Source organism: Crocodylus siamensis, chromosome 3 (genome assembly GCF_052110815.1).
Source record: "Crocodylus siamensis isolate JL-2025a chromosome 3, ASM5211081v1, whole genome shotgun sequence".
Classification (NCBI taxonomy): Eukaryota; Metazoa; Chordata; order Crocodylia; family Crocodylidae; genus Crocodylus; species Crocodylus siamensis.
This window is the reverse complement of record NC_143397.1, coordinates 192,013,636-192,085,724: the sequence shown is the minus strand read 5'-3', so window position 1 is coordinate 192,085,724 and position 72,089 is coordinate 192,013,636. Positions and strand designations below refer to the sequence as shown.

Here is a 72,089-nt window from a genome sequence, read left to right as displayed (position 1 = left end):
TACGCTAACTACTCCTTTTGAGAATTTGTTGATAAAGTTTATATTTTTGGTAATATATGTATTTTTGTACTATTATTTCTTATTTACTCTATACTAAAAAATACATCATGGTAAAAATATAAAAAATATAAATAAAAGAGATCAGTTGCTAGTAGCGTTTTCAGCTTTTATATGTAAAGCCAATAGCTGGTAACATTTCTAAGTTTCAATGCTAAAACTGCTCTTATGGGCAGAGTTGGCTCCTTTTGTGGATTAACAGAGTTTACTTCAGCTGGATGCATGTCAGCATGAGACCAGACACTAAGCACCGCTCCATCCTAATTACTGCACTTCAGCAGACTCGATTAATCGGACTGCAATTACAGCATATTGGAGCAATCTCCCCGCATATTTACAGGCTTAGTTAGGTTTGGATAGCTAGTCACTTAGTTCTAGCCATTGAAACAAAATAAAGCATGCTTACATAATGTCTGTACCCTTGTAATTTAAAGTATTAGCAGTGAAAATATTTGGACCAAACTATGGCTGCGTCCAGATGAGTGTGCATGTGCCTCTTGCCCCATCTCAAACTGCTTTGAAGCAGGGCAAGAGGCACATGCAGGAATGAAAAAATGTTCCCCATTCTGCAAATTTGCAGGGAGGGGAGAAAATTAGACCCCTGGGTCTAAAAAAACCCAAAGTTTAAAAAAGTGGAGCAGGACACAGTCCCAGTTTGTGCCCTGAGGAAACCAGAGGCTGGATGCTCCAGGGAGATGCTCTCGCTGCCAGAGCAACTCCATGCTTGGCCCCTCGCCCTGGTGCTGAAGCAGTGTGGCCCCACCCGCTCCCTGCAGTGGCCAGCCCCACCCCCCATTTGCCCTCCTTAGGCCCCCCCGATCCCAGCAGTACCTGGCCCCAGCCCCCCTGACCCTCCCAATCCATGCAGTGCCTGGCTCTCCCCACGTACCTCCCCCCAAGTCCCTAATCCTTGCAGTGCCTGCACCAGTCCCCCGACCCCATGGTGCCTGGTCCTACCCCCTGCCTACACCCCAAGCCTCCCCAACCCCTGGCGTGCCCAGCCCCATCCCCCTCAGCCTCCTGAGGCCCCTGCTCCCTGTCCCCCCACCCCAGCATGCTCACTTAAAAAAAAAAAAAACCCACAAAAAACCCCGGCACTTACTGGCAGCTCCAGCTGCCCTCAGGATCACTTGGGACCCTGCCTGCACAGCAGGGGGCAGAGGGACAGCCTCAGCAGCCCCAGCCTGGGTCCTCCTGACCTGTGCTACCCAGGGGGGCTCTGCCAGGAGGCTCCAGAGCCCCCCAACCCTGCTCCTGGGGTAAGTAGAGCCTTTTTTTTCCTTTAAGTGCTGGTGCCTGGGGTTGGGGGGCACCCATGAGGGCCTGGGGGTGCAAGTGTGGGTGGGGGTGGGGCCAGGCAGGGCAGCCATTGAGGGGGCTGGGGGCAGCCATCGGGGGGGGGTCTGCAGCAGCTGGCAGGGGATGGGGCCAGGTGGGGCAGCAACTGGGGTGCTGTGTTGGGGCATGTGGATCTTGCAGGGAAATAGCCCCTGCAGGGGCCATTTGGCCCCTGATGGGGAGTCATAACCCCTGTGTGGCTGTAGCCCCCCAACAGTCAGTGCTTTAACATTGTAGATATATCAATAAAACATTGCTCAAATGATCACCATCTCATATATATATATATATATGACTGACTGTATATATAGTGTTCTTTTGTTTTAATTGTGGAGGAACATGGATTTGGGGGTATTTTACAGAGTGACTGGCAGTTTTTTTATCAGGGATTTTTCAGTTTTCCAATAGGGAACACTAGAATTTGTGTTAAGGAGGGCAGTGGCAGGACCCTGCCTGCTCAGAGCTGGCACCTTGGACCCAGCTGGCTGTGGCTGACCTTCTGGCCAAATGGGGTCAGGAGGCCTTCTCTGGGCTGATCTCATTGTGGCCCGCCCACCTGTTTCTGGGCTAACTGCCCACCTTCTTGCCCCCACACCGTGATGATAATTATTTAATAGATGTTGATTAAGTGGGAGGCTGCCCATTTCTTGCCCTGATGCCAGGGGGTGCTATCTGCAGCTCCATTCCTCCCCTACACTGCAGTACAAGCCTTGCAGATGGCATCCAGATGTTATCAATATCACCAGCTCCACACTGGGCCCCAGAATCCTACTAATTGAACCCCGCCTGGATTCTTCTGCTCAGGCGGTCTATTCCACCTTCACCCTGGGCAGGAAAGCTCCTTGAACTGCTTCCCCTTATGGGTGTGGTCCCTCCAGGGCCTTTGGCCACTAGTCCTGGCCCACCTCTAGGCCAGTCAGAACCCCAGGCCCTCAGCACTTGGGCGTTCCTCACAGTGGGCCCCTGGCCCTTCCGGTCCTGGCCCCAGCATTGACCAGTCAGGGGATGTTCAGACAGGTGTGAGTCTATGACTCCACTCTCTCTCTCTCTGGGGATCCACCTTCCAGATCCTACAAAGGGAGTAACCCACCCAGTAGTGGGTGCTGGGGGTTAAGGCACCCCATCCTGCCTTTCACTGGGATGGTTACTGGCCTGGCATTTCCTGGGGGCTCCTGCACCACTGGCCACCCACCAGGCCACCCACCCCTGGCAGGGTGCTGTTTTAGGTCATGCCCAGGACCAGAAGCCTCCTGACTATCCCCTACAGCTCCTCCCTTACCTCCAGATGATACCTGCAGCCAGGCAGTGTTGTTGTCTAGCCTTCCAGCAGCAAAATGCCCTGTTTATATGGGCAGCCCTGAATCAAAAATGGCTGCCCTAACCAGTCACCTGCCAGCTGCTGTCTCAGGCCCTTAAAGTAGTAGGCACAAACAGTGCCCTGCCAGAAGGACATGCTTTGACAGTACAAAACAGGCCACCACCCCCAGAACATATTCCAGGTGATAGATGCCCAGGTGGCCAGGCAAGGGGCACACATGGCAGCAGTGCCACACAGAAGCCAACCTTGAAGCCACAAGATACTGGCAGCTGGCCCAGAGGGGCAGGTGCCTTATCCTGGTTTGGCAGGTGTGCAGCAGGTCATAGCCAGGCAGCAGTCCCTACTGCCAGACTGCTGCAGTGGGTAAATGGTGCAGGAAACTCTCAGGGTTGCTTCAGCAGTCCAGCTGGCACAAGGGGTAGTGTCCCCAGCTACCAACTGGCTGGGCTCCGGAAGCTCCTGAGAGCAAATCCTGAGCTATTTGCCAGGGCAGTTTTTTATACTGCTGAGGTCAGGACAAGGTAGTATTTTATACTGCTGGGGACAGCACAGGTGCTGGTCCCAGGCTCTAGTGCCCCCTGGCTGCAGATCTGGGAGGAGCCAGGCAGGGTTATTTTGCCCCAAGTGGCACAATTTGTTCCTCAACAAAGTGCATGTCCAAGCATGTGCGCTGGAGCAAAAAGCCCCAGCTCAAATTTGCACTGCTTGTATTTGAGCTGCTGCAAGCGCATGTGCTTGCATGTATGGACATGCCCTATATGTCAGGAAGAACTGAGACAAAACTCTGAGCAGTCAAGACCCACAGAAGATTCCTGTCACACACCATTCTCACCTTTGTTGCTGACAGTTGGCCTGGGTCTATATTTTTTCTTTACCTTAGATATTTTAGCTTTTTTTTCTATATGTGAATTATACTTTTGCAGCCTGGGATGCATTCAGCCTTATACTAGAAGTAGCGCAGCTCAGCTGAAGGCATGTAGTATGGATAAGTAATGGTAATCACAGGGTACATGTATGAGACCCAAGTTGAGGTCATACCACTCTTTCCAGTGTGTGTTCTGTAAAACAGTCTATAGTACCATTCACATCTGGCAGACAGAGCCCATTAGAAAGTGATACTATTATAATATCTTTTTTTCTTTTTACCTTGACTGTGATGCCCAGAATGACATTAATTCTTTTATCCTCAATACCTTTCTGGTCACATCAGCAGTCTGATTATCTTGACTGCTCTTGTTCTATTCTTTAGAAGGCAATACTTACAGAATTAAATCAGGGTAGGAGGCATTATTTGAAATATTTTATTCCCCTTAGAATGGAGATTTCACATTCAGAAAGTGTGATTTCAAGAATATATTTTTTACTTAATTTTTAAAAAAACACACAGCCTCAGAATTAATTCAGATGGTAGGCAATATTCTACCTTTGAAATGCCTCAGACCCTCCTACTCCAGGAGGTATACTTAAGCTACAGGAGACTCTCCTAATGAAGATATTCCTCAAGAAAGGAGGGGTCCAGGAGAAGCTTTCTTTGGGACTAGAGCTGATATTCTTTCTTGGAACAAAAGCAACCGCCTGTGGAGAAAGCAGCCAACCTCTTTAATGGGAAGAAGACAGACGTGGAAAAGAAAAGTCCCAACTAAAGTACTGAAAGAACAGGAAAGAACCCAAATAGGGGAAAACTTTAGTGGCTATTAAACCAAGGGGCAGCACAAACTGATCATTGTCTGTACTACATTAATATTTGTTACTGCTGAAGAGAAAACTATAGATGTGAAATGGGTATTTTGTATACATCTGTGCATCCTGCAAATGTGATTACTGTGCCTGCTTCCTCATGTGCAGGCAGCTCAGGCACATTACATTTAAAAATGTCGTTAGGAGAATGAACCTTAAAATTTTGTAGGTATGGGAACTATGTCTCCTAAAATATTTTTCAGACTGTCAGGAAAGAAGATAACTGGTCTTGGTGCCTAACTTCCCAGTCTTGGGAAACTAAAGATGATGAAGTATTTTCAGAGTAACACTGTCAGAGGCCACTAGATCAATGACAATGCAGTGAACCTTAATGCCCATATGGTCTTGTTGTACGAAATGTAGCATACTGCAATTTATTATGCTTTCTGAAATCCAATATGGCACAGCTGCCACCCAGTTAAGATTTTAGGTTTAGTTTTATTTCCTAATCAAAAGAGACTAAGTGGAAAAAAAACAACCAAACTTCTTGTCTTACAGGTGCTCTAGGAGAATTTAATTCTTCCCCAGTTCTCAGCATTCAAGCCTATATCCAGCAAAGCAGCTCAGCAGATACTTAGCTGTAAGTACAAGCAATTCAACTGAACTTCATGGACTTTATACACTTCTACCAATGCTAAAAGGCCAGCTCATATTTATGCTGCCTCCATGGCAAGACCAGCATGTTAGTGAAAAGGGTGCCATACCTACTTATTCCCAGTCAGCATGTGCCAAATTATAAAAATTAGGTAGTGCGGCTGGCTTACTCCAGGCCTGAACACATGTCAAGAAGCATTGCCAAAACAGAGAGACTCTGGGCATGTGGTCAGGGCTGCATTAAACTAAACCCACAAAATACTGCCTGATACTTAGGATTTGTCAGGTACTTGGGACCATTCTAAGTAGTCCATGGTGCCGATAACCAGCCTTGAGCAAACATGGAGGGGAGTAAATAAATGGTGCTTGTTTCCTCATGCCAGTCCCAGGCTTGGCAGGAAAGCCCAAATGCCACTTAGAGATTTTAAAAGTATAAGAGAGCCTGGGTGAAAGTGCAGGTTCCACTGATCACTTCACTTGGCAGAACATTTCCCTTTTAAAGAGCTTTTCAAGTGTTTATAACCTTTCAGACTAAGACAGTCTAGAAATCCCCAAAAGGCAAGAATAAATAAAAATATAATTTAATTACTAGAAAGAGACAATGGGCATTGCAATAAGGGGTAGAAATCTAACAGAATTTGAAGAAGCAGTCTTTGAAAATATACAGCAGGCACATCCTTCACTAAGATTCATAGACTTCTGGTACACTTCACTTGTTACGCATGTTAAAATAGCCACAGGAGGGCTTCCCTATTATTCCTCAATAGCAGCAGAAGCACAGTGTGAATTACAAGTAAAAATGTAATTAAAAATTGAATGAGGCTATAGGTTTCACACAGCGCTTCTCTTGTGCACACAGTATCAAGATATACCTGAACATGCCTAGAAAATATAATATAATTCTGACTATTAGAAGAGAGAAGTGAAAATAGAAAAACATTTGCAAACTTATTCCTATCCTTCTCAGTTAACAGGATATCCATTAATTCCCTCCCTATACATTATAATTAGATTTACAGCACAGGTGTGTAGCATATACTATACCCACTTTTGGCTGTGTCAGGTATGCAGTACCTCCTTGATTCACTATCAGTTTCAATTCTAGCAGATAATGGAGATGCTGTTCCTTTTGTGACTTGGACTTAGGTCACCACTGCAGTGGCATAGTGCTTCACAGAGCCCTATGGCTATTATACGGGATGGGAGGATCAACTATATAGTAACAGAAAAGTATTGTGTGCAGTATGTAATCCTGATCTTGTTTAAGTCAATGACAAAACTCCCATTGACGTCAGTGGGCCCATGTATCACCCATGATACTCGATTAGTGAAAAAATCAGTACCACTTTCCAGAAATCAGTAAAGTCAGGGGGGATTTATACCTACTGTAGATATAGTCCATATAAATTCTCTTTTGATATAACTTAATACAGAAGGTCACCATAGCTAATTTTAATCTTTTTGTCTTTCTTTCAGAGTCAGGCTGCAGGGATTTTTTGATTTAGAAAGACAGGCTGTTTTTAGTAAGGGATTAGAGTACAGTCCATCAACATGAACCAAGAATTTGACATTCCCTATGGCTCTCCATCCATTATGGAAAGGATGCTTAACTGATTCAAATGGAGAGCTCTAAATAGATACTCAAGTCTCTTCCATATGATTGTGGTGGAAGTTACGAACTAAGTCAAATCTCCGCTCTCCTACCATACTAGAGTAAGATAGCAGCAAAAATACCACAATAAAGGAATATTTATATAAGTACATATTATTCTCCTCTGTAAATTATGGATTATAAGTAGAGGGAGATATAATTATTTTTACTTAGGCATACTGTGACACTAATATTCTAACATGTACCTTAGTGGGTTTCCCTGTAATACTGAAATAGTCTCTAAACTGAAGAGTTTATAGTTGAGGCCCCAGTTCCATGAACATAGTGTTAATGAAGCTATCGCTAGTAAAGTTGGTAAATATTACTTTTAGTAGTAAGCATTAGGGGTGTGGGAAACGGGCCATATTCGATTTGGATTGAGCCCAGTTCGGGGGACAGTGAATCTATTCGCTGATTTGGATTACTGTCCTGATTTGATTCGGCCAAATCTGAATCTGAAGATTCGATTCCCATTCAGAGAATCACTGATTCAGTCATAGGCACAGTTTTAAATATTTTTTCTACATACCCTACCAATGGCCTTTCGTCCCTTCCAGCCTGTCCATGTTTCAGAATGGGAGGGAGATAAGGGAGCAGAGGGACCTTGTTTTAGGGGTTCCCCAGCTGGTGCTGGAGGGTGGGGTGGGTGAATTGGAGTTTCCCCACCTTGTGGGGGGGCACTCAAATATACCTGCTCCACCCTCCATTAGGGGCTGAAAAACACCCAGACTGAACTCCCTCCACTCCCTTTCCCTGCTCCCATTCTGAAAACAGTGACAGACTAGGAGGCAGCGCAGACACAAGTTATAGAATATGCTAAGTTTTGAAACTTCTTTATCTGACCCCTCATGCCATTTTTAAAGTGGTTTGCAGCCATGTACTTGTGTTTGATCACAGCTATACATTGCTCACTTTCTGTGGCCAGATTGAGTGAAAATTGTCACTTCTGTCTGTGCCCTAAAGTAAAGGTGTGATGGGATTTGATGTGGGATCCCAACAATTGTACTTCCTGACGTGCTGCACATCGCAGGAAGTGCCATTATTGGATTTCACATCAGATCACATTGGCCGTATTGCCAGTGCAGGGAGAGCATGATGCTGGACTTCTGCCCCAGCAAGTAGCAAGCTTGATTCCCAGCCATGGGAGTGCATGGTGCGTTCTTGAGGCTGGGTGCCCTAATCAGCTGAGTGGCCTTCCAGCATCTGGAACACACAGGAGTTTTGAGAGGTTCCTGTGTGCTCCAGAGGCTGGGCACTGGATATGCATTTGTTTGAAGTCATGATAGGAACCATCCACAAAGTTATTAAACATTTTTTTTGTAATAACTTTGTGGCTTATTCCTTGTTTTATCATACTATTCATTGATTGAACATGTGGCTAGGTTACTACTTAAGGTGTAATTAACCAAATAAACCTGTCTTATGTGTAGTTCTGTTAGGGGTCATAGTAGAATGGAGAATGGAATTTGGCCCAGAGGAGTTACATTTCTTCAGTGATTAGATCATGCAGTACTGCTGCTATGCCATTAGGCACTTTATCCAGATAACACAGACTCTGAGGAAGGTTACCAAAATATATATTTCAAGTACAACCATATTCAGCTTTTTCACAGGTTTTTCCACTGAACTTTGACAAAATAGGATGCAGATTTACAAAGATAAGTGTCATGTGTTGCACCTGGGGAGGAAGAATCATCAACACTTCTATAGCCTGGGAGTACTGCTCTAAGTAGCACAACTGCAGAAAGGGATCTCCGAGTTGTAGTCAGCTATGAACACGAGTCGCCAGCGTGATGAGGTAATAAGTAAAGCTAACCACACCCTTCTTGCATAAGTAGGTGCATCACAAACAGGTCTAGGGAGGTGATACTTCCCCTCTATGCGGCATTGGTTAGGTCTCAGCTGGAGTACTCCATCCAGTTTTGGGCACTGCACTTCAGGAGGGATGTGGATGGCTTGGAGAGGGTTCAGAGGAGGGCAGCCGCCTGGTTAAACGCCTAAAGAAAAAATTCTATTTGGACTGATTGGGAGACCTGAATCTCTTCAGCTTCCGCAAGAGGAGGTGATCACATGGCCGCCTAGAAACTCATTGGGGGCGGGGGCAGTAAGAAGTAGGGGATACAATGTTTACCAGGATGCCTGCTGGGGTAACTAGAAATAATGGCCACAAACTGGAAGAAAGCAAATTCAGATTGGACATCAGAAAAAAAATTATTTACAGTGAGGGTTGCCAAAATGTGGAATAAGCATCCAAGGGAAGTGGTACTGTTGCCTTCCTTGGAGGTATTTAAAAGCAGATTAGACAGACACCTGGCTGGGGTCATCTGACCCCAGCACTCATTCCTGCCCAGGGTAGGGGGTCGGACTCGATGATCTAATTGGTCCCTTCTGACCCTAACAGCTATGAAACTGTGAAAATCTATGAAGTTTAAGTAGTACATTGTGCTATACATCAAGGTTGGTGACAGTTAATATGTGGCAGGTCAAAACAACGCAGCTCAGGGCTGAGGGCTTAACCAGCACTTGTGACTTGCCTGTTGCCGCTGCTGCAGCTTCTTGCTATCACTCAGCCAAGGTGCAGGTAAAGCTCCTGGCTGCCAGAACACTGCTGAACCCCCCACTGCTGCTAAAATGCTGCTAAAACCTTCTGGCTCCATGGCTGGATCTAGTCAATGGGCCATTAGTTACTGACCCTGCAGATGGTTGGGAAAGGCTCACTGATCTTCAGTGTCTTTATTTTTGACCTTTAGTAGTCATACAAGAGGAGAGAATTGAACTTCAATCCCCCGTTTGTTTGAAATATTGCAGTTGTGGCAATATGCTAGAACATGCTTTCATGTCACAATGAATTGCAAGCTTCTATCTTATTGTTACCACAGAACAAAATAATTCAGACCTTTACTGCAGACTTTTCTTGGTTTGTTTTCTCATATTTTTTTAGGTCAATTATGACCTTGCATCATTGCTTGCACTGAAGGATTTTTTTTTATCATCCTGGCAGTTTCTTTCCAGATATTCTTTAAATAGGGTACATTGTCCCCTCCTTCCTGATGATGTAGCATGCCTTTGGGCAGAGATCAAGTGCATTTTGCGACCTGAGCTGCAGATACTACACAACTCATTACTTCATAATTTAATACTACTGTGGCACCTGCTAGGACCAATCTACTCTAGTTAAGTATCCATTGATATTTGCATTATGAACCCTCTTATCCAGGGATTTACTATCTCATCTGCTTGAAATCATGGTGGGCTGAAACTTGACATAGAGGTTAGCCACTCAAATGGTAATTACTGTAATAAAATGATTATAGAGTGGCCTTTCCATTGCCCCAGTTTCTGTCCCTGTAATTGTCTCCCTAGAAATCACTCAGTCACATCAGATATTGCAGTACTGAATCTGCTATTTGTGGTGTGCTGCTTATCATGGAAGAGGTCTGAAGGGTATACACATCTAGATACTTCTTACTACGTTTGGGTCTTCTACTGAAATTGGTGGCAAGACGTTCTACGTGATATAAGGAAGAGGAACAAATGGGTTAGACACCAAATCGCCTTGGCTGGTGATATTTTTGGTGTTCACAACTTCATAGAAAAGTAGGGCTGGAAGGCACCTCAGGAGGTCATCATGCTCCTCTCTTTCCTGCTTCATATAGTCCCACTCCTTTCCCACTTTTATTTCACTATCAAAAGAGAGAAGGAAAAAGATGACTCTTTTTTCCTCTTACTAGCCAGGGAAATTTAATGGGTATTGATGAATACTGGGGTTGTGTGAAACAGCAGCGTTCCGTTTTAACTTGCATTCTGCCATTTTGACAAAACAGCGTTTCATTTCAAATTTCACTTTGATTCAAAACTGCGGTTCCAGTTTGATTCGTCGAAACAGTTTTGTTGTTTTGCCCATAGCCTATAATGGGGAAGCTCAAAACAGCCTATAACTTTGCTATTTCTGGCCTGATTTAGATGGAACTTGCAGAAATGGTAGCCACTTTTGAGGGCACGAAGCCTGCCAAGTTTCAAGGAGATAGGTGCAGTGGTTTGGGGGAAACTGCACCTCAAAGTCTTGAAAGCAAAAAACTCATGTCACGTGTATGTGTTAAGGCACAGCAGGCTCAAAACTGCAGGCACGCTAGCCCCTGCTGAGCCCACAAAGCTTGCCAGCTTTTAAGGAGATAGGTGTAGGGGCTTCTGGGTTCTGGGGCCCGGCACCTCTAGCTGCTGACAGGCAAAACTTGTGACATGGGTAGGTGACACTGTGTGTGTGTTAAGGTGTTAAGGTGACACTGTGTGTGTGTCACTCAACTGACACCAAGGCAGAAAGCAGGGCTGTTCAAACAATTCTGCCTTTTGTGCAGTTTTTCCATCCCTCCCGCAGAGCACTGGGATTGGAAGGGACCTCAGGAAAGGATGATAGTCACTGGCCAGCTACACAGTCAATATGAGAGCAGTCCTTCCCCCGCTTTCCCCCTCTTCCCTCTCCCTCTCCTTACTTTAGTTTCTGTTTCCCTGCAGGCAGGCCCAGCTTGAGCTTTGAAACTTAAAATATTTTGAAATGTTTCCACTTGCCTCGTTTTGTTTCAAGGCTGTTTTGAAGCTCTCTGCTTCATTTTGATTTTGCTGTTTCGAGCTCGAAACGAGTCGAAACAGCATTGAAATAAAACTGCCAGCGAAATTTAGCACAGCCCTAATGGTACCTAGTGAAAGCTTAATGAATATTAATTAGACACTAGCATAATGTGAAAGGTGGGCTAAATTAATGAACTAACAGTGAAGGGTAAGGAAATGAGAAATTTGAAAAATACTTTGCTGCAAATGTGCACTCTCCTAAATCGATTTAAACCCACTTTTATTTCAAGGTGATATAAAACATTTAATCACTTCTGTACTGAAGAAAGTATTTACAAGCCAGGTTATAATCTATGTCTGAGGGTTGACACAGGGGCTATACTGATTTACCTATGTTATTTTTCAAAATACAATTTTAATTAAATTGGTACAGCTTTGTGTTAAAACAAGATCACAAACACAGAAATGTGTGGCCTGGTATAGGTTAACATAACAGATGAAGTAAGTGTTTCTGTTGCATGACTCGTATGTACATTTCAAATCAGACAGAATGGCTGCATTGAATGTAATTAATATTGGAATCTGAGTTGGAAAAAGAAACGTGTCCCATCTGTGTCCCATGCTCAGTGGCTTTAAACTACTGGAAATGGTGAGGTCAGAGTAAGGCCCTCATATCCAGAATATGGGCCTGGACTACTAGATTCATTATTTATATATATTATCAATGTCTAGGAAACTTAGTCATGGACCTTGGCTGCATTGTACTAGGTCCTATAGAAACACAGTATGGAAGAATGGAATCAATTTCAAAGAACTTGCAATCTAAGAGACAATAAATGGCTTGACAAAGAAACAGTATTAAACACCACGCACTGTACCACAACCAAAATTACTAAGGGATTTGTAAAATATTTTAAAGAGTTTTGAAGGTGAACAATAAACAACGTTTCAGATGTTCATAAAGTGGGTCTTCCAAGTGGGAGGTCAGCATGGGGGAAAGCAACATGATACTCATTTATCTAATGGAGGACACAGTCCAGGATTATTGGCTCATCAGAAGATAATGTTGCAATGGTCTGTGAAAGATCTTGGAAGTGAAGACAACTAAACAAGCATGTTATGCTTGATGCAGTTGAAGCTGGGAAGCCAATGAAGGTACAAAGAGAAAGGTGCCATAACCTTGCTTCTGGTGAGATGGATGGCTTGCTACTTTTCATGCTATACAATTTGAGCACTTAGGTAGATGATGTGGTTTCAGTGTTAGGAAGTGCATTCCTTAATACTGACATTAAAAATGAAGCTGAGCTCCATTTTTCTTTAGATTCTCAGAATAAAAGATGCAAGTCAGGGTTAGTGAGTGAGTGTCCAAGAAGGCCATTATTTCTTTGTTAAATTTTGCACAGGGGATATAGTGCTACCACTAGGAGAGATGATATGCAGTCTCAAAAGCTCCTTACTCCTAGAAGCATGAAGGAGGTTAAAGGAAGCTGCTAGCAGAGTTGAGCAAACATTCCTCTCCCACATCCATATAAGCACTAGTGGCCCATCTCTGACATTTAAGAATTTGTTCCCCTTGGTGATCATTCTGGGAGAGGTCAGTGAACTTCATGGCATAGTGCAAAGCTGATTCATATAATTGCACTACCATTTTATTCATGTGTGATGTGCATTTCTATTTTTTTTAATATGAATGCAAGACCAGACATTTCTTGACACTGCCTAGGGTTTCTCTTTAATCCATTGCAGACTGACTTACATAAACTACATTTTTAATTTTGTAAATAGGTCCCTAGTTGCTATCTTCTTAGCTATTGCTTAAATAGAGTGAAAAACTAAAGGAAGGAAGGAAGGAAACCTGGATGACACTGGGGTTCTGCGACTGGAAAAAGGTTGTTCATCTTCTAGCCAAGGATGCTAAAGATCTGGGTACAATTGTTTGCTCTGGTACACAGTTCCTATGTGATATGGGGCAAGATACAGGGAGTATAACCTGCATCTCTGGCTTCCCAGCAGAATGTTTTAACCATAAGCCCACAAGTTAGGCATTAGTGAGGCCCCTCTGCAGCCCTCCTTTTGATGCTGGCCCAGTACATTGTGCATTTAATATTCATTGGGCAAGATGGTCAGAGTACAATTTCTGCCTCACTGGGGGCAAGTGCCAGGCTAGAACCACCTAGGGCAGCCTCCATCTCATACCCTTCAAGCCCCACATCTCTCTCCTTTTGCTGCCCTCTTCATTCTCTTTACTGTGCTGGACTTTAACTTCTCCAAAACTGTGTGCACCAGTAGTGCTCAACCTCAGGTTGCCCCACAGGTCTGGAAATTTGGTGGTAGGAGAGTGATGGCAATTAACAGTACCATCACTTCCCCACCACCAAATTTCTGAGCCCCACAGCCAGATGGCATGGCCCCATATGCTGGACTGGGCTAGTGTGTGGGGCTGGGGAGGGGCAACCCCAATCTAGTGTGCGTATTGTTGGGGCTCAGTTTGGCATGTGTGGGGCTGGGCCTCAATCCAGCCGATACAAAGTTGGGAGAGAAAGTCAGATCTAGTGTATGAAGGCAAGGCCAGGTCTGGTGCACAGGGCTGTAGCTACACACCAGATTGTGTCCTTGTGACCAAAGCTTCGCACAGCCTTATTGTGCATACTAGGAAACAATCCACAGTTATTATCCTTGATGATAAGCAAATTCTGATTCAATTTTAAAGGCCCTCATATTGCATTTTAAAAGTTGCTTCTGAGAGTTTTCTTTCCCTGAATCAAAATGAAAATATAGGGGCCAAAGGATAAAAGTGAAAGTTTCTCAACAGGGCATATCTATATGTGCGCTTTAATGGGCATTTGCTGATTTTAATGCACATTAAAACATCACAAAAAACAGTGTGCTTTCACTAATGTATATTAAAGTAAGGTAATGAGCCTTTATCTGGGCATCACTTTATCTGGTACCTCACAATGGAGTACTAAATTTGATGCGCATTAGCAAAAGCACATTAATGAACATGTAGATGTGCCCACAGAGTCTCCATATAATCAGCTTCAGGAGAAGTTTGGTTTAATTTCCAAAAAAAAAAGGTAAGTGTTTTTTATTTTGTATTTCTTTATTCTGTTAACGGGGAGGGGGGGGGGAAGGGGGAGATAAGCATTGTCACAAATCTGTGCTACTGTCTTTGAGACAATTGGCCATTTATTAAAACAATTTTGTTAGCACTAGGACTATATATTTAAAATATTTTGGCCTACATTAGTTTTACAGCAGAGTTAATGTGACTTAGGCATCAGGCTCTGTCTTCACTTATGTTTTTTCATAGTTTTTTATTTGGGGAACATTTCTAGGGTGATTCTGAGGTGATCTGAGACAATGTAATGTTTCTCCTTTGAAAAAAAATTTTGAAAAGAAAGCTTAACAGTGATGGATGTGAAGTCTAACTGAATGAAACAACATCCTCCTCCTGCTTTATGTGGCTCTGGATTTGTCAGGTTGTTTGTGGGTCTGATACTTGTCAGTGTTCCTACAGGATATAAAGGCCTAGAAAGGAGCAAAGACCTTGGATAATACGAGTTACAGCTTTGTTGCTGTGGATTCTCTGTCCTCAAGAGGTTGTCACCTACGTCGGTATAACTCCTTTGAGGTCAGACTTCATTTAGTTCAAGACTGAGTGGAAAGATTTAGATCTTCTCAACAGCTCATCAGTACAGAAGCTAGGTATTATAGTCTAAAAAGTCACTTCACTACTGAGGCAGACACTTTTCTCAAGGATAAACAAAAGAAAAGTCATTGCAAGGATGATTGTAATTATACCATGTTTAGAATATTCCCTGGGTTAGTCTTAAATTTAGGTTTAGCTAAAAAGAGTAATTACAATACACTAGTGTTGGTAAACCAAACTTATTTGCATTTACTGCTGCTTCACTTCATCTATCCACAAAGCTTCCCAAATCCCTGGTGATATTTTCAGTCACAAGATTATGCATGTAATAACAATAGACCTTTTTATTCCTCAAGTCCTCTATTTAGCCTCCTGAGGCAGATAATATCTCTTAGCTTGTTGGTGTGACAAGAAAATGCTCTAATCAAATACTCCTCTGGGCCATCACAGCACATAATAACAGGGACTTTGATAGCTTTATCAGATGTGTATCAGAAGATTCACTTTCAAAGAGGAACAAATAATTTCACTTTAATTCAAAGCTTTGGGAAACACATTAGGAAGGGTTGAAATCAGAAGATATAAATGGGGGGACAAAACTACTATGTTTCCAATGGGACATAATCAAGTAGTTTATATGATATGTCATTTAAATTAAAAAAAATTTCATCTCCAATTACTTGGGTTTTTATCACGATTTCAATTTTCTCCACAGGAAGAGATAGTGAACATGTCTGAGTACATTTTATTACAACAAGTGGAGTTTTAAAGCTGCCTGAAGCCAGGCCTCCTCAAGATGTGATTTTGTACGATCTTGCAAGAAAAATCAAAATCAGTTTGATTAAGTATGAGGATTCAATGCCTCCACGGAAAGCCCAGGGTACAAGAGCTAATGTAGGTAAGTGGCAAGTGATATTGAACAAATGAGTTAAAGGGTGGTAAGGGTATCATACTATTGGTGGTGCTATCTTTAAAATAAAATCTAAAACTGAGCTTCTGAGTCCACATTATCATTGTGCAAGCAAATTAAAGGATGTGCCCCCAAGCTCCATTGTAATTTTTCATTTATACAAATAAGTGGAAGAGCATAAATTCACAAACAAGGCACTGCTCATGTACAGCTGGAGCGCACACAAATGAAGACCAAGTTAGATCCCCTTTGCAAATGTGGACCTTAGTATTCTAAAGGATTTCTTTTACTAGTGTCTAGTTAGGGTCATTATACTCAATAGACTTAGTTAGCTATATTATTCTGAAGTCAGGTCAAAGGCAGGATATGCACCTTATAGACTAAAATAGATATATAGAGACACAGAGAGAGAGACAGAACGGGCAAAAGCTTTCATGAGCTAGAGCTCACTTCCTCAGATGCTCAGTGGTGAAGGGAGCTCTAGTCCATCAAAGCTTGTGCTATACATATATATACTCCAGTTAGTCTAAAAATTATGTGCAGCTGTTACATTTACATCTAACTAACCAGGATTAGATTGATCTAAATGTCAATTTGTGCAGATGTTTGCGGAGGTTAAGTCAGGCAAAAAATGGCTGGCCTGATGTAAATTAGTTCAAGCTGAGGAGATGAACTAACTTAGATCAGGAACGGGTTAGCCTGATCTTGTGAACATCTGCACATATTCAGAACACAGCCCTGGCACTGGGAAAGCCCAGTCACTTGACCCAGCCCCAGAGCTGTGCTCTTCCTACTCTCCCCCCACCCACTCTGACCAGGCTATTTTTAGCCCTCTATTCACCCACTCCTCGATGGTCAACCTCCCCCTCACCAGACCTGAACCCACCAACCACCTCTCCCCTGCCCCTTACAGACCCACTGACCCCCGCCAGCCCTACCTGCTAGCCCCCAGCTTCCCCACCCTGTTACTTAAATTGGGTTCCCAAGATTGCCCCAGGCACTGATGAATGTCTGCACGTGCTGCTCCTGATCTGCAATCCTGTGGCTTAAAGTAAGTCTGCGGTGAATGTCTACACTTACCCTAAGGTACAAATCTATCTTGCCTTTTCATCATATTCAGCCTATCTACATTCTCCTGGTGGTTTCACTCTTTGTCCTTACTTGTTCTAAACAGCTGTTCAGTACAGCTATATTGGCAGGTACATTTCTGTGATTGATCTGTGTAGATTGATCGTAGCACACTGTTTATTTTAGTGCCTGTTTATTTTTTAACATGGAAAAGGTTGGCTATGTACGTTCATAACGCTAAATTTTGTGCTCCTAGCTGCAGTACCTACTTCATGTAAGAGTTGCCTTTTCTTTTTACTATACAATCATTTATTTTTTGGATAATTTTTTGTGCCCATGGTAACAGCAAAAATGTACTGACGACCATTGTTTCCCACTCAGTATTACATATGCATGTTTAGAAAGTATTCTGAATTAGAAGGTGTTATGCAGCACATACACTAGATACTGGAACTCTCATTAAAGTCCAAATTGATAGAAAACATGCTATTCAAATTCCCAGAGCAAAGTTGTTAAGCTGAAATGTCTATGAAGCAGCTAAGGAGCTATGCTGGAAAAATTTTGTCATGTGTCATGATCTCTCATACAGGTATGAGAGTTTAACCAGAAGAACATAGACATTAATGCTTCAATATTTATGGCAGACAAGATAGTCAAAGCAGGCATTAAGAGACGGGGTGGGTGCTATAGTAGAAGTCAGCAGCTTAGAATTCTTTAGGCAGAAACGTAGCTGGTATTTTGTTTGTGTGCGAGAAGTAGGATGTTTTAATAAGACCCGTTAAAGGCACCTTAGATCTTTTTTATGAAACTCAATTCATGGAAGTTCTCATAAATAATTCCCAAACATTATTTAGTATCTACACATACTTTATGCCATCTGGAGGTAGGAAAATTCTGGGACTGAAGCAACCAGCTGGCACAGCTGTAGAGGCGATGACAAAATTAATTTCCAGGAAAGGTACCAGCCTCTCCACTTAGTTAGCACTCCCAGCAGCTAGAGCAATTTATAATTAAGCAACCATCTTGAAATAATTTGCTCATCCTTTTCTCTGACCTGAGATGTGATAACAATAAAAAAAAAAGATTATTTTTAAGAAAAGCCGGTAATAGCTAAATTAAGGAAAGAAACTGGTTTTCAGCCCAATTGACTGATGAGACAATAAACATGGAAAATGATTTTGTAAATGAGAACTGTAATAATAGGAAATTGTTTTCTTAAATTTCAGCTCCCACTTATGTCATATTTTCATATTTTTGGAAACCTAAATTGCTCATGATTCATTTTAGATGTTTTGTTCTGTCTTCTGAAAAATGTTTGAGAATATTCAGTGACTTTCATTATTCAATGAGCAGGAATACAACTTTGTACTTACCAGTAATTATTGCCAACATGTGTGTTATCTCTTATTGGGCCTGGCTTCTGACCTACAACCTGGTCTGGTTTCTCTCTGTCCTACACCCTCCACCCGGTATCATAAACTCTAAGATTTCCTGGTTTTTATTTATTTGGTTTTCTTTCTTTGCCTTGCACTCTCCTTTAGCACAAGGCAGAGAAAAGTGCTATATTTCCCTGTCCAGATCTTAACAAAATGAACTCACAATTGTTTTGGAACGTTCCTTTCTGTAGGAATCTGGTAGTGCCTTGGTTCTCCAGCCACTCTCAACCAGTCTCAGCTCGATTCCCCTCTCCCTTTTATAAGCCCCTAATTAGTCTTCTGTAAGCCTACTAGGTGACCATTACTTCTGGTCCATCCTCATTAACCATTGTATGGAACTACCTTAGTGCAGACCTCTGATGCATCCTGTCCTGGGTATATTTCCCTTTGCTGTAGAAAGCAACTCAAGAGTGTTCAGTAAAGGCAAGTTTGCTCCCCTACTTTCACAATGGAAATAGTTATCAACAGTACTTAGATTACATTTCTACCTATTAACTACTACCTCTTCCTCAACAAAAACATGCTGAGACAAAACCTAATTTTTCATATGAACCTGTGATTCTGAGATCCACAACCTCAGGCCAATATTTCACATAGGCCCAGCTTGCCTCAAGATCATTTTTCCAGTTAAGAATTTGTAGCAAAAGATTTTATAATGTAGGTGGGGAATGGAACAAAATGCAACGTGCAGAAGGATGGTTTAAAACTTCTGGGAGTAAAATAACTACATAAATGGAGGCAAACATATGAAGGTGGAAGGATAAATGACATAACAGCATTTATTTTAATAAACTTTCCAAAAATATTTTCTTCATAGCCTCAATGGTTTAACTATAGTGATTAATATTTCTCTGAAATCTGTTTTTCAAAACAGGGCAACTGACAGTAAAAAATTCCTCTTCAGTCTAAACACACCAGCTTTGCCCAGAAGGCTAAATACAATCAGTCAAAAGCCTGAGGCTGAATTGATTCAGTCTTTCCAGGTTAGTCTAAACTGCAGAGCTTAAATTGAAACAGAAGTGAACAGACATTTACCTCTGATTCAGGAAATGCAGCTACATGTCTGCAGTAGCTCAGGACAGAAGCCTGAGGGCACTAGAGCACAGCTGTCTGGCACATAGCCGGAATGGGCTATGTGTTCACTTCCTTTTCTTGCAGGTCTCTGGGACTCGCAGTCCAGAATTACAACAGCAGGACTCTTGATGAGGAAAATCATACAGTATTACTGTTTGGCTATCAGAAGTGCTTTATTATGCCAGGTCACGGGAGAACAGCAAGGGGCAGCTCATTCTCAAGGAAAGCAAAGCACAGGCTACTTTATATACTGATAAATCACATACAGATCAACCCGCCCCGTAACATATTCTTGCCTGTCTGACAGCAACTCATCCTGGTGTCTTCCTGAACCAGGCACGTTTTCTCAAGTTGTCTCCTGATAAGCTTATCCTGAAGGCTGCTGTATTGTTCTTGCTTGGCCTTCATCAATATCTTCCACCCTGTCTCGACATGTATACACTCCTTTCAGTACTTTTCCATTCCTCATCACTCTGTAGGGTTGTTCATCACTTCTTGCTGCTTCCAGGTGCCTCTGGGATTTGTTATGCACAGATGCAACTAGCAGTACGTTTGACTGGGGCGAAGGGATTTAACCTCCCTCCCTGGCCCCAGACCTCGGCTAGGGTTTGTCTGGGGTGGGGTGTCCCCTGCTTCCTGCAGACTGGGCTGCATCCCCAGCCAGGCTTGCCCCCCCCGCCATCTGATTGTCAGCCAGCCCTTACTGATCCATCTAGGGAGCAGAGGTGCAGTCCCAGCTCTGCTTTCTGGAATAGACAGCACAACCCAGCCCCAGGCTGCAAAGTATGCTGGGATACTGGGGGACTATGATTTAACTTGAACTAGGAAGGGATCTGAAACAGAAGTTTCATAAACCAGTTTGATCCAAATCAGTTAAGTCTGATACAGGCAGACAAGGTTCTTTGGGTGAATCTGATATCTTTTATTAGACCAACTTAAATGGTTGGAAAACAATTATTAAGCAAGCTTTCAGTTCAAAAACCCTTTGTCAGGCTAAGGAAGTTTCAGCAGTTGGTGTGTGCTCTTCCTGGATGGAATGAAAAGTAAAGAAGCCAGAGGCTGGTCTGGTACGTATACAAGACAGGTAGTCAGTGAAAATGTAGATTGAGGAGTCAGTGGGTAAGAGACAGGCTGGGGGTGGTAAGAGAGAAGGGAGATAAATAGTGGAGAGATACCTGGGGAGTCAGATGTCGGCAGGTTATAATGTGTCTGTAGCGGAGCACTAGGGTGCTCGCTACTAGTGATGGCGATGCGGGCTTAGCTGCCAATCAATAGGGCAGCACAGCCAGGGGTTGCCTAAGCAACAGATTGGGTCAGCTGACCAGGAGGGGGTAAGGCTTGGCCTTTATAACCAGACAGGCCAAGACCAGACTGAGTTCCCCTCTGGCAGCCCAAGGAGCAGGAGCTCTGCTGCTGCAGAGCAGAGTCAAGTTGAGTGGACCAGAGTTAAGCAGAGCAGCCAGAGCACTCCAGCATTTGTATAATGATGAGAGGGGGTGAAGAGAACCCTGGCAGAGAGGTGAGGGAGCGCCTAGGTGGCGCACAGTTCAAGTTATAGCCGGGCGGCTTCTTTTGGGTTGTAGCTGGTTGGCTCAGGGCTTTATGTTGCTAGTTTGTTATCATTACATCGGAGGACTGGGTGAGGCTGTAGGGGAAGGAGGAGGCCTCATTAGGCGCTCCCCAGTAAGGTGGGGGTGCTCCCAGTGCGGTAAAGAGTGCTGCGTTTCAGGGTGGCCTGACCCCAACCCCAGTGGGGGTGACTATCAGGATAATTAGTGCAGTAGAGAGTGCTGCATTTCGGGGTGGCCCGACCCCAGCCCCAGTGGGGATGACTATCGGGATAATTAGCACGGTAGAGAGTGCTGCATGTGGGGGTGTCCCGACCCCAGCCCCAGTGGGGGTGGCTAGCGGGATAATTTCAGGGGAGCTACTCAAGAGTGTGGGGGTTCCTGGTGACTCCGGCCCCACGGGGCCGTATTTTACGAGGCTCCAGTGTGGGCGAGGTGCGCGGGACAGGCCCCAGAGAGGGCGAGTAGTGCGAGGAGCGCGGGACAGGCCCCAGAGGGGGCACGAGACCCCAGTGAGGGGAACTTACTGCGGGAGGCGGGTGACGAAACCCCAACAGGGTAGCACCCCGTGGGGAAGCACATGGTGACTGCGGAGAAGCCCAGTCGGGGCGAAAACGCAGGGAGCGCAGAGACAAACCCTACGGGGGGGGGAGGACCCGCGGTGACTGTGGTGAGACAGACCCTAGTGGGGAACTACCTATCTGGGAGAAGCCCCAGCAGGGGCAAACTTGTTGAGAAGCCCAGCAGGGCGAGTGTATAGACAAGCCCAGAGGGGCGAGCTTAGTGAGAAACTTAAAGGAGCAAGCATAGTGAGCCGGCCTGAGTGGGCTAGCGAATACAGGGGAACAGGTAAAAGGGCGTGAGTTGTGTGACAAGCTCGGGAGCGCCAGTAAGGGCGCTGGTTACATGATAAGCCCAGGGGCGTTAGCCAGGACGCCGGTTGAGTGACAAGGTGAGAGCGCCTGCGGGAGGCGCCAGTTGCGTGGCAAGCCCAAGAGCGCCAGTCAGGGCGCAGGGAGTAAACTGACCAGTCAACGTCCAGTACATCTGCGAGGCTTGGGGCGTGCTAAAGGGGAGGTTGGAGGCACGCGTAGCCCATAAGGCTGGGGTGCACCGGGTCACCCCTCATAGGATAGTGGCCGGGATGAACAGAGCACCGTGTCATAGGGAACAGTAAGGCAGCCTCCCTTAAAAGATATATAACACCAAGACGTGGCGGGCGAGACTGAGGGTGCTAAACAGTTAACTTGGCATGGTAGGGGGTGCTTGGGAGATCACGGCCGCTCCTAGGGCCCACTCCGTGACAGTGTCATAAATCCAGTGTCTATATTTAGTCCATGATTTTTAGTATCCAGGAGGTTGATGAAGTCCAGTTCATAGGCTCTTCTCTGGGAAGTGTTTTGTAAGTTTCCTTTGAGGATCAGGACTGAGAAACTGGAGAGAGAGTGGTTTCCTTGTGAGAAATGTGTCCCCACAGGTAACTGGGTATTGCTGTCTTTGATAGATTTCCGGTGTGCATTCATTCTGGTGCGCAGTTGTTGTTTGGTCTCTCCTACATATTTTCCATCAGGGCATTTGGTGCATTAAGTCTGATACTACATTTAACAAACTGTATCTTAAACCAGTTTCAATCATTTTGAAATTGGTTTATGTGCACTGAGCTTCTGTTCTGTTATAGGTTTAAACCAGTTTCTGATCACTTAAACCAGTTTATGTGTAACTTCTGTCCCTAGCTGAATTGTCCACATGGCACTTCAGAGGCACACAGACTTTTTGTCACTGATTCATTTTTCCCTTTTTCCCTAAGTGTAAACCCATACAGTTTTATTACCAAGGAGAGCAGCCTCTCCTTGATGTGACAGATAAAGTGTTTTATCATTTGCCTTAAGACTTTTTCAAGGTTCCTTATAGCTCTATTGACAATGAAAGGTTGCAAAGTTCATTAGAGCACTAATATTTATTTTACTTTGTTTGGATTTCTAAGAAGAGACTGACAAAATAACCTTATCTTAAAAGGGTAAGCAACCTAGACAGATAAACCTCCATTGATTTCAGTGGGAGCAGAGGTAGATAGACCACTGCAGAATGCTTTTGAAAACCACTGCAGAATTGTTTTGAAAATCCTAGCCTCGGCGCACAATCAGACATAAAGCATAACTTAGTAGTACCTTACAATATCCCACAGTGATTTATTAAATAGAACAGCAAAGAAAAAATAAAGAAAATATCCCACTTCCCCTCAAGACTGTCCTTCTGGTTATTTCCTCTCCCCCCACCATATCCCACATAAAGGATAACTTTGCCACACAGCTCAAAAGCCAATAAATGCAAGCACAGAGTATGTTCCAAAGACAAGGAAATCCACTATCATCTCCCTAATCCTTTTCATTATGTCAGAAGCAATACAGTTCAAATGACTTTTACTCTATTCGTTTTCTATAGAGACTTGTCTCATTCTTATGAAATAAAATTAGCCAACTGTTTCCTTCACCGCAGTTTTACATATATTTATACTGTAATTCTCCTGCAGTATGTGTTATAGGTTTGGATCTTCCTATTTTGTACAATATATTCTTGTAACTTATGTCTCTTCTGTTTCTAAATTGAAAAATGTGAAGAGTTTGGGGTTCCAAGGCTATACGTATCTCATACTTTGGCTCACAGGAAATAGATGTAGAGCAGTCCCTGCTCTTTTGCTGAGGTGTGACTTCATCTCATTTTACCTTCCAGGCTTCAGATTACTAAATGCATCCTTCTCTACCACAAGACTCCTTTCCTAGGAGATACCAGACAGGAGCGGGTGCTGGCAGGAGAGAAAGATATTATTGCTGGACAGGGGAAATTTTGTCAGCTTTTCAAATGTAAAATGTTTTTCATTGGCAATTGTTAAACCTTTGTATACCTGAGACGAGGTCATGAGAGGATCCAGGATTTTGAAAAGGAGGGTGCAGATAGCGTGGCATGTCGTCATATATAAACACAACGCACATTTTTGTCCGATTAAAGAGAAACTAGAAACCTTACTAATATGCTAGCACTAGGTTATTCAGTTTAAGATCAAACCAAAAAACAACATAACTATTGGAATGAGTACTAATTGGCTAGTTTATATATTAAGTTAAAAAAACCACAACAAACTAGGCAAAAAATAGTTAAAATAATCAAAAGATATTTTGTCCTGTAGTCATTACAGTTGAAGTATGTCTTTTATTTAGATTTATAAAACAAAACCTAGCCTCCTTTAGTGTCTTGATAGTGCCTCTGATACTTCAGTGCCAGACATTCCTACACCTGAGTTAATATTACCACACCTGAGTGTTGTATTGCAGTAGCTATAATTGCTTTGATTGTTTATATATTTTTTTCTTTTTATATAATGAATTATTTAGCTATTGCAATACAGTTAATCTTGTTATGATTTACTTTTTATAATATTTTAATCAGTCATTATTAGTGTTCTGGAGTTAACGATCTATTTTAAATTTCCTATTGCTTAGCGTAAATATATTTGATGTATTGGTTTCAAGCTTTTAGAAATTAAATTTGGTATAAGGAAAATGCTTCCACAAGGTCTGTGGTAGGTCTGGCATGTTTAAAAAGAGGTAATGAAAGAATGAATGATGTATGTATGTGACAACGTGAAGGAAGGCAGTCCTCTTGCAGCAGGTGAAAATAGCCTTCTGTGGTTTAACAGTTAAAGGTTGCAGCGACATCAAGTCAGCAGTTAAGGATTACCAAATACTAGATTATGCTTCATCTGGATGGCTGAAGACTGCAAGCAGTGACCCCCCTGAAGATTGCAGACTGCAAAGCCAGAAGGTCATGTCCTACCAATCCCAGCCTGCCAACAGGACAAGGAGGATGACCTTCGTGTCTGACTCAGCGGAATCCATAGGCTTGTATGGACAGCTATCACTATCAAGAATGAACACAAAGACAAGGCTTTGGGCATGTCCACCTGCAAGAAAGAGTTTTGGGTGTGCCCAACAAAACCTGACTCCATCCCTCATAGTCAGTCCAGCCGGCCACTAGACTGACCGGAGTGACTTTAGAACTTGGTAACACCTTAGCCTTTGCAGGACTGTCTAACTGTCTGTGTGTGTGCTTGTTTCTTTTGTATGAAGGAATGAATGAGTGTGCATGGGAATGAATGAAGCAGATAACCTTATTGTTCTTTATTCTTTTCATGTTTTATGTTCCAACAAATGTGGCATTGTGCCTTATCCCCTGATAAGATTCCTGCTTGTTTTTAATTCACACTGTACACCCTGTGCAGACAACATGAGTTAAAGTTTTTAGCTGGAGCTAGTAAAGTCTGCAAGGCTGTGAAACAGAAAGAGAAATTACCAGGAAAGGCTAACGGACAGCTGAAGAAAGGATAGTTGCAGAAGACAGGGTAGTATGAGTAGTTGGCCTGTGTGAAGCAGCTAGTATTGCTTTGGGTTCAGATTCAGCTGATTCGGGGGACAGTGATTCAATCTGGTGATTTGAATCACTGTCTCGAATTGATTTGGCCGAATCTGATTTGGAGATTCCACCCCCACTGAATTGGCCGAATCTCTGAATCAAACAGGCCCCATCCCCTACCCACTCTCCCAGCCATGTCAATGGCTGCTCTGCCCAGCCCCAGTGTCAGCTCTTTTAAAAAAAAAAAAAAGAAGAAAGGTTATACACTCAGATTTGGAGATTTGGTTGCTGAATTGGGCCAAATCTCCTTCGAATCGAATCAGCACACAAAGCTTTGTACAGCCCTAATGAGTAGCGGAACATCAGGAGTGTTAAAAAGGATAGACCTGTGGAGTGGAGGGAGATTAGTTGGCCAGGTGCATGTCTAGCCTCCTCTTAAAGATCCCCAAGGTAGGGGAGAGCACCACCTCCCTTGGAAGCCCATTCCAGATTTTGGCAACCCTTACCGTAAAGTTCTTCCAAATGTCTAACCTAAATCTGCTGTCTGTCAGTTTGTGGCTGTTGTTCCTAGTTACTCTAAGGGATGCCCTGGTAAACTGAGCATCTCCTATTCCATGCTGTCTCCCCTGGTGAATTTGTAGACAGCCACAAGATCACCTCTCAGCTTTCTCTTGCAGAGGCTGAAGAGATCAGGGCCCTCAATCTCTTCTCATAGGGTTTTGCCTGCAGGAGTGGGATTTCCTAACCACAATGATGATTGCAAGTGCTTCCCTATCAATTTGGATGTAATTTCTCTCAGTCTTATTCATGGTTTGTAAATAGTTAATAATGGGAACTTCACATCCATCATTCTCCTAGTGGCTGAGGACAGTCCCCACTCCATACAGTGAAGCATCACAAATAATCAGAAATGGCTTCTCTAAGTCATCATGACATAGCATGCTGTCAGATGACAACGATTGCTTCACTTCTCTGCCTTGTCATGCAGTTTAGTTCCTTTCCAGATGGCATCCTTATCCAATAGATGACGTAGACTCAGTGACTGTCCCCTTGTCTTTTAGGAAAGAATAGTAGGAACGGTAGAAATTAAGCTGACACAGGAATGTTTGCAATTCCTGCTTATTTGTAGGTGTTGGAGCCTTATGAATAGTCTCTATCTTTACATTTGTTGGAGGAATTTTGGCAGCATCAACTCAAAACCTGGAGAACTTCACAATAGTCACTCCAGGAACACATTTATCTTTCTTGAGTTTCAGGCCTGCATTGGAGATGCAACCTAACATTTTTTCACAGTTCAACTAATTCTGGGATGGACCCTCCTTAAGTGAGGACGTGAGGAAATAATCAAAATGTGGCATGACTCCCTTAGGACTTGCAAGTCATCCATAATTTCTTGGAAAACTTACTTGAAACTGCTTATTCCAAACTGTATCCCAAACTCCATACTCCATACTATAACTGGTTCCCTTATGGGTGATGACTGTGCATCAGCTGTTTGATCCTTTATAGCAAGTTGTTGATATGCTTGGACCAGGTCGAATTTGGCAAAAATCTTCTCTGCAGCAAGAGTGGCAAGGAGCTGGTTTAGTTCTGGAATCTGGTATGGGTCTTTCTGTAGTACTTTGTTACTGGTACACTTGTCAGCAAATAATCAAATATCACCATTTGGCTTCAAGACGGGTACAGTGGAAGTGGTGTATGTTGGATTTAAATGTGCTTCTAGGACATCTTCTAGGCCACAGTAAATTGTGTGTCTCTTCTGAGATTAAGGTAAATTTGGATCCTGAATCTACCCCCAGTACAGGATGTATCTTGAAGAATCACTGTTGTGTTCATTGTTGTCTTCTGTGGGGTTGGTAGTTCCACATTAGAAACAAAAACAGTAGCATAGGCATCAGGGGACAACTCACATGCTGGAATTTCATTTGAATCAGTAACACTCCTAGCGGTAACTGGAGGTGTGCTCCCCTCAGTTGCCTTCTTCCTAGATGTCTTGTACTTCTGACAACACGAATTCAGTGTGACCCTTGCACCGGCAATGGCAGTGATCAGCAACACAGAAATGGCATGTATCATGTCTATGATTTCCCCTACAACTATAGCAACCTCTTTGGGAAGAAGGAATTGTATTATTGTGCACCAGTGGTGGCTTCCTTGGAGATATCTCCCTTGAAAGCACTTAGTATGTCTCTGCTGATGTCAGTTTTGCTGAAGATGCATAGATGTCCCTCAAATGGAGTAAGGTAGCTTCATATGCAAGGGCTTGTTCTCGAGCCATGGCAAATGTTAAGTTATGTCTTGAAAGGAGTCTGCTTTGTAGGGCTTCATCTCCACACATAAGACACTCCCTGAGAAGAGACTCCAGACTGGTGCTGAAATTACAGTTCTCAGACAATTGATGCAAGTCTGCTATGCATGCAGCTGTTCCCTTCTCTGACAGTTGATTTCGTTGGTTGAAATGGAACTGGCAAATGGTTTTGGATGGGGTTAGTACAAAGTGAAGTTTGCTTTTAGCAACTGTAGGATCTTGTGGTACAGCTTGTTACTGAGCTTGTCTGGGATACAAGGGAGCAAATCATCTGAAAAGTCTTTGAGCCAATGATGCTCCATAGAACTTCATGTTTATTGTTATCATCAGTAATCTTATGGCTTCCAAACAGAAGTCTGTCCAGTCACCATAAGAGTCTCAGATGGACAGACTAGGCGTGTCTACAGATGCATTAATGCCCTGTTGCTACAATGTATTTAGTACCTCTAATATGAGATACTACATAAATGCACAGTGGCTGGTGCTAAGGTACAGTAGCAATGGTATATAGCCATTTTGTGATGCTTAATGCTCAGTAGACTAATTCTACTGCACATTAGCATGGTTTTGCTGTGACACGCTAATGCTCAGTAGAATTAGTCTACTGCACATTAAGCATCTTGTGTAGATGCGCCCACTGAACATACTGAATTCTTCAATATGGCCCAAAGTAGCCATGTTAGTGAGTAACTGTGCAGGCCAGCATGTGGGAGTAAAGAGCCCTGGCCCCTCCTCACTTGCAGCACAGATCACTGTGATTTTTTTTTTTCTTGTTCTCTTGACTGAAGCACTGGAAGCACCCTCATCACCAATATTGTGCATCTGTGGGGTTCCTGTCCTGGAGATATCATTCAGGGAAGAACAGGGGAACCATCTTTATTAATAACAACTAACTACTCTTAACACAAGAACAGCAAGCTGAAATATAAGATAATGCCGTTTGGGAAGCGCCCTCTGCTGACAGAGGACAGAACGTATTTATAGACACTCAATGCACAACAAACCTTGTCTGCAATAAAGTCTCTAAGGATCCAGGAATTACAAACTCACACTTCAGAGCTACTATTCAAACAGAGTGTGTGCATGCAGATAAATATTTGAGCTGATTAAAGCATACTTGAAGCTCTGGGACTAACAATAAATGGCCTTGCTTTTCCAGTTCAAAGAGGAAGAGAAAGCCACCATTTAATATGGTAGAGCTCAGAGTAGGACAACTGGATGGGGTGCTCTGTCACTTCACCTTATGACTTCAGTCAGTTGTGCTTACATTTTAAGCAAAGAGATTATTTCTGTTGTCTGGGATAATTCTTTGCTCATACTCAATCCTATGCTGTTAACAAAACAAGGCCTTGGTATTAAATTGTCATTAAAATCATAACTATGATGAACTTATTCTTTCATATACACCTTTACAGATCTATTCAAAGGACAAATTGATCTTTCAGAATGTTACATATGGCTTAACAATCAGTACATGGCCACTGCCTGCACTGCAAAAATGTGGGTGATAATATAACTGATTTAAACCTGAAAAAATTGCTCTTGGAAAGGAAAGGAAGACACATTTTTAGTTCCGATTCCATATACATACCACTACTATTTACACAATCAGCTATATTTCTACACTTTAGTAGAGAGTCCTGTTTTAAATGACATTATATTGAAACAGTTTATTTGTAGGGAAACTTATTTTAACCATTTTTCCTGATGCATTACAGTCTGAGCCTACTCCCTTTTATGACAGTCTGAATTTTTCCCTGGATTTCAGCAGCACTTGGGTTAAGTCTTTAGTCTGAACATCAAACTCTGTTTTCAGTTAAACTGGTGGTTAGTTATCCAGGATGTAAATTTTAAAGTAGAATTGAACATAACCCTCAAAGCCTAGACCTGGATCAAAATTTCCTCAAGGTCTTGTTCAATTTCTGCTCTGCAAACTGGCCTTCTCTCCATGGCTGTTTCTCTATTGGTAAAATGGGGATAATGTAATAGATCTTCTTTGTAAAGGGCTTTGGAGATCTACAAATGAATAGTGTTATATGAAAGGTACGTGTGTCTGAAAGCTTGCAAAAAATGATTTTTTTTGCTATTTTTCTAGGTGGTCTAATAAAAGGTATGACCTCTGAACCAAGAGTTTTAGAGTTTTGTATCCCTGTAGTCCTCTCTGATACCTATGTATTCAAATAGTTTGTATTTGAATGGAACTTTCAAATGAAATGGAAACTTTACCTTTCAAGTTCAAATTTCATTTGAAAATGAAATTTCAAATGAAATGGACATCTGGCCATTCATTCTGAGAATGAAGACTATACCTTTGACTGGATTATGGTAAGGAAAAGCCAGAGACCCAGCTTAGATGTCCTCAGCAAAAGCTTTCTGTAATTACAGCTGAAATGACAATAACACTTCGAAAAGGGGTGTTAATCAGAAAAGGAGATTTTTCTTTAGTGAACAGCATTTACCTGCTCTTCCAGTTTCTAGTTGGCTCTGTAGTGAGAGGGAGACAAGAGGCTGGTAGAAATGTTTTTTGTGACAGACACGTGAATGTACACAATTCCTCGAACACATCCTGACCAGATTATAAATTAGATTCCAAAGAGAAGATTTAATAAATAAAGAGTTTTTTTTCTGAAAAGGAAATCCTCTATACAAAAATGGGTCCATAGAAGTCAACAGGAGCTTTGCCATCGTCTTCTGGGGAACCAGGATTTTATTCTCAGTTTTAATTGTATTTTAATTGTAATTGTGCCCCATTACTCCTTTCTAAGTCTACTTTTCAGGAGGTTTTGTGCATCTGTTAAATCCCAGTAGCAGAAACACATTAGCTCAAAGAATATGTATTTGAGTAGGAATGTAAACTTGGATTCTGCCAAAACCTGAATAAACCTAACACATGTACCTGATACCTAGGACAGAAGCCAAAGACCCAGCTCTAATTTTTGGTTCTTCTGGCAGGTGGACTATAACTTTTGGGGTATTCAATAGGGTTAGCAACATACATAATGTGCCTTTACTGAATTTAAGGGCCATAAAGAGCTAGGAACATCCTGCTTAAGTGGTACAAGGTGAGCTTTTAGGTTTCTGGATCCCAGAGTAGAAGCCAGAACTCAGAATTATGTGCCTGTGCTCCCTGTGAAGTGCATATGTAAAGTTATGTATCTTAGAAGGGTGCTTCTGATTAGTGAGGACTTAATCTGCCTACACTAGCCAACAGAGAACTTTAACCACACGTGTCTAAACTCCTGCCCTTTCCCAGAACTTCGATCCCTGACTCGGAGCTGCAGGAAGTCAAGTCCATCTATTCAGGGTCCAGAGCTGAGAGCTCAGAGCCCCTATCACATTCCTGATGGTAGGTGCCTACTACAATCTTCCCAGAACTGGAGTAATGTCGCCATTTTGTAGTGCCTTAAGAGATTTTTTTTTTTTTGTGTTCTGCACTGCCGTAAGGGGGGCTACATTACTTCTATTTTGGACATAGAGTACCTGGCATGCCTCACTGCAGCACTCCCTAGTGCAATACTGAGGGAGAGTCAACATTATGAAAGTCTGCTTAAGTCTCATTTTAGGCACCTTAGTTCTTTAGATATTGTCCCAAGCACAAACTGAAGAACATTCAAAGAAAATTCATTATTACTTTCCAGAAATATCCCTCAAATATGGAATAGGGAAATTAAAAGTATAAATTAGCAGGAGAAAGGGAAAACACTTACTTTCTATGTTTTTTTCCCTTCAGTTTTAAGGGCCAACATTTTTAACAGTGACTATTTATTTTGGGTGTTCAACTCTAGGTTCTAATGGTATAGGGTCCTGGTTCTCAGTGAGCAGGTGATCACCTCCTGGAGGTAGGTCTCTTCATGCCATTGCAAGACAGCTAGGGGCCCAGTGAGGAGCGGGGGGCTGCTGCGGGGTGGGCAGAGCTGCGGTGGGCTGTGCACAGCAGTGCCAGAGGCCCCCCCCCCCCCAGCACCATCACCGCTGCCATGGTGCACAGCAGCTTTCCTTGCCCTGCAACATGGCCCCCCCCACACCCCATCATAGTCGCTCCCCACTTGCTGGTCCAGCAGCTGGGCAGGGGAATGGCTAGACACCACCAGCTGGGTGGACCTGGCCTGCAGAGGTGTTTTGTCTGGTTCCCAGAGGGTCCCTTGGTCTCACCAGGCCAAGGCACCATGCGCTGGGCATGCAGCTGGGCTGATAATGCTCCATGGTGGGACTGCCTTCCTAGGCAGTCTGGCTGCAGCAGCACCACAGTACAGGTGGGGACTAAACATGTAGCCCTGATCCTGCACACCCTGTACCAGCTCCAGGCTTGCTTGTCCTGGCTGAGCAGCAGCACTGGGGGGAGAGAAACTGCTGCTCAGTGGGGGCAAAAGTGGCCCCTCCCCCTCCCACTGCCATTGCTTCCTGCTGCAGCCAACCAGAGCCTGCGAAGGGCTGTCCTGCGTCTGCTCTTCACCGCCACCACTGCCCTGCCAGGCAGCCTAGAGGCAGTGGAGGTGCAGGGCAGCCCCGTGTGGTCCCTTGTCAGCTGCAGCAGGAAGCGCCAGCAGCAGGAGGGAAAGGGGCTGCTTTTGCCCACACTGAGCAGCAGTTTCTCTCCCCTGCCACTGCTGCTCAGCCAGGACAGGTGAGCCTGGAGCCAGCACAAGGGGTGTGGGGGCAGGGCTGCACGCATTGGTCCCCACCTGTACCATGGGGCTAGGGCCAGTGACAGCAGCAAAGGAGCTGCTGCAGCCGTGCTGCCTAGAAAGGCAGTCCTACTGTGGAGCGGCCCAGCTGTGTGCCCAGGGAGTGGCCCAGCCGAATTGATGGACCTGCCGGGGGCCAGACAAATCCCCTCCATGGGCCAGATCCACTCAGCCAGTGGTAACTGGCCATGCCCCTGCCCAATCACTGGATTGGCGAGGGGGGAGCAACCATAATAGGGAGCGGGGGCCAGGCTATGGGGCAAGGAAGGCTCCTGTAGGCCATGGTGGCAGTGGTGGTGTAGGGGTGGATCTGGCCCCCTCTGGGCCCTGGTGATGCCATGCAAAGCCTGCTGAAGCTCTGTCCACCCCCTGGGGGCCCACCCCCCCCACCAGGAAGGGGCTTGTGCTCCCTAACATTATGATAGGGGCTGCTGCCTCCCACCAAGGGCCCTGCCTCTCCCACTGCAGCTGCCAGGTGGGGGCACAGCTGGACACTGGCCCACAGGGCCCCTTGGTGTGGGGGAGGGACAGGGGTTATTCCCCATCCCTCAGAGATCTGGTGGAGGGGACAGCAGGAGGCTTATTCACCCACAGGGCGAGAGTGCAGCAGCAGGCAGACCCAGTTGCCAGTGGGGAAGAGGGGAGACTAACCTGCTTCTCTCTGCCTCAGGGGCCATGGTGCCCTGCAGCTGCAAGTTATGGGGGAGCACCTGGCAGACCCAGCTCAGGTCCCTGCCAGTGGCACAGGGAGGGGGGAATTAAACCCCTCTCTGGCCAGACCCCTGGCCCTGTTGGTCCCTATTTGGGCTGGGGAGCAGAGGGGTGGGGCCAGCCTGACTGGGTTGGAGCAGAGAGCTGCGTGAGACGGCTCAGGTCTGCAACCTCTGGTGTGCGGCTAGAGAGACAGCGCACAGGATGGTGCATAGAGTAGTGTTAGAAATAGAATATTGTTAGAAATGCGCAGCTTGCATCTTGCACCTGATAAGAAAGAAATACTGCCAAGGACTTTTTCTTTCCCAGCCTTGCCACAGCCTTTCTCATGCTAATTGCAGTTTCTCCCCCTCACCTGCCTTAAGTCTTTCTCATGCGGATTGCAGAAGCCAAAATTCAATTATCGGTGTCCTTGAAAGGGGGGGAGGGAAGTAAACTTTTGGTGACCTGTTGTAATTTCTGAGCATACTTAATTAGCTGATGCATATTTACTTCTCCGCCCTGCATACTTAAGTAGTTAATTATACTATACATGCGATGTATGTAGTGATGTAACTTACATGTATGTTTGTATGAAACGGAAGTAAGCTGTAAGAGTTCCTGTTTCTGCACACGTGCCCAGGAGAGAGAAGATAAATTTCACTTGCGAATACCAATGCGGGGTCAGAGTAATCTGAGTACCTGACTCTGCTCTGACCTTTGTTTGCAAACAAATGCCACCTTTGTGCCGTTTAATGTATGTGTGTCTGTGATTTTTTGCGGGCCTCCAGAGAAACGAACCGCTTTATGCATCAGTAGGACGGCTCAGGTCCTCAACCCCTGGAACAATGCTGGGAGCTCGGTGCAGGAGGGTCTGGGAACAGACTGAGCCTGGTGCTGCACGAGGCAACCCAGGTCTCCGACCCACAGCAAAAGCTTGAGTCCAGAGAGTCAGACAGTGATCGGGCTACTGAGCCAGCCCACAGCGCCAGGCCAGAGGCCCCAGAAGCCCTGCATAGCAGAGCCCTGTTCCAAGGGGCAGCGACCCCTGCAAAGCCCACTGCAGGTGAGAGAGCAGCCTGGCGCAGATGATGAAGACCATCCTCCAGGCCTGGAGGATTCCCACAGGGGAGGGAAGTACTCCCCCCTCCCCCCCAGTTAGTTAAGGGCTCCTGAAAGGAGAGGTGTCACTGGGAGGGAAGTTACCAGCTCCTTCCTAGGGCTTGGGAAAAGCCCAAGGGCATTGGGATTTCCCCTTGGGATTGAGTTTATCTTTGGGGTTTATCTGTTTCAGATCAGATACTTACCTGTGACTTACCTATATCTGGAGCACTGGTATAAGGTTTTATGTCATTTACGCAGAGCTTATTGTTTATGTTACTGGTTTAGGTATCTTATACATGTACACATCGTACATATGTTTATATCCAAGTTCCTTTCCCTTGTGATAAGTTAATGTAAATAAATGTGTATGTAGTTAGGTCCTCTGACTGCCCCGGCCTGGTTCTATAGGGACGGAGGGAAACTGAGTGGTCTGCAGTTCCCACCCCACACCACACCTGCCAGCTGACAATCCCCTTCAACTGGAGAAGGGGAGTATATACCCAGGTTACCTGGGCTACACCAGGATGCTGGGGGAGTCTGGTTTAATTTAAACCAGGAAGCAGTCTGGAACAGTTTGAGCCAAATCAGTTAAGTCAGATACTACATTAATCAGGTTTATCGCAAGCTGGTTTTGGCCATTTTGAAACTGGTTTATATGCACTGAATGTCTGTTCTGCTACAGGTTTAAACCAGTTTCTGATCACTAAAACCGGTTTATGTGTAATGTCTGTCCCTAGCCCACATAATAACCTTTTGTGTATTTGAAGCCTGTTTAACAGCTCCCCCTTCAGGCTTCTCTTCTTGAGATTAATTAATACCAACTCTTTCCATATGTAATTTTTTTTATAAATACCTAGTATTTTTATGTGGTGTAAAAATGGGAAGCAATATTCCAGGTGAGGATTTATTAGTGTTGACTAGAGTGGAAGAATATTTTTGATTACTTGCATGCAATACTCCTATTAATACATCCCATATATCTCAGCATGCTATTATCTTATTATTGTTGATGATGTTTCTGCTGCTGCAGCAACATTTGCTAATAATTTTGTGATGGGTTATAACCAGATCCTTTTTGGCATTTTGCTGCTTAATTTTTGGTATGAGCATTCCTAAGAATCCTAAGCATTTCCTAAGAGAAAAGAGCAATGTCCAAACATTGCTATTTTTCAGTCAAGAACAATTGAGAAAATTATTTGCAAAGGCAACAGATTTATGCTCTCTAGTTCCATTGCTGTTGATCATAATGCCAACTGCATGCTAGTGATTTTTCAGTTAAGTGCCATGATAAGGTGCCTGTGTCAAAGAGCTTCCTGTAAACAGCTTTGACCTTCCAGTTGAATCTGTTTCAGTTGATCTTTATATCCATGTAGATTCCTCTGGTATCAGTGACAAACACCAAAGCATGACTCAGACTTAGAGAGCAATACTGTAAAGACTTATGCACATATATACAGCTCATAAAGGATAAGTCTTTGTAGGATTGGGGCCTAAATAGAAAACCAAAGGATAATGCAGCCAACTGATTAAATTACTCTGTAACTGCAGGTAGGAGTCACAGTTGATCAAACTAGACACAGATATTAGTAATAAAAAAGATTTGGTGTCTGAGGTTTTGTTTTAATAAAAGAGTGGAAGGACTGTAGTAGGGGGCAATGCAGTTAAAACCCTTTTGCACTTTAATTAGATGTTAAAATTCCATTTTTGTCCTTTTAAGCAACATGGGAAAAAAAATCAAAACCCCAAACCCAGGTTATTACATTGAGAAAAGCAAACACTGTGTAACAACCCCTGAGTCTTTTCAACATTTGTAGGGATCTGTTAGCAAAGAGATTTAACTATATGCATGTCAGCTTTACTGATATGATGAACTGCACCTGTTCTGAAACAGCAGCTATATTCCAGTAAATCAATAATCTATAAATGGAAAAGAGGCTTTTTGCATTGTATAATAATCATTGGAAATAAAGTTATTAAAATTATGCTATATGTGAAAGAGCATAACTAAAAAGTACAAGAAAGGGTAACTGAGTTGTCTTATGACTGGCACATCAAATTGTTACACAGGAGATCCATGCGCAAATCTATGCTCAGTCTTCTGTTAAATGGAGACCATTTCTTCATTCAAAAATGTTTATATGATGCAGGGCATGTCTACATATTCATTACAATGCACTGTAATTACAATGCATTGTTTAGTACCTGTAATAACAGGAGCTAACTTAATGCAACATAACTGGTGCTACTGAGCCTTAGTGTAGCTGAATGCTTTTTTTTTAGACTAAGTCTACTGCACATTACCATGCCCTTTGCATGATGCGCTAATGCACACTAGAATTAGTCTAATGCGCATTTAACGTTTCATGTAGACACACGCACAGAGTCTTAAGGAGGCAAAGAAATCAAATAATAGACTATGTCTCTTTCCTCAGAGGGAGAAATTCAGACAACAAGATAAAAACATGCTCATAGAATTGAAGTTGACATTTCAGCCTTAGACTGGCTCAATCTAAAGATGTTAAAAGGATCTCAGTTTAGTGTCTGAACATGAATGATAAAATATAGGGCCTGACCTTCTATTGCTCTTCCTTTCATGTAGTTCTGTAAACGAATAGGCATAAAATGCTTCCATTCCAGTTTTGCTCCCACTTGGAACTACTGTAAAAATTCAGATACCAAAAAAGCTAAGTCTTTGAATGTAGTCTGAATTCCACACAATTCCATTTGAGCTTTTAGTTCATTTAGTATTCTTGGCCTACCCTACTGCACATAAACTTCATCTTCTATCCATCTAAAATATTGAATGTTATGAAGAGTTGCCTAAAAAACAAATAGCTCACAGATTGCTTAGACTAGTGATTCTCAGCCCTGGGGTGTTGAGAGGACAATGCTCTGCAAACACCTACATAAGCTTCACAAAATAAACTCAGAAATTTCTAATAGGAATCCATCGTGTCCAAAATATTCTGATCTGTTGTAGTCTTTCTGAATTTTTTGCAACAGAATAATTATTTTTGTATAGTCAGAAACAAGTCAAACTAAGAGCTGGCATTTTCTGAGGGGTGACCTGAGTCCAAAAATGTTGAGAACCACTGGCTTAAATTAACCACATGCTTCACTGTCTCACGTACTTGTAATATTTAATGAAAAATTCTTCCATTCCCAACATGCTACTGAGTGTTTTGATAACTGTAAGAATGGCATGTTGCTGAATTCCAGATGATCCGCCTTCATGCTATAATCAGTTTCCAGGTGTCTTGCCATACATTTCAATCTTCTAAAAGGGCATAGACTACAAGAGGTGGGAGCTTCCTGTGGGACTAATTAATATAACACACAAATAGAACTGGGCAGTACATTTGTTTACTTTAATCAGCATTTAGGGAGGATCCTTGTGAATTATCCAACAAATCTTGAGGGCTTAGTGAAGAGGAAACCGAGAAAACTATTTCAGCTTTCCCCTCCCATATATCTCTAGCATTTTTTACATAAGTGTTCCAGGAAGAGTTTTCTTGGGACATCAGCCAATATTAAAATCACATGCATACCCAAAGGATAAAACATGGACACAATCTATATATTGTTTTTAATTATGAATATGGGAACAGATTTCATACTCTATTAGGAAGGCATAAACTCGAGAGTTGGTGTTGTTTAAAGATGTGTTGATGCACTGCTGATAACATGGCCCATCTGATTGTTCTGCTACAGTATGTACATGGATTTATGCAGTTGGACAGTTTTCTGCCTTACCCTCTTCCTCTCCCCAGCCTTCTTATCCAGCCCCATCTGAACACCTACAAGCAACTGTAACCATCAACATTAACAGCTGTTCCAGCTCCTCTACTGTCTTCCCAAGACTTTAAGAAACATTTTATGGCTCTACTCACAGGCTTCAAGTTAGAATCAGCTGTCAGATGAAAGAGATTTGTGCCCGCTATAAAATAAATAGTAGATAATTGCTACTATAAGGCATGAACGACGCGTGCCTGCGGTGACTGGGGTGGCACGGCAGCACTGGTGGTGGTGGCGGGAGTGTGGTGGTGGTAAGTGGGGGAGCTCTTGCAGATGCCGCCAGCACATCTGCTGGAAGTGGGGGGGTGGTGAGCGCTGACGAGGGATTTGCAACCACCCATAAATGCTGGCGGTTGCTAGTGGGGATTGCAGACCACCCACAGTCACCACCGATGGTGTCAGCAGTGGGGTGGCAAGCGGCAACCATCCACAGGCACCAACAACACTGCCGGCAGCACCTTTTTGTAGGGGGTGCACTGCCATGCTCAGGGGGTGCATGTGTACCCGTGTGTACTCCCTATGCATCACCCCTGCTATAAGAAAAGCTCTAAATATCATGCATACGTACTTGTTATGAAAATTTTGTCAATTTGGGCTGTATTGTAAAGAATTACTTTACTATCTTGCTCTAAGATCGTCAAGTCAGTTCTGTGTAGGGTAACCATACGTCCCAGTTTGTCTGGGATAGTCCCAGATTTGGTAGGCCAGTCCCAGCTGGTTGGTGAAAATTAAAACAGAAGTCCCAGAGTTGCAGGGACATGGTCACAGCCCGGTGAAGTGCCTTGTGCCCCTGCCTCTGCCTGCAGCAGTGCTGCTGTTTTGGGCGGGGGGTAGTGTCCCGGATTTCCTTAAAAATAATGTGGTTGCTGTGACAGATTGATGTCCAGAATGCTGCCAATGGGCAGTGCACATGCACTGTCTATTTGGTTGCGATGCACTGTCCTCTTCTCACCTGCCATAACTTGCTGTTTCTGTTAGATGAATGTTTAATTATGAGGAGGTGGTACCTGTGGTCACTCGGTGGTCTTGGTGCAGTCGAGACTGCAGTTGGCTTCTGTGGTCTTTCTCCTTCTCTACACCCTATCCCTTTCCACTCAGGCGTTGCTGTCAGACCTTGATGGTGAGTCTTGCTTCCACTTGGTTCTTTTCCTTCTAGGTGCTTGGTTAGGTTTATACTTACTTAGGATGGTGCCTGTGCTCCACTTCAAAGGATTACAACAAATTAGGTAACTGAACTTAAATTGCTCAGGTTAGTTGGCTGAGCAGGGCATTGATGCCTTGTCATGAGCTGAGCCCCATCTATTGGGGTAATTAAATGAGTCCAGGGTGCCTCGAGGCAGCACTTCTAACTGTCCTTGTCTGGGCTCCCTGAACTGGGTCTGATTCACAGGCTCCCCTTGCAGGGTCCTGTGCTGCCTGGGGTTGGCCCAAGATGGCTCTATGCGGGCTCTGTGCTCTGAACCACGGCTTTCTGCGGGCTTCCCTGCCAGTCACACCAGCAAGCTGTCTCTGCATGGATCCTCCAGCCGTTTTCCCACCACCCACTCCCTTCCCTGCCTGACCTGCACTACTCCAGGTGAAGACCTCGGTGTGGGTTATGAGCTGCCAGTGTCTGCAGCAGTGAGATCCTCTTCTTTGATTGTGGAGGAGAGCATGCAGGCTGCCTCTTTGTGTCCTGGCACGTTCCACTTCCTCTCTTTTTGGCCCATCTTTTCGCCCTCTTCCCCAGGCTCTGGGAACAACTAGCATGCCTCTTCTGGCTGGCATGATACCGGTTGGTCAGATTTCAGCCCAGCCACCTGGGCCCAGGCTGAGCCAGGACACCTGGGCACATGTCCCCTCAAGTGACACTGCATTTTTCTTCTTCCCCAGGCTTGCCCTGACCCTCTGTGCTCCTGTCACAGTCACCCTAGTGCTGTGCATCAGAGGAGAACGAAATGGTAGTCTAAAAGTCTCTTCAGAAGAGCACTCCCAAAATACTCTGATCATCCATATCAAACCATTGGATGTATGAAGTAATTAAGTGGGTAAATGCCATAGTTTAACAATCTGTCTTATCATCTTGGTATTTCTCAGTGCAAGGCAGCGCTTCCAACTTCTTAATTCCACCATCTAGCACATGAGACAAGAATGCTGCCATGTTAAAGAGGGTTGCATTTCTCAGGTAAAAAAAAAATAACAGAGACAGCTGAATATTATAAAAACATTAGATCTTTTTAGGAAATGTGTGTTCGTCACTAAAAATTGTCAAAATGACTCTGAGAATACAAAGGCAAACAGCTGTTCGAGTAAAGGGAGTGGTGGAGCTGCCCTTTATTGAATGGAAATAATAGTATTCTACCTATAAAAAAAAAAACTATTGTCTTTCTCCCTATGCCTTACAGCCTATTCAGTTCTCTTTAAGCTTACATTTACTGGAAAGTTGTGTGTGTGGTATTTGTGTGCATTATTTCTTCTCATAGCTAACTAATCTCTGATTCTAGGATGGTAGTTTAATAACATTTTCGTCAGTCCTCTGTTGACAATACTGGCCTGTGACAAATGCAAAGCTATCATTCAAAGCCATAGCATACCCTCTTGACATAGGGAACACTGCCAGCTACAGCTCAGGCAAGCCCAAACCTGTTCTATTAATGGATGACATTTTTAACAATAGAGCTGTCGGACCCCACTGGAATAATGGCGGGAATTAGTGCACACGACAGGTGATTATGTTCTGGAAATGTTCCAGCACCAGCTGTGTTGCTTCATATTATTTGTAACCTCTGTAATTGCAGCTTTTCAAAAACATTTTTATTTGAAATTGGGGAAAACCAGTGCAATTGGGACAAAAACAACCACTACAATTTGTTAGGAAAAAACTGTGTCAAAGCCTGAACAGTACTGCCCTGTTTTCTGAATTCCTGGCTTAGAATCTCTTGTTCTATTTAAAAAACTCCTAATGTAGTCATTGTTACATCTTTTCTTCCTTTCTCATAGACCAATTACTGTGCCTGCTAACCAATGAATGGACTAGCAAGCATCTGCCTAATGCTTGTGAAGGGAATTCCTTCTAAAATCTCAAAACTGCCTGTTCATTCACTTTAGCCAAACGTTAGATAGCATTCTGCTTGTTTTAGGGTTAAAAAACCACAGGTGATGCAGAAAGAACTTTTCTTATGTGGCTTAGAAATTGTCTTCATATATGTTTTAAAACTCACACGCACACCTGTAAATACCATCAGATTATGCATACAACGTGCCTGATTAACTGCATGATTTACTATAATCCTTGTCCCTGCTATTGCTCTGTTAGATTTGTTACTTTTCTCACATCTGGCTAAAATTAGACAGAAAACTCTTTGAGACAGGGGCTGTGCCTTTTTGTTCTACAAAGAACAGAGAACGGTTTCGGCTGTTGGATAAATAATTCTTTCTAACTGCTCATCTTACTTGCCTTGGCATTTTTGAAAGAGTGGTTTTAGCCCTTTCTTGAATTCTCTTCCTTAAATCATATTTGAATGTGAATCTAGAGAGCTAATGGGAATGGGTTATGGTGCCCCTGAAGCACTTGAAAATTTGACTGTCAATTAGAAAAGTGATGGATTACTACAGAGTACTGGAAGTAGTCAGATTTCTAGTGGACTAGATAATCTAGACCTGAATTGGCTTTTCTCCCATGCAATATATTTGAAGGAAGTATTTTTTTGTCCGCTGTCTGTGATATGTGAAACCATTAGAGAAAAAATAAAAAGAAGTCACATGAGAAAGGAAGGAAGTTCTGAAAGCTTTCCTAAGGTTCTAGTTGCTAGGGTAACCATTTTACTTGGTAATCAATATGTTCAGCATGTCTCTATTGCTTTGTGCCGACTCCTACAGAAAACATGTAGGGGGGCTTTGGGGAAAACACTGAAAATGAAGAAGACTGCAAACTTTGAAAGAATTGTTTCAAACAGGAAAAAAATGAATAACTTATTTCCCAATACTTAAAGGCATTATAAGATTTTTCAGTAAAATTGGGGGTAGTTTTCTATAATACAATTGCAAGGTTTGATTGAGTCTATGGGATTATCTGAGTTTAAGTATGATGCTGTCCAGGCAGAACGAAACCTAGAATTTGGCTGTTTTTAATGCTAAATGTGCCACTTTGTCATTCTGGCCATTAATCAGCACTACCTTTAGGTGAACATGTGTCAGAAAAAAGGAAATTAAAGTTTCTTTAGCAGAATCTGAGTAATGCAGCATTTTGATTTTTACATCAGCAGAGGTGCAATAAATTGTACATAGAAAAGTCTTAAAAAATTTTAAAAACCCCCAAACCTACATCATAATAATAGTAGGGATTTCTATCCAAGAATCTCAAATATAGATAAGCACTGTTAGCCTTGTTTTAAAGATAAAGAAGCTGAGAGGGGGGAAAAATGATTTGTCCAAAGTTATCCAGCAAATTAGTAACAAGAAGTTGGGCCCAGTCCCAAGCTATTGTTATTACTATGTTGCCCTTCTGTTCTTTAAAACCATTATTGTTCATGAGATTTTTCCAGACAAGAAAAAGAAATTATCTCTTTTTTGAGGAATGTACAGTCTTAGGTCTCAATGCACCTTTGTTCCCTCATTCTCAGGTACTATCAACTGCATCCATAATGAAAGGGGTCCAGTAAGTAGAGGCTGGTAGAGTGAGAAACTAGAAAACCCAGTGTTGTAAGAGGGATACTGTAGTTGTTTATAATACATTTGCTATATTTCAGAAGCTCTTAATACCCTGATATTCAACACAGCACTGTAAGGCATCAAAACATTAGCAGAAAGATTTATTTGGTTCAGCCTGTTATTTCTATAGACTTTTCTGAACAGAGAATCTTGAAATATTTTACAATGAGAGATAATACAATTAAAGGGTGCTTTACAGAAATTAGCATAGAGATGGCGAGATTGTAAGAGAAAAGGCAAAAGTCTGAGTAAAAGCAAAAGCTTTCATTCTCAGAACTCATCGGAAGATAAGCCTTTTATGTCTCTCTCTCTCTTAGTAGCTACAGTGCAAGTGGATAAGGGGAGAATACTAGATAGAGAGCAGATTAATAAATAGACTGTTATTTTTATCTAGCTATATTTATCCAGTTCATTAGGCATTTTCCTGTTTGTTTTTGGATGACTTCTTATGGATTTGTAGTGTCTAGAGACCCACTGTGTGAAATATTCTACCTAAGAGAGATTTATACTGTATTGATCTAAATGACCTCTCCAGGAAAAATCATCAAAGACATTTATAGTGAATTCTGTGCTTCTTAAATTTGGAGGGATGTAGGCTGTGAAAGCCAAAGTCTTTTATCAAGGAGTATGTACGGCATAGCCAGTGAGCTGTTGACAGGGCTGGCTTCCTCACAATCTTCTGCCACTTTACTTTGATTAGGCTTGGAAAGCACTGCAAAATAATGGCATGTTTGTTTCAGCGTTAAATTAATTTGTAATAACCCCTTTTGTGCCTTCCATCATTGTGTGATTAAGCTTAGTATTATGGTGGCAGTATCTGCAGACCCAAGTTAAGGACCCTATCATGTTAAACAAAAATTTCTGGAAGCACTGTAAAACCTTATTTGGGCATGCATTCACCAAACAAAACCAGGATGAGTTGTTGTTTGGGGGGAGATGGGGTGGTCTCTGTTCTAGTTTGTTTTTAAGTAGTTTTGGTTCCTTTCTGCCACTCCTGTTTTTAAGTTATTCTGTTTTCTTACTGTAAGTCACCCCAAGCCTTTGTTGGGAGGGGCAGCTTATAAATTGAATATATAAATAAATAAATGTTATACATATAAGAATGGGATTCACTGACTTAAGTGGAACTACGCCAGTTTATAATAGCTGGGACTCTAGGCATGGGGTTGTACCAGCAAGAACCTTTCAAGAAAAGTTTTAAGTTCCTGCTGGAAACTCAGCTGTAAATGTTATTTCCACCTAGTCAAGAAACAGAAATAATTGCCCTAGTGTGGTTGCAGCAGCATGGTGCTTGGCACAAAACTACCTGTGAAGCAGAGGAAATGTTCTGGTGGTTTGCTGGCGCTGAGCTCAGTACTGCTACAGCTACACTGCAAGCAGTACTCAAGCTAGCTAGCTTATCCTTTAAATACGATCATTAGGTCACAAATCTTCCAAGGCTTCATTTCAGCCAAGCAGCTAGGTGAAAATTCTTTCCATGATTAATTCTCATGAGTAGCCCCCACACAATAGTAACCCATCTTAAATTGGAGTTATAATTAAGACTCCTATGTCTGTCTGAGTTATTATGGTGAAAGCTCACCACTTTCTGTAGCCAATGGCACACAAGGGAAAGATGTGACTAGCATCTCATCCGCCCCCTGTTGACTTCCCAGCCCAAAATGACCAGATGACTATTTACAGCTGGGTCTCTGGAGTTGTAGGAAGGCAGCTTAACCACTCTGCCACTGGGCCTCAAAGTAGGGGGTAGACATTTTTAAGTTAAGGCTGAAAACTATTACAGGGATGCTGTAGTTATCCCAAGGATGTATTACAAGCACAGGAAATGTAGAGCTGAGGTTAAGCTTAATGGAAATGTATACATGTTAAGAGGGGGAAATGCATAATTAGACATTTAAAAAACCCTTTACACTTACTTCTAAAGATGTAAAGAACAGAAAACAGTTATCTTTAGCAGTCAGCTTAATCGAATCTGGGACCACAAACAGTAAAATGTCTTACGCATAATCAGATCAGTATTGCATGGTACTCCTCTACTAAATCCTTTAGGAATTTAACTGGCTAGACTGATCACAATCAATGCAACGTCTTACCAAAGTATGATCAACACTGTTTCAGACTTCTGTGCTCTTTAGAGCACATGTTCAAGCACCATAAGATTTATAAAAAAGACATGAACAAGCCTTTTTGTTTGGAAAGACCTTTCCCAGACATGTTCAGAGTGGTATTTCTCTTCTCTTGAAAGAAATTTCATTGTTCACACTTCACAGCATTCAGTTGTCTGCAGATGTTTCTTAATTGGTTTCATTTTTCAACAACACTCATCTGAGACCTACAAAAAGAAGAATGAAATGAAATTTGATTACAAGTTACAGAAAAAAACTAAGCACGAAACTGAAAGATTTCATGAATAAGGAGAGGAAAAATAAACAAATCGCAGAGACCTGTGAGGTGGCAAGATTATTACTCTGCAATATTATAAAACACTGACAACACAGTAGAGAAGATAACAATATCAACCCAGTCAGGCTTCCTGGGTTCACACCTTTCCAGAGGCAGCTTGCAACTGTGAGATGCTCTAGTTTATCCCTATAAATGAAAATCATCCTAACAACATAAAGAAAGATGTACAAATGTCACAAAATACCCTGGTGATTGCTATTAGCCTGGAATTATATCACAGGTGGATGCTGGCATCACAAAGAAGAACCACATAAAGATCTATCACAAAGATATGTGACTAAACCAAACATTTTGAAATGCAAAATCAGAACATCTGCCTCTTTCTTTGTTCCTGGCTCGTTGTGTGTGTGTGTGTGTGTGTGTGTGTGTGTGTGTGTGTGCGGGCGCATGTGCGCATGTGCACATGCGTCAGTGAGAGTATGCACTCCTGTAGCAAGGTGGGGGGTGAGCGGGGCGACCTCCCCAGGAGCCGAAGCGAAGGGATGCCAACAGGCGCTGCCCAGCCAGGGAGGGGTGTGGGACAGAGCCGTTCGCAGCTTGTTTGGCGGGGTGCAGGGCAAGAGCAGCGCTTGCTGCTGCGTGCACTCCCGGACAATCATGGGGGTGCATGTGCCCCCTGGATCTGCACGGGGCAAAGGTGGGCTGCCACTGTGGGCTTTGCCCTGGGCACCAAACTTCATTGCTTTGGGAACAGAAAACAGCAAGATTTGCCAGGATGAAAAGGGGTGAGGCAGTAGTGAAAAAGTGACCCCACTTTCCAATTTTCCAGATTCATCCAAGTTCAACAAGGAAAAAATTAAAACAGTGTCTCAGCCAAAGGGGTCATCATCAAATTAATATCCTTGTTTATTAATTATCATGTTTTCTCTATAGACCTTTTGTTTCTGATGTATTTATGAAAGCTACCTACACTATAGCTTTTAATGCCATCCTTTACAAACAACTTCTTTGGGAGTACAGAGCATTCAGCACATCCAAGGATCCTTTTTAAATCTTCCTAACTAGTCTTCAACTCTGAACTGTAGATGCTTTACTAGACTTAGTGCTGGCCACAGGGGATGACTTGGTGGGGGATGTGCAGGTACAAGGTAACCTAGGCGATAGTGACCACCTATTGATAGAGTTCAGTATCTGGTGAAAGCTGGGGAAGATAACTAGTAGGGCTGAAGTGCTAGACTTCAGGAAGGCCAACTTCAACAAGCTCAGAAGATTTGTTAGGGAGGGACTGATGGGTAAAAGCATCAGAGAGATGGGAGTCCAGGAAGGATGGGGATTTCTCAAGGAACTGATCCTGCAGGCACAGAAAGAGACCATCCCAGGGGCAAAAAAGCAAAGAAAAAGCAAAGAAACCCTCTTGGTTGAGCAGGGAAATCCAGGAGAGCCTGGAGGGGAAAAGAGAGGCCTACAGGCTGTGGAGGCAGGGAGCAGCCACCAAGGAGGAGTATACCCGCTTGGCTCGACCTTGCAGGGAAGCAGTGAGGACAGCCAAAGCAGAAATGGAGCTTAGGCTGGCAGCAAAAGTTAAGGATAACACAAAGTCATTTTTTAAATATATAGGAAGAAAAAAGAAAGTGCTGGGTAACACTTCAAGATGTTCTAGGGAAACTTGTAACAGATAGGACGGCTAAAGTAGAGCTTCCAAATGATTTCTTTGCAACTGTGTTCCTGGACACAAATACAAACATCCCATTGGGACTTTAGGTAAGCACGGGATAGATACCAACCCACCAACTGTTAGTGCTGACCTAGTAAAGGGGCACCTGCAGGGGCTGAATGTATTTAAATCATCCTACAGTACTTAGGGAATTAGCTGGAGTCATAGCAGATCTGCTGGCGCAACTGTTTGAGAACTCGTGGTGCTTAGGACAGGTCCCAGAGGACTGGAAAAGGGCCAATGTGGTTTCTATTTTCAAGAAGAGGAGGAAGGAGGAACCAGTAACTATAGGCCAATTAGCCTCACCTCTATCTTTGACAGGACCTTTGAGAAAATTGTTAAGGATCACATTTGTGGGGGACCACCAAGTAAAATAATGCTAAGGGGCAACCAGCATGGGTTCATAGCAGGCAGATCCTGCCTGACTAATCTGGTTTCTTTTTACGACCAGGTCACAAAATGCTTGGATGAAGGAATAGAGGTAGGTGTTATTTACTTATATTTTAAAAAGGCCTTTGACACAGTGTCACACCCAATTCTTATAAATAAACTAAATAGTTGCAATGTATATTATTACAAAGCCCATTGGGTGGAAAATTGGCTTATGGGATGCACCCAGAGATTGATGGTGGATGGGTCAGTTTCTTCCTGGAGATATGTGGGCACTGGAGTCCTGGAGTCCCCAAAGGCTTTGTCCTGGGACAGGGACTGTTCAATATCTTTATTAGTGACTTGGATGAGGGAGTAGAAAGCATCCTGTCCAAGTTTGCAGATGACACCAAACTATGGGGGGAGGTACACCAACTAGATGGCAGGGAGCGAATCCAGGCTAATTTGGATAGACTGGGGAAGTGGGTGGAACAGAATAGGATGCAGATTAACAAGGATAAATGTCACGTGTTGCACCTGGGGAGGAAGAATCATCAACACACCTACAGCCTGGGAGTACTGCTCTAAGTAGCACAACTGTGGTAAGGGATCTTGGAGTCGTAATCGACTCCAAAATGAACATGAGTCACCAGTGTGATGAGGTAATAAGTAAAGCTAACTGCACGCCTTCTTGCATAAGTAGGTGCATCACAAACAGGTCTAGGGAGATGATACTTCCCCTCTATGCAGCATAGGTCAGGTTGCAGCTGGAGTACTGTGTCCAGTTTCAGGAGGGATGTAAATAACCTGTCTGGTTAAAGGCCTACAAAAAAACCCCCATAAGGACTGATTGAGGGACCTGAACCTCTTCAGCCTCCGCAAAGAAGGCTGAGATGTAATCTTGTGGCTGTCTACAAACTCATCACGGGGGGCGGGGGGGAGAAGGAAATAGGGGATACAATGTTTACCAGGGCACCCACTGGGGTAACTAGAAACAATGACCACAAACTGGAGGAGAGCAAATTTAGATTGGACATCAGGAAAAAAATTCTTTACAGGGAGGTTGCCAAAATACGGAGATATTTAAGAGGAGACTGGACAAACATCTGCCTGAGGTCATCTGACCCCAGCACTCTCTCCTGCCCAGGGCAGGGGGTCAGATTCAATGATCTAATGGGTCCCTTCCAAACCTAAAATCTATGAAAACTATGAAATCATAATGACCATAATTTCTTTAGGTCTATAAAATTTTCTTTTCTTTCTTTCTTTCTTTCTTTTTTTTTACACAATAAAAGGCTTCTGTCACAAGACTCCAGTGTTTATTCAGTAGATTCACCTATTCCCAGAATTTAGTATTCTTTGAGGGCCTGTCAATGTTGCCTAAAGACAGTGCAAGGGAGCACCGCAATGAAGAATGGCATATCCACTCACTGAGGGCTATACATTGAATTTAATGTAATGTAGCCACCTTAGTGCAGTGCTGGGCACATGTTATTAAGCATGCCTGAAATGGGGAGTTTACTTGCTCTTGCCAATGTGACCAAAGCCAGAAAGACCCATCTATTTTTTAGTGTAGTGCAGGCAATGCGACTACATTTCATTCTACTCTATGGCACTCCCTAGTGTGGTTTGAAGCTGAGGTAGCTAGGAAGTGCAGTTGTTTTCTTGTGATTATACCTTGCAATGCCCAGGACAACCAGCACCTTATTTAGTCTATATGGATCTTGTATATCTTAGTTCTGGTTCTTGATTTTTGAAGATTGTTTCTTTTTGATAGATCCCAGTGAGTTATCAGATCATAGTTTCATAGTTGATAAGGTCAGAAGGGACCTGAGCAGAACATTGAGTCCGACCCCATGCCATGGCAGGAAAGAGTACTGGGGTCCACGACCCCAGCAAAGTGTTCATCATGATCTTCATGTGGATGCTTTCTTTTGCTCCCTGTTATCAAGGACAAGGTGTTTGCTGGGGTACTTAGATTAAGTAGTTCTATATCCATTTTCTTAGATATAGGTTATTAATTGCCTATATTCATACCAGTCCTTCATGATCTTCAGTTATAAATAAGAATATGCAAGTACTCAACAATCAATTTTCTTGGATCTTTAGCAGCAGCTGCATTTTGTTACAATATGTTTCCAAGCTTCTTGTAACCTGAAAGTGTCAGGGCTACTTTAGGAGGCCTTTGTTTACTGTCTGGCTGATTAACTTTTTGGGTCCGTCTGTGGTGATTAATCTAAATTCTTGTTCATATTACACTTACTCGTGTTGTCTTTAGTCTGTTACTGATTGGTTCCTCAAAGTTCTGATATGTTCTAAGTCTTAGATCAGGGTTGGCCAGGGTGCCACAAGCAACCTGTGCAAGGCATGCAGCAGGTGGAGGGGGGGACAGGGAGCACAGCAGCTAGGTCAGGAAGTAGAAATCAAAGTAGCAAATTGGGCAGGGAGAACAGGGCTGGGAGCAGAAAGCGGGGCAGCAGATCAAGTAGAAGAAAGGGATTGGAGTGGTGATAAAGCTGAAGTTGTTTTACATAAATAAATAGTTTTTAAGGTTTCTTAAGTGTTTCAAATATCAGAGATGGCTTGATTAAAGAGGTTATTCTTGCTCAAATAACTAAAAATGTTTTTTATTTACAAAAAGAAAATTGGCAAGCACTTAAGTCTACATTATAATCTCAGAGCTTTGGATAATTTCTGTGTGTTGTTTTATTGACTGCCAAGACATCAGGTTTGAAAATTGGCTGTTGCGCATCTAGATTACCCTTTTTTCATTAATGGCACTACATATTTTTTCAACATGTCAGGGCATTCAGTTTCTTTTCATTTCTGAGGGAAACCCATGTCCACCAAGATGAAGGACTTGGCAAGTCAACACAACTAATAAAAGAAAATTGTTTAGGGACTTTTGTTTCAATTTTTACTAGGATTCTTTCACAAATGGCTTTCACGATTCAAATCTTTCCTTCATTTATGCTATGACTCATACAGATTCTGAAAGACAAAAGGAAATTTTAAGTCTTTCTTTTCCACCTCCTACTCATGAGATTTCTAAATAGTTCTTAAGCAGATCTGACTTCTATCACCTACCATATATCATCAGCAGGGGATGCTCTCTTTTCCAATTTCTTATTCTAAAATTAGTTTTTCTTTTCATTTAGACAAATATATGTGGCTCTGGTCCTCAATTTGTACAAAATGCAGCTGCTTCCCAAACCAGAAAGGGGAATGCTACATCCACCACTTCAGATATTGCCAAAGGTTTCCTGACCCTTTCAGAACCTAGAAAATGAATTTCTCTCGCACATAAGCTTTAAGATCCACCACCAACTGGTCCTCCTTTTCTATCTTTCTGGCACAACCTCTTTATACTGGAAGCTCATTAATCTCTTCAGATATATTTTCAGCCTTCTATCTCTAGAGCAAACAGCAATTTATCCTGTACTTCCCCCACTGTTAAATACAAACTTGTGTGCATTATCTCTCCAAGTCATTTCACATCCAGTGGGAAGACCTATTTCTGACCTGTGACTAAAACTCTCTCACTACCGTACCATATTTCAACAAGGACAACTGCAAAGTCCTGCACTTAGGACAGAACAATCCCATGCACCAGTACAGGCTGGGAAGTGACCGACTAACCAGCGGCTCAGCAGAAATGGATGTGAGGGTTACAGTGGACAGTAAACTGAATATGAGCCAAAAGTGTGCCCTTGTTGCAAAGAAGGCTAATGACATCCTGGGCTGCATTATTAAAAGTGTTGTCAACAGATTAAGGGAAGTGATTACTCCCCTCCATTCAGCACTGGTGAGGCCACATCTGAAGGACTATGTGTAGATTTGTGCCCCCCACTACAGAAAGGATGTAGACAAATTGGAGAGATGCCAGCGGAGGGCAACAAAAATTAGTTGTGCACCAATAAAGATTTTTTTGGGGGGCGGATACTGATGGCTGATTATTAGTAAGCCATATTGGCTGATACCAATCTGATTGGCAGCCGACAGCTTTGTGAGCAGCATCCAGCTGGTAAGTCTGTTGAGGAGGAAGGGGTGAGTGGAGGGAAGTGGCATGTGGGGTCAGATCAAGGCCCCTGTGGGGAGGGAAGGAGTGGGGCTGAGGCAGCAGCAGGCACTGCCCAGCCAGGGTGGGCAACGGGACACAGCTCTGAGAGGCTTGCCCTGGGGTTGTGCAGAGGGGGAGGATCCTGATGCACCCGCAGGGGAGCCATGGGGGGTATGTGCCCCCCAGATCAGTGTGCAGAATGAGGGTGGGCTGCTGCTGCAGGCTGGGACTGGTAGTGTCACTGGGCTCTTCCCAGCAGGTGTGTTGGGTCAGGGCCACAGTCCAGCCAGGCAGCAGCAGGCTGGGGTGGGGGGTGCTATGGGTTGGGCCACCCCAGAATTCGCCATAGCCCCTCCATACTCCCGCATCCCAGTGCCGCTGCCACCTGCCCCAAGCACAGCCTTGGCCCAGCCTCCCACCGGAAAGAGCCCAGGCACCACTCCTGGTCCCAGGTCACAGTGGCAGCTCACCCTCATCTCACACACAGATCCATGGGGCACATGTCTCCTGCAGCTCCCCCAAGGGTATGCATAGGGATGGGAGCCACCCTTTCCCTTCCCTGTGCCCCCCAGATGACCCTCTTGTGGCTCTGTCCTGTGCCCTGCTCCACCATGGCTGGGCAGCCCCTACCCCAATCCCTCCTTCACCACAGGGGCCTTGATCTACCTCCCATACCCCTTCCCTCCCAACATACCTCACCGCTCCGGAGCCTAACTGAGCTTTTTTTTTTTTTCCCCCCTGTTTGGCAGGCCCTTTTAAACTGCGCGCATGTGCAGTGGGCCTGCCATCGGGGAACGCTGGTTTCTCAGGCCAGGGGGGCCCTGCCCGGGATTTGGAGGGCCCTGCCCTACAGGAGGGGGACTGGTGAGTACCCCACTCTTTCTCTTGTCACTCCCTGGGGGGCTGGGCCAAGTAGGGGCCTGGGCGGCGGCCTCCTCCCAGGGAGCGAGGAGTTAACCCCTTCCCACCATGAGCCCGCTTACCTCCAGCTGTGCTGGGGGTCAGCAGGGGGCTCTGCGGCTGCTGAGGGGGTGTCTGGGGGGCTTCGGGGGAGCGGGGGTGCAGCGGGCTTCACCCGCGCATCTCTCACCACTCCGGAGCCTAACTGAGCTCAACTTTCCAATCTGTTAAGATCCTTCTGAATTGCACTCCCATCCTCCAGCATGTTCACAGTCCTTCCCAGTTTCATGTCAACTGCAATCTGGTATTGAAAGGTGACCAGATACCATGGTTGGGAAAGGTGTATAAGAACCAGAATAGAATATGGTACAAAAACTACTTGGTTCTACTCCAATCTTGGCAACACCCTAGCCTCCATCCTCAGGGACAACAAGGTCATTCTCCTGGGTGACTTCAATGCCTGGGTTGGATGTGACCATGAAATCTGAAGCAGAACTACTGGCAAGAATGGTGTGGGGAAAACCAATGCCAATGATATCCTGCTCCTGACCAAATGCACCCAACATGGCCTGATCATGAAGAACACTGGCTTCCACCAGAAAGACCAGCTCAAGACCATGTGAGGCATCAGAGGTCAGAGCACTGGCACCTCTTGGACTACATCATCATATGAGGTAGAGACCTAAGGGACATGCTTGTCACGAGGGCCATGAAGGGATCTGAAGACTGCTGGATGGGCCACCAACTCGTGTGCTCAGTGATGAAGATTCACCTGGTGCCAAGACAGTGGAAGACCCAGAAGGCCACACGGAGATGGCTGAATGTTGCATCTCTGAAGGACCCTGGACAGCGGGAGGAGTTCCAGGTCCAGTTGTACAGTGCACGGGAGCAAGTCTCTACTGCTGATGACATCTCCATCCAGGCACACTGGGAGCAACTCAAGATGCCTGAGCCCAGACTATTGGGGTGCATCGTGACGGAACCAGGACTGGTTCAATGCCAGTGATGCTCAGATTCATGATCTCTTCAAGTGGAACCATGCAGCCTTTATCACCTGGCAAGACCACCCACAAACTCAGTGAAAGGCAGCAGTGTACCATCAGCTGAAGGCTGAGGTCCAGGGACACATCCATGACATGAGGAACAACTGGTGTGTGGAGAAGGTATGCGTGATCCAGGGCGACGCTGACCAGCACGATGTGAGTAACTTCTTCCAGGCTACCAAGGCAACCTACAGATCCCATTCCATTGGACAAAACCCATTCTGATCACAGGACAGCTCCCGGCTCCTCGAAGATGATGATGCCATCTATCTGCATTGAAGGAGCATTTCAAACTCCTCCTTAACCGGGAGTCCACAGTGTTGGAGGAGACCTTTCAAGCTGTCCCGCAATGCCCTGTGGTGGATTCTCTTGGTGATCCACCAATCCTCAGAGAGCTGAAGCAGGGTATCCAACAGGTGAAAACCAACAAACCCTGCGGACGAGATGGTATACCCATAGAGGTCTACCATGCTGGCAACTTCTGGCTCACATCACAACTCTGCCAGCTTATCCTCCACCTTTGGGATGAAGAGGACATCCCTGGGGATCTCAAGAATGTGACTATCATCACCATCTACAAGAAGGGGGACAAATATGAACTACAGAGGGATTTCCCTCCAGTCCATTGTGGGCAAGATCCTGGCTTGCATCCTCCTGCACTGCCTTCATCTCATTGCTGAGGAGATCCTTCTGGAAACCCAGTGCAGCTTGTGACCATCCCAGGGTACTGTGGACATGGTTTTCATTGCCAGGCAAATCCAAGAAAAATGTTGGGATCAAAATCAAGAACTATTCCTTGCCTTCATTGACCAACGCATTGAATTCCTTAAATCATGAAGCTACGTGGAGCATCCTCCAATGCCTTGGCTGCCCGCTGAAGTTTGTCACCATGCCTAGACTCCTGCATGATAATCTGACTACCACTGTCCTGAGTGGAAGGTCTGAAGCTGCCTTCCAGATCTGGACTGGGGTCAAACAAGGTTGCATGATTGCCCATACCTTGTTCACCATCTACCTGACTGTCATCATCCACCTCATCTGAGATGATCTACCATCCAGCATCAGTATCAACTGTCTGGGAAGCTTTTCAATCTTGGGTGCTCCCGGGCAAAAATGAAACTCACTACCAAGGACATCCACAACCTTCAGTTTGCAGACAATTCTTGCGTGATGGCTCACTCTGCACAGGATGTGCAAGCAACCCTAGATCTCTTCAATGCGATGTATAAGAGACTTGGCCTATCTTTGAATGTTGCCAAGATGAAGGTTTTCCACCAAAGCTCCCCAGGCAAGCTGAACATTCCGTGTACTATCTATGTAGACAGGGAGGCTCTGGAGTATGTGGAGCACTTTCTGTATCTTGGCAGCCACCTCTCTCAATGGGCTATCATCGATGAAGAAGTCTAGCACCAGGTCAACTGCACCAGTGCCACCTTCTTCAAGCTGTGACAACGTCTCTTTGAAAATAGAGATCTTCAGCAATCGACAAAGGTCCTGGTTTATAAAGCTGCATGCTGACCACTCTCCTCTACTGCATTGAAGCCTGTAACCATCTATCAATGCCACATTAAGACCCTTGAGAGCTTTCACAAGTGGTGCTTGTTTTGAATCTTGGGGATCAAATGGGAGGACTGCTGGACCAGTTTGAGTATCCTCCATGAAGCTGCGTCCACCAGCATCGAAGCCTTGCTCTTGAGAAGTCAACTCCGATGGATGGGCCACTGTGTGTGGATGTCTGAGAACCATCTCCCTCACCAGATTCTGTTCTCCCAACTCTCCATTGGCCAATGCTTAAAGGACGGCCAAAGGAAACAGTACAAAGACACGTGCAAGGTCGTCCTCAAGCATGGAGGCATCAACACCAATGGCTAGGAGTAGCAAGCTGCTGACCTGGTCCACAAAGGTGTGTGCCACTTTGAGGCCCTTTGAGGCCCAGTGACTTGATATCAAAGTGGAACAGTGGCAGTGGAGGAAGGAGAAGGAGACCAACCCAGGGCGGCGAATCCAATTGCCCCATGCAACAACATGCCTCCATTGCCGAAGAATGTGTGCATCCAGAATTGGGCTTCTCAGTCACCTGAGGACCCATCAAGCCTGATGGGTGTCGTCCTCAACTTCAAGGGACCATCGATGATAAGAACCAGAATAGAATATAGTACAAATTCTACTTGAATACTTTTATATAAATAATTCTATAATCAAATGAGTTTTATATTTATGAATTATTTTTCCAGGGCTGAGAACAATGGGGTTATCAAAGACTTTTTGATTTTGCTCATCTTTATTTCATCTGTATTTATATTCAGTATCATCAAACCTAACTTTGAGCATATTAATTGAAATCATTACCAGTAGATAGCAGTCATAGGCATATTGGCATTATGTCATATGAAAATTATAATTCCAATTTTCTTCTACTTGAAATACCATATTCAATATTTTTTCTATCAAAAATGACCTGGATGAGAATCATTTTTGCAATCTAGTTTCAATTACAATCATACAACCATAAAAACTCACTAAAATAAAAAAAACTATTAGAGAGACTCAGAAATGAACTACTAAATTGCTGTGTTGTACTCATTACCTAGCTCAGTAGTTTCAAAATGGTTTATCATAATTTTACACTCAATAAGGACTGAGTTCCTGGAAGGAAAAAGACATCTTGATGTCTTTGTTTTTATTGTTTATCACATTAATATGAGAATTGTTTCAGGATAAATCATTTTTCAGGTTTCAGATGTTGCCATTGCAAATTGGGTATTTTTTTTCTGGGAAGCAAAACATGGTAAAGCTGAAAAGTTCAGTTGACTGCTGGCACATTTCTGTGATATAGCTTCTTTATGTAGTCCAAACTATTCCGGTTTTTGTATTTCTCAGTGAAAAATTAACCTGGTTGTCCTTGTTTGGAGTGGCAGATACAGGCATATTTATATTTATTTTTGCAGTAATAAAATAGTTTTTTCTTGAAAGCTGCTCTCTTAAAATCAAACTTACAGGTCATATTCATAGTTCAGTTGAGTCATCAAAAATAGGACCGGGTGATTTTTCTTTTGACAAATACTGTAATTCACCAGAATGGTCATCATGGTTGGTTGAAACAACTTTTTTAGGATTAAATTAGTAAAAACAAAGAAGTGGCTATTTCTCTTCCACCCAGAGGCTCAACAGTTAGGGCAATCCCCAGTTTGTAGGTTCAATTCTCTTCTTGACCAAAAGAGATGTGGACCTATATTTCCCATATCATAAGTGCACAGCACCCTGCTTGAGGCCATGTCAGGTTTGGTTCTTCTCAGTTTCTCCTGTTGATGCCGTTCCACTTAGCATGGAATATTTAAATATCCATTGGGTGTATGAGTGAGAATGATTCTGTCACCTAGTCACTAGAGCACATTAGAGGCTGGGCAGCTTCACTATATAGTTAAATATTTTGCACAAGGTGGAACAACATCAACAGAGAGGTTGAAGGATTTGTGCTTTCAGACTATCCTGCAGCCAGGACACTCACTTGGGAGGAGGAAATTCATGTTTGAACCCATTCTCTGTCAAACTCAGAGTTGAGATTTATACCACTGCCACTTTATGCGCTGCCACTTCCCAGAAGAGTGCCCTAACTACCCTACTACAGGGCATTTTGGAGTGTGTAGATTTCATTTTCTCCTGCTTGTAGTGTTCAGCTTTGTATGAAATCTTTAATTATTCACTGACACAGGGAGCAGATGTGCAAACACATATAGGTGAGAACCCGCACCATGGGGCATAATTCTCAACTTGCTTATTCTCTCTCTGTGGGTCAGATAATATCTAATATTTCTTGCAAGGTAAAATAGCTTCAAGAGGAGGAACTGCTAACGTTCCACCCCAAAGTACCTTCTAGTGTGGTAGTTAAGGCAATCTGTATTACTGTCTAAGAGTATTCATTGTTCTATATGAAATGAGTTGATTGCTTTGTTGTAAATACTAATGGATGAAAGACACGCATAGGTGTTTCACATGACAGCCTCTTGGCAGCCTGAGCATACCAGTGACTGACTAAATGAATACAGAGATCAAACCCTATTATGCTCCATAGATGTTAACTTCAGAAAAAGAGTTTTCCCAGTTCCCAACCTGTGCAAGTTCTGCTAGGAAAGAATTTTGCCTTCCATGGCCTTCAGTCTGGCCCTTTTCAAAATTAATCAATTCACTGCTGGGGGAGGGGCGGGGGGAGGGGGATCAGTAGACAAGAGACCTGATCCTGCTACCAGTGAAGTCACTACTAATGAGTTCTCTGCTTCAGGATCAAAGCCAGAATTCTGTAAATGCATCCTAAAAAATGCACTGGTTAATGGCTGAAAAAAAATCTCATTTCATAAAAATAACTAGCAAGAAAAAACTCTGGAGAGTAATAGACTTACTCTGATTTTACAAGCAGTAATAAAAATCTCAGAACCAACACATGCAACAACATTTGAGGCCTCCCAATAGAGTCTTTGCCCATTCAGAGAAAGCCAAGCTAGTCAGTCAGGCATCTATGCCTCTTAGAAATTAATTGCAATCTGCTATTTTAACCAGCTGTGGTATGGGCTTTGTTGGGCAAACAAAGGGAAAACAATTACAAGAGTCTGAGGCGCTCTTGGACTCGGTGTGTGTGTCTATATGTGCAGATAACTGTGTTGCGTGAGTGTGTATATGTATGCAGGTGCCTTCATGCACCTGTAGTTTTCAGGATCAAACAATCTTGTGTGTCCATTTAAAGGAATGTGTGCATTTGGGTTAATGGGGATGGAGTCTGCACCTGCACAGCGATCACAATAGTCTCACTGTTACCTTGTGCCCCTTGCCTATATGTTGCGCTTCTCAGCTAGACAACAGGCACGGTCTTTGTATTGTGTGTGGACAGTTCTTAGCACAATGGAACCTTGATTCCTGATTGCAATCTCTTGGTGTTATTGCAATAATACGGTGAGGACAAGGCTTTAAGTTACATATGTGTGTGCTTTTATAATTGCCTGATGTACCTCAGAGCTGTCTAACTGGAAGCTTGGGCCACATCCTGTCTGCAAAGAGCTAATGTGAGGGCCATGGATTCCCACCCAGCTGCCACTCCCCCATTGCTCTTGCTGCTGTGACAGCTGGGGTCTTTGGGCCATGGCCACAGCAGGAGCAAGGGAAGTAGATACTTGCCCTGGCTTTGTGGTGGCAAAAGGGCAAGCCTGCACATAGGTAATGGGCATGAAGGGAAGCCTTGTGTGGCCTGTGCAGCAGGGTGGCTGGCTTAGCAGTGCAGCAGGAGTCCTGGGGAGCCCATGCTGGGTACAGTCTCCATGGTGTGCAGCCTGGGGCCCATGACTCGTGTAGCATATGGTCCCCTGCCACTCAGAAGTTGGATAGCCCTGGTGTACATGTTCATATGGGTGGTGGGACAGTCCTGCTGAAAGTTTAGCCCACATAAAAACAGAACACAGGACAGGAAGAATAGTCCAGTAGCTATGGTGCTAGCCTAAGTTTGTTTTTGTGCCCTATTTCAGATTGCTTGTGTGACCCTGGGCAAGTCACTCAATTTACTCAGTGTTTCACTTTCATTCTGACAAGTAGAGATAATGTCACTCCCCAATTTACTGGAATGTATTTATAGAAGTATGAAGTGTTCACATACCAAAATAATGGGGACCATAAAAGACCTCTGCTATAGCCATATTAGGTAACTGCAGCACAAAATGTTTCATGAACACAGATTTCAATTCTTAAATAAAATTACACGGGAACAGGTACTTTGCAAAGTACTAATGATAGTATTGACAAAGACCTTTATGGAGAGAGTTAATTTTAAGTTAATGCAATAGAATTCACCCAGAACACCAGTTTCAAATTTGTGAGTATTCAAATTCAGAAACCAAGACAGTTTTTACCTCCAAGACATGTATGTAGCTTTGACTGCCTGCAAAAACATCTAGCCTTTTTGCTTGCATATTCAGAAGAACATAGTTGTCATTCCTATGAGAAAACTTCCCTGGCTCATCTGCAAAATAATACTGAGAATGTTTCAAAAACAAAAATGAAAAAACACCTAGGACATGAAGAACAAGAGGAGAATTCTTAATAGTTGGAAAGCATCCTTATATTAGTAGGTGAGAAATGGAAAGTATGAGTGGATAAAATAAATGTGACTTGCATAACAATGGAGGGACCTCACTTTCCTATTTGCCATGGGAATGCCAAGTATTTAATAAATAAGCTGAACTTACTCATTGTACGTTGGTCAGTACTAGGGGTTGTAGGTATTGCTTGCCTTATAGCACTATAATATCATTGGGAAAGTAAGGCTGGAAGGAGGCTCATGAGATTACTTAATCCAGCCCCCTGCTCAGGTCAGGACCATCCCTGACTAAACCATCCCATCCAAGTGTCTGTCTAACCTGCTCTTGAAAATTTCCAGGGGATGGAGATTTGCCCACTTCTCTAGGCAGCCTGTTCCAACACTTGTCAGTTAGGAAATTCCTTCTTATATGCAATCTAAATTCCTCTGCTGCAGTTTGAGGCCTTTGCTCATAGTCCAGTGTCCTACATCCACAAAGAAAAGTCTATCTCTATCGTCTCTGTAATCATCCTTCCGGTAGTTGAAGACTGTTATCAAATCCTCACCTCAGGCTTGTCTTCTCCAGACTAAATAATTCTCATTTTTTCAGCCTCACCACTACTGAATAGAATGGTAGAATTACTTCACTTGATCTGCACGTGACATTCCTGTTGATACAACCCAGTATATGGCTTATTTTGCAGCAGGACACGATTGGTTCCTACTCAGTTTCTGGTCTGCTGTAGTTCCCAGGTCCTTCTCTGTAGTACTGTCATTCCCCTGTATTTATGCATGCAGTTATTCTGTCCTAGTAGAGGACTTGGCATTTGTCCTTGTAGAATTTCATCTGATTGATGTTAGATCATTTCTCCAGTTGATCCAGAACATCCTAGACCCTAGCCTATGCGTGGGCAATAATTTGGCTGGAGGGCCACTTAAGGAATTTTGGTGAGATGTTAAAGGGCTTGGGGGAGGGGGATGTGGACTTGGCCTTGGCCCCCCTTCATGACTGTTTGAAGCAGCTAGCACAGTGGGGGAGGGGGGGAAGGAGGAGGGGAGATGCCTTTTGATTCAGCTCCAGGCCCATCTGCCCCATACACGCAGCTTAGAGGCCATGGATGGAGCAGGCAGGTGGGGTCTTTGTGTAGACTGCCTGGGACATCTGTGGGCAGGGTGTGCTGGGCCAGGTGATGGGATGGCACCATGGGTAAGTGGGGAGTGGTGTGCAGGAGCAGGATGGGTGAGCAGGGCTGGGGCCAGGGCCAGGATTGTGTGGTGGTGACAACATGGGGCCGGGGCCAGGATTGTGTGGTGGTGACAACATGGGGCTGGGGCCTGGAGCAGAGCTGTGATCTGCGATCTGCTCCCTGCATGTCCCTGGCAGCAATGGGCCCCCGTCCAGAATTAACGCCTGTTGCAGGGATGTGCGGGGAGCAGATCACTGCTCTCTCCTGGGCCCTGGCTTGGCACTGTCACCATTCTGTGATCCTGACCCCAGCTCTGGCTGCCCATCCCACTCCCAGACCACTCTACACCCATCTGCAGCCCCATCCCATCCACCTGGCCAAGTGCACCCTGCCCATGGGGGTCCCAGCCCAGCCTCCATGGAGACCCTCCCCCCCATAGGCTGACCTGCTCTGTCCAGAGCCCCCTGGTAGTGGATGCAGGTGGATGGACCAGGGTGCCCAGGGAGCAGAGGCAGGTCTGGCAGTGGAGACACTGGCAGCAGCAGCTGTAAGTGTGAGGGCAGCGAGCCGCTGCTGCAAGGGCTACTGAGAAGCTGAGTCCAACCATTGTGCTGCACCCACCCACTCCCTACCGCTACACCACTCAGCCCCATGGATGATAGCTCCTGGCATGCCTGAGAACTGTGCATGGGTATAGAGCGGGATGTGTTCCACACCAGATGGCACCTCTACACTCATGGGCAGCTGCACTTGCCATGGCTCAGGGTGCCCCCCAGACCTGGGTTGGGCAAGGTTTAGGGACCCGCCACAGGATGGGCCACCATAGAATCCTTTGGTGGGCCAGATCCAGCCCACGGCCCATATTTTGTCCACCCCTACCCTAGCCCTACCCTCCAGAGAACCAACAACTCCACTCAACTTGGTGTCATCCACAAATACACACAAATGTTCTTCTTTTAACCTAGGAATACCTATAATTTTAAATAACTGATTCATTGCATTATTTGCTCAAACCCAGGTTATTTTCATTTCTGTTTTTCAGGATTTCCTAGAACCATTGGGACATAAGACATAGGAGGAATCATCCAATCTCCGTGCCTTTAATAGGTTTAGTTTCTGATAATCTAATGCTTTGTCCTGTCTAGTTGTGAAATGTTCCAAGCAATTTAACATAAAAGATTTTATATAATGTAATTGCTATATCAGAACGGTATAATGTATATAACGTAATTGCTTTTGCAGAAATGTATATTTGATGAGACATGTCCTAGATTAGGTAGGCCTCACAGCCATGGCATATCCTTATGCTGGTCAAGAACTAGACCATTCAAAGGCAGACAGTAAAGTCAAGAGTTTGAGTTGAAATCCCGGTTATAGCTTTAAGAGTCTTTTCTGAGAGTGCCTCCCTTAGCTGAGGAAATCAAATGCCTGGCTTGGCTTAGAACCTCAGATTATGCCAGGCTGCATTTCTCAGAGAGGAAATTTGTTTGATGCCTAGAAGTTGGAACAGGATGATTTGGAAACATAAAAAAAACCCCTGTTTACATCTGGCCTGGGTGGTCTTGGGATAAGGGTTCTTCTGTTTGCTTGTTCTGTTAATTTCTCTTTAGATCAAGAATTCACGATGAAGGGAACATGATCAGAAACTGCCATGCCTTTGCATGTTTGTTATTTTGGCTGCACAAATAAATGTTATGAAATCACAGAGGTAGTCATTTTCTTAAACTAGGACTCAGAGTTTCCATCTATCTTCCAAAACCTTGGCCCTGCTCTATAGAAATAACAGTTTTTCAACCTCCACCTTTCTTCATATAATTAAATCAGGGGATGTTCTACTTACTGCACACATCTACACTGCCTCTCTGGCCTGAGGCTTGAGTTTATAAAGGGTGATGCAGGTCACCTGACTCCAACTTCTGTCCTGAGGTCATATGGGGCTGACTGCACCTGGATCTGGTGGCCATCTGATTTCCAAATCTTCGGCCTGCTAATAAGCTGCAGTAGCACCCAGACAACATGAGCAAAACTAATGGAGGGGGATAAGGAAAAGGAGTGAAAGCATAGGGGCAAGGAAGGGTTGCGGGGAAGGTGGAGTGAACCACACCCAAGGCAGCCAGGGAGCACCCCAAAGGGAAGGGATGACCTGGCAGACCCAAGAAAAGGCAAAGGAGTGGGGTGGGGAAGTGAATGGGAACATGGTGGAGGAAGTGGGGGTGAAGCCCAAGCACCCTTGACCCTCTAGTAATGGGCTTATGCCAAATGTCCCTTGAGTGGCATGGGATCTTAACATTTCAGAACCCCTTTATCCCCCTGGAAGTGGGATGCTTATGCCCCAGAAACAGCCAGTTTTACAAGGTGACTTGCTAGAGAACGTAATACCTTAAGAGTACCAGGCACTACAATATAAAAAGCAATACAGCTTTGTCTCTGTGCAGACTCTGTGGGCGTAATAAAATGGATTTGGGCAGGGTAGGTTCAGCACTTTGAGGCAGGTTGTGAAGGGAAATCAACAGATTTCCTGTGCTTACTTGGTGACTCTGTGTGGGTCACAGAGGTCACTGTGACTCAGTTCAGGCGCTGCTGGGCATGCTGAATTGGGTGTGCTGCCATGCCCTACTCTAGCTGCAGAGGGTTGGCTGAGGAGCCACGGACTAGGACCCTGGCCTCCCCGAGTAGATGGCCTGAGACTTGCATCCAGAATACCAGAATACGGGCTTCTCCCCAGGCCTTGGGCTCCCTGCCCTGGGTCTATAACTAAACACACAAATCAGTAGCAATAAATAAAAAATAGTTGCACTTATCCTGTGCTGATCATCTGTGGTCCATCCTCCACATTGTGGTCCTGGTGCCCCAGTTGCACTGACCTAGGCGCAGGCTGGCAGTAGAACGTTGGCCAGGTGAGGGAAAACCCGCCCGGGGACCACACCATCCACATGGATCCCTGGTACTGACTGCCGGCCCTTCACTCCAGAGAGACAGCTTTGCAGGCACTCCTGGCTGCTCTTAACCCCCTCTCGTGGAGGCAGGCTCTTCCACCCCACCCCGGTAGTCGGGCTAACCCGGGCAGCTCATCACAGCTGTGCCTGCTGCACCAATTTCTGGCCAGCTGGTGCAGCTGCAGTACAGCTGTATGTGTTTTGGAATTGGGAGTGGGGAGCCATCCCAGGTTGGAGGTGGCTTGGATGTGCTCCTTCTCACAGTAACAGGGCCCAGCCCCATTACACGCTGAAATCTGATTCCTACCCCACTTTGTGGCATCATTGGTTCTGGTAGCTTCCTTATTTCCTCATGCCACCAACCCACAATGGAGAGGTGGCACCTGAGCATCTTCGCAACATTTAACCAAAGCACTTTTTAAGCAGCAATAAGGAGAGTTGCTTTTCTCACTCTTAGCAACTGGTATGGTTCAACTGAAGAATCCTGAACAGCTTCAGCACTTTTGCTAAGCCTCACAGTATTATTGATTTCTCTAGTTTCTGCTGTGAGGAGCTGTTAGTAAAAAAACATCGACTCAGCTAGTGTGCTCAATGGAGCTGTTTTACATGCTCAGAATGTGCTGCTGTTGCTGCTGAGTGGTTAAAAAAAATCAAAGACAATCCGCTTAATTTGGCTGAACTCATGTGCAGGCAGCAGCAAGGATTTGGGTAACTGTATAAAGTTCATCACAAATCCACTAATAGCAGGCCTGATTCTGACATGGCAGTTACTCTCCATTTACAACAGCAGAAGTGAGATCAGAATTGGATCTGTTAGTTTCCATTCTAGTCCATGAGATCCATACATTAAGGATAGCAGCAATACTCCCTATTCAGCAGACTGAAAGTTCAAAGAGAGAGCAGACTGGAATTTCTGAACCTCTTGTTGAAAAGTGGAATCATTTGTCAGCTAAAAACAGCATGGGATTCCTGTACTGGGGATCACAAAGCTGTTGCCATCTGCCCATATTCTGTTTTACTTCTGGCCTGCTCATTAGAGCAATTCACTAGAGCTGGCTGAAACACAATATTCCTTTCTGTAGGAAATTCTGACTTTTCAAAGCAATTTTTATTCCAAATCAGAATGAGTCCTGAGTATGGGGCAGCTTAAGGCATTCCCTACCTCATGGCAAGAAAACTGGAGGCCTTGAAAGTCCCAGCTTGAACTTCTAGACTTCCTGCCATAGCGTAAAAGCCCTGAAACCTCAGTCTCAACCTGGGGCACTCAGAGCTCACAAAATTCTTACTGTGACTCAATAGTCTGGATCCTAAGACTACCCTGCTAGATGTTCTGGCCCAGGCCTTGGATGTCCAAAAGGTGGACAGCTATCAACCCAAGAAGCCTAGATTTTCTAGCAGTGTGGCAGGTGAACTGAAAGGAAATCAGACAAAGCAGATTCCATCAGAAGTTCATTGGACACTCAGACTCTTAAGTTTCTGAAGAAAACACGTTTTGCTAGCAAATTGTCAACTGGCTTGCAATTAATCTGGTATTTATAAACATGGGAATATCTTGCCTTTCATACGTGAGAGGCTGCAAAGTGAGCTGTTGAACAACCTATCCAGTGAAAGGGAGAACATGTTTCTAATTACACCTTCCCTATCCACTAAACAGAAAAATTAAGAAAAAACAGAGAATGGCCCAAACTGAATAGAACAGCCTTGCAATAGCCTTTGAACACAATCACAGGGAGTCTCTGGCAAGTATAAAGACACTTCACAGGTGGGGTCCCTGGCAACCTTGGCACAAGGGAGCAAGGACAGACGAGGCTTGCTTAAGAGCAGTGTGTGGGCTGATTCCTCAGGGCCGATTTTGAAGTTTTACATGCTATCAGTGAAGCCCTGAAATACCAGCTTTATTTTCAATAGCACTTCATAGTTTAGAGAAAGCAAGAAACCCTCCTTGCCATTCAAGCTCCGAGAATGCTGTGCCGAGCAAACAGAGTGCAGCTCTCTTTCAAGGACTGTATTCTCATTGGATTTCTGCATTCAGTGACCTTGGCAGCATTACAGAAGGAACCCTTTGCCAGAGAGACGTACTGTTTTTTAATGTGTTTAAAGATTAGATATACACATACTTTCCCTCATCAGATACACAGATTTTTGTTCCTTTTTCCCCCTTGAATAAACCTATTGTTGTCGGGGGAGAGGGCTGAAGGTAGGGGGGGAGCACTCCAGCTGTTTGATTTCCATATTAGCTCTTCTACAACATCCCAAGATAAAAGATGCAAAACAGCAGCTTTTTGTACTTCCCTTCAAGAATCTGGTACCAAAACAAATTGCAGCATCAAGTGACTTTCTGCATTACCAACCCCATATTTTGGCATTTAAACTGATTTTATACATATAGACATGAAAAGATGCAGTATTTTTTCATCTGAGAATATGTGGGAACACAAGTCAGAGACAGAGCATGGGAATTTGGAAGATTCCCAATCTAAACATAGGATTTGCTATGCCGGATCAAACTGCTTTCCCCTCCATGCTGGGAATACTGCATTTGGCAATGGAGTACATCTCATACTGCTGAAGAAAATGACAAAATACACCTGCAAATTATGCCGTTAACCAGTGGTGCAATAGTACACGTGGGAGTGAGGGATTTTTTTGGCTTAACCCCGAATTAAATGGCTTCAACAATGAAGTTTCAGGTAGGCACATCAACTGTTATTGGTCATTGGTCATAAACTATAGATCCACTCTTAAAAAACAAGGGCTGTAATATTATTATGGGACATCAGATGGTGCTGTTATAGATAGCTTACCAAACTGGACTCAACCAAATGTATGGGCAGACAGATTGAGAAGAAGTACGTGTTGTAATGTGGATTTTTTTAGAAGTTACGTGAACATAATTTTAAATTATTCCTTGCTGAAATCTCTTACGAGAAATTCATTTAAGGTTTGAGACAAGCTCTGTAGAATATGTATTCATGCAAGTATAACACAGGTACTGAGTTTTCTATAGCTATTAAGAGACAAAGAGACTTGAATGCCTTTTCAGGGGAACAATTCTGCAACTTACCACTGTCAAGCCACTACTAAATGTGAGCAGATTACAAAGTTTCTCTCAATCTTTGCGCAGGGTAATACAACAAAGCACACATGGCAACTGGCACAATAACTGTGTTCCAGATAATACTGTTCTTTCAAATCCCATTGCCCCTGAAGCTTTTCTTCTTAGGAGACAGAGTTATAGTTGTGACGCTAGTGCTGAAAATGTCTCATGATGTGTCTGGATAAGGAGTGAGGTGATTACACCAAATCTTCTGATCCATTCTACTTTTTTCTGTCAAAACGAGTTGCATCATTTGCAGCATAATAGGGTCACTTTGTACCATGGGGGCTACATTATTTTGTTTTATATTAGAACTGTTTTTTATATAACAAACTGTTTTGTGTGGTCAACCTTCATTTACCTACAGATCAGCTGCTGATTGGCATCACCATCAGGAGCCGCTCCCAAAGAGACTGCTCATTGAAAACCACGTGCGACTCCAAATATTTGCACAGGTTCAAAAGGTTTCCTTATTCGCTTTGACGTTAAACAATATCAGCACAATTCTCATTACTCTCTTCTGAAGCCACCTTCATCAAAGTAATTTACCTGTGTACACATCACATGGAAGAAGTTATCAGCAGATTATTGACATACAAGAAGTACAACAGAATCCATTACAACACAGGATATTTACAATGGCAATCCGATACAATACACGAGAGAGAAATCCAGTGAGCAAGCAAAAAGAGAGCCATGCTAATCTGTAAAAGTTTCAGAAAATATTGCACTGCAACTGAAATAGCAGCATAGCTACTTTTATACCATTATTTAAGGCTGAGCCTAGAAACTCATTGTAAGCCACTGTTAGAGCTTAGCTGATTAATCCTGAAATTCTGGGTATGGATACAGGAACAACCTACTGTAGGAAAAAACATAATAGGGTTTTACTGCAAATTAGCTGCCATTCTGTAACTCCCCATGGGCACGCTCATACCCCACAGTATGTAGAAGCTAAACCATGATATCTTTCCTCTCTTTCATTGAAGGCTAAGTTACCAGAGTTCACCTTCCTGGTACTGAGGGATATGAAGACGCACTAAAGTAGGTACCACAGGGCAGCTGACATGCGGTAAAGCTCTACCTCATTTTATCCCATAGTAAGTAGTTTTGTGTTTATACCAAAAGTGTCAAGTTTCAGTGTCAAGCTGAGTCTGTCAGAGCTTTTACATTTCCCAATGGAAGGAATTTCAGAAAACATCCATACCCTTTGTATGTCGCTGAAATAGTGAAAACATGGTTTAATGCTAAGGAATGATAATTAACATGCACAGAGCTTGCCCGTGTTGTTCCCCCTTCCATTCTGTGCTCCTTCCTGTCTCACTCATGCTTGCGCCTGTCCTAAATTAGCCTGTAAACTTTTCAGGATGTCAATTCTGATTTGAATGTCATACAAATGAGTGATCCTCAAAATCCTACCTCAAACTACTACAAAGTGCTAAAATAGATTCTATTTACAATAAGGTTTTTTTGTTGGTTGTATTTTATTCACACGTTGCTACTTTTACTGTACTCTGCTAATTGTTATATGGATTGATATCTAAGCCGTTTGGCGACCGTCCATTAGGGATCCTCAGGCAGGATTATGACAATCTATCTCAGCTCCACATGCAGCCAATCTGCAATCTAGTAATTGCTTCCTGTTGTAGGGCTCCTTGGACTCCCTGGGGTCGGACTTCTTGTCTGGAACTCTTCAGGGCATGGGGGAGTCCACGCTACCCCTGGCATCTCCCAACCTCCCCATTAACTTTACAGATTCACCCAAAGTCACACCTCTCTCCATGTGACTAAGCAGGAAATACAAGCTTTGCAAATGAACTTGCTAGAGCCTACTTTAATTTTAGGTGACACAGGAGAGTTAAAAATACAGGCAAGGCAGTAAATGTTTGAATGCAGTTCTACCTCAGAGTCTACCTTGGGTTTGGTCAATGCCTTTGGGGAAGACAAAGCCCTTAATGCTCCATAATGTTCTGCTGAGTCTTCCGTTTTTTTCTTTCTTAAAGAGAAAATTACTTTTAAAAACAGTTGGGGAACACCTTTCCCATTGCTGGTATTTTTATTGTGAATTTTTCATGCTCTACCCCGCACAATCAGTCCTTCATTGTTACAAGGCAGTGGTTCCACTGATAGCAAACTCACTGGCTAAACTAGCTAGAACCAATGATGGTGATCCACTTTTCGCTTTCTTCACACCATCTGCTCCTGCTACAGAATGGCAGTTCAAATCCACAGTGAGGGCTACAATCAGCAATTATATGTGATAAAAAACAGGAATTCATAAACAAACACATTTATCAGTATATGTATAGAATTACCTGGTTACAATAAGGCCCAGTGGGGCATTATCTGGCTTGGGTGGGCCAGAATCATTATTCCTTCCAGGCTCCCTCCTTGTTCAGGGAAAGAAGTAATTTATGGTTCCCCTTTTTTTCTAGTACCTATTCTGCCTGATAAATGTGTGTTGTAGGTAGGCTGCTTCCTTCTCCCTCCTTGTCTTTGCTCATGTGAGTAGGGTGAGTAGCCCCTGCTTTCTTTTCTCTCGTCTCCTGAATGGAGTCACAGTAGGAGAGGAGTTAACAGGAAATGAATAAAAACTGTGCTAATCAACCCCTTAAGGAGCAAAACAGAACATAATGGCCCTTTGGTGACCAACTGTGCAGTATGAGGGTGCAGCCACAAAAAGTGAATATTTACACCACCAGTCAGAACATATAAAGAACATGTTCTTCAGATGATAGCAAGCTCACACAACTCTTTGTTCAGAGACAGTTTGGAAACACAGGGGCCAAAGAGTGGAAATGTTTGCAGTGCTCAAAGCAGTGAGTGTACATATGTGCATGGCCAAAAAAGAACTTAAAAATGGATCTGCTTCCTGAAACAGCTCTCTGTGCAACACACTGTGACAGGGGTTGCTTGGTCCTCCTGCATCCCACAGTGCTCTGTTCCTTCTTGTTCCCGGGGGAGCTGGGGGGTGAGAGACAGGTGAACAGCCTTGGGATAGTGGAGGTTGAGAGGCCTGCAGGGATTCCTGCTTTCCAGCCAGGGGCCTGCAGAGGATTCCTTGCATACCTCTCAGGCTCTGGAGGTTACTGAGGACTGCTGAGTTCAGAGGAAAATGCTTACTGACTGTCTGCCCATCTCCCTCTCTTTCCTTGGTGAGGACAGGAATAGGAACAGAGCACTGAGGGATGCTGGAGGAATGAGAAACTTCCTACTGTGTTCTCTGTCAGGAGAGCACTGCCACTGCTATGATTAAAAGTGCTTTGGTGTGGGTGCAGTTGGAGGACACATGTCTGTATGGCACTGAAGCATTATGAATCTGAAGTGCTCTAAATTGGAGTGGCACTTCGTGTGCTGAAAATAAACAGCTGTCTGTGGATTAATTCAAACAAGTTACTTTCAGTGGCTAATTTGGCAACCTAATGTTTCTTGGTGTAATCCAGAAAAGCAAAAAAAGGTCACCGATTTGAGATGGGAGAAACCATCCAGTCCATTCTCCCTGCCTTTGCATTTTTGTTAGATTTTCAACATCATGGTTTCCAAAATGTAGCTTACGTTACTGTTGTGAAAAGCTGCGGGAAGCAGCTGCTGATGGGGGAACACTCTTCACACTGGAATGCATGGCCCCGTGGCTGTGCAACAGAGCAGAGAGCGCCAGGCTCTGGACTGTGTACATAGAAAGAACATAACAGGAATGTTTGCTTTAATGAGCAGACGAATGCAGGAGGCTTTTCTCAAACGTTCCTTGAAAAACTAATTCAAATCATGTTAACATATGATTCTTTTCTCAATTGGGTCCCTTAATATATTTTTTCCTGCCAAACTTCCAAGCCACAAGCCATTATTGGGCTATGGTAGTCATCACTGCATTTCAACCTCAATCTCCACTAGTTAAATTGTAATCAGACTATAGAAGCTGTGACAACAGATAAGAAATGTAATCTACTTAGTCACATATTCTATATTTGCACTCTTCTGGAAAAAAAAAATCATTATAGACTTCAGCCAGTGATACAGTGCCATAGGCAAAGAACAAAGTATAGAGAAAGTAAAGAGAAAGGTTACCTTCTGAGTTCAGTGGGTGATCTACTTGTATCTTAGAGTATAAGATTTGCTCTGCCTTACCTTTGTCTGGTTTGAACACATACAGGTGTCACTGTCCATTAAAAAAACAATAATTTAACGATGAATCAAATAAGTGTTTCCAAATATTATATTCAACCCTCCACTGTTACCTAAGCAATAATATAGCCTGTATACCCCCTCAGCACCTCAGAAACATTACTATCTTATATGGGTATTATGATGTATAGTATTGTTGTCCCTATTTTACAGATGAGAAATGGAGACATTAAGAAATTAAGTGACTTTTCCCAAAATTATAAAGATCACAGAGAAAATTTGTACAACTAGGACTTGAACTTGGCTGGGCTATACCCACTAAAAGAGATGCACCCCCAGGATTTCCGTGGTGTGTCTACTTAAGCGGGGAACCCCAAGCTATCCATGCTTATAAAAACATGCCTGGGATCTCAAGGGTGCATCTCTTTAAGCACAGAAACCCTGGCTTTCCCCACTTATTGAGACATTCCTGAGATTCCCTGGAGTGAATTTCTGTAAGAGGAGAAAGCTGGGAAGGTGCTCCAAGGGACTGAGGCCCAATCCTGCCTGGCAATTCTGGAGTGCAAAAGCAGGCCCCTCAGCCCCCTGTAGCACCTGCGCAGGGGGGCTGCAGAGCAGGGGTGGGCAAAATACAGGGTGTGGGTGGGTATCCGGCCTGCCGGGCAAATCCATCCAGCCCATGGGGCCCCTCTGTAAGCCCTGGCTCTGGGCTTCCCCTCTGCAAGCTAGTGCCTACATGCAGGAGGTGTGGCTCTGATTGCTAAGCAACACCCCACCCCACCCCAGCCTGGCCTGATCTTCCCCAGCCCTGAGGTAGGGGGCACTAGGGATGAGAAACCTCTGCCTGGCAGAGGTTTTTGCTAGCAACCCCGTGGCTGCTTCTAGCCTCCATGCCTGCCTGCGAGACTGGGAGTTCATGTACAAGCCCCACTGGGCTGGGGCCAAGGGCTCCCGCTGTGGGAAAGGGGTGGGAGCGCAGGGAGCCCTGCGCTATGGGGCTAAGCTGGGCTGGCCCTGCATGCTGCCACCAGTTCAGCTGGGGACTGGGGTAGGAGCACAGGAGCTGTGTTATGGGGCCAGGTGGGGCTGGCTCCACACCCTGCCACCACGTATGGCTGGAGACTCGGCTGGGAGTGCTATTGGGTAGGGTGCGGCCGGGGACTTGTATGGGAGCTGTGCTATGGGGCCAGGTGGGGCTGGCCCTGCATGCTGTTGCCACTTGCGGCCAGGGACTGGGGTAGGAGCATGAGGAGCTCCTACCCCAGCTGGCCCCACTCGCTGCCACCACATGCAGATCTAGGGATCACACACTCCAGAGACTCTGAGGACTCCCCACCTCCACACATACCTACATCCTCCTATATACCCAATCCCCCTCATATCCCCAAACTATCCCACCCCCTTACTTCTCCCCACCATAACCCCTCCACACACCTACACCCTCCCAAAGCCCTCACACATATACTTCCCCACACCCCATTCCCACCATACCTCCAAACACACCTACAGCCTCCCACACACCCTCCCACAGCTCCCACCCCAACCATCGTACC

The 72,089-nt window shown here is 44.1% G+C and overlaps 1 long non-coding RNA gene across 1 annotated transcript; it reads right to left on the bottom strand.

Moving 5' to 3' along the window:
- Positions 1–42,737: 42,737 nt before the first annotated feature.
- Positions 42,738–71,866, bottom strand: LOC149869270 (uncharacterized). Its single transcript, XR_016441435.1, has 3 exons — positions 69,970–71,866; positions 66,776–66,963; positions 42,738–44,979 (listed from the first exon to the last, which is right to left on the bottom strand). It is a non-coding gene; the product is annotated as an uncharacterized LOC149869270 (long non-coding RNA).
- Positions 71,867–72,089: the final 223 nt, after the last annotated feature.